Source organism: Gymnogyps californianus, chromosome 6 (assembly GCF_018139145.2).
Source record: "Gymnogyps californianus isolate 813 chromosome 6, ASM1813914v2, whole genome shotgun sequence".
NCBI lineage: Eukaryota > Metazoa > Chordata > Aves > Accipitriformes > Cathartidae > Gymnogyps > Gymnogyps californianus.
The window spans coordinates 34713984-34786072 of NC_059476.1; the positions used below are offsets into that span (position 1 = coordinate 34713984).

Sequence of the window (72089 nt, forward strand, 5' to 3'; positions counted from 1 at the left end):
TTCCCACTTGAACTAGTCTGAGGAGCTACAGATGGGCTAAGCTGAGGGATTGGTAGAAGGCAATGGTAACATCCCCGCTGCAGGGCCACTGAGTTACCCTGAACACGGCCGGTTTTTCAAGGGGAAAGTACTGAACCACTCTTTTCAGAAGTAGCACCGTTATTTCAGATAGAGATAACTCCCCCTGTTACTAGTGCAATTATTTAGATGTTTGCGATAATGAGTACAGCTGAGACTGCAGCTAGTAATAATGCCCTGGCTAAAAGAAAAAAAACTTTAGCCTCAACACTTATAAACTATATGCTAAAATCTATTTTTAGTCAAGAGTTATAGTAGAAGGCTGAGAAACTTAAAATCCCAGGGACTCTTCTAAGCTAATCATGATGTCTGTGGCTGCATGATCTAGGGTCTAGCATTTCTGTGATGCATTTCTGTCTAGGGGTTGGTACCGGTTTGGTTTCAGACTCGGTCTTGTTAACCAATGAAATGGGATTCCCATGGCCAGCTAAACTGCTTTTTCTACAAGGACCAATTTTGCGAGGAGCAGCAATGGGTGTCTGCAACTGCTGCATTTTCATAGATAACTTTGAATCAAAGGAAGAACTACTAGCAGATGTGTGGTCACACTTCTCCCAGTTTTCCTTGCCCAATTGCTCTGTGTTCACCTGTGCTTTTGCACTGTATGGTGACTTATCAGAGGGTGGAGGTGGAGCTCTTCTTTTCTTTCCTCTGCTATCATTAGGACGTGTAGTATCTCTTTTTGGGCCCAGATGCATGTTTTTCTGAACAACCATCTCATGAGATCCATCAAAGAGTGAAGCCCATAGGGAAGACGCAGACTCTTTTTGCTGGCCAAGCAGGAACTCACCATCACTCTCTTCGATTTTTCTTTGTATGATATCAGCTAAGCCCTCATGTCTCACTGGAGAATCAATGCCTGTAATTTTAAGGGACAGCAATTAACTTGGATTAAAATGCTACCAATGATTTTACTGCTACCTATTTCGTTATTACTATTCAGAATACAAAACTGTATTAACTATGTCTCATGAAGTCTGGACTAGTATTAAGAGTATTAATGGATGAAATTGAAAAGATTACATGTGCTTTCAAAGAGAGAACTGAGGTGACAGCAAGGAACTGTTTTCGTGACAGCTGGCATTGAGGCAACAGGGTAGGCATTGATATTTCTTTCCAAGTAAAAGAAAAAAAATAACGTACTACTAGGAAACCTGTACATATTAGATATTAAACATATTTTGTTGTATAGTGCTTTGAAAATTTCGTTTCACAGAAGGCCCATGAAAAAGTCTATGATTAAATATTCTTGTGCTTCCACCTTGCAGAAAATGGGACACCTTTACATGTATCATTTTTCTTTCCATGCTTTAAGACCGTCTTGCCCCATTTCTTACCCCTCATATTGAGTTTTCTATGTATACTGCAGTAATACTAGCCTCAAACAGCAGCAATATCTTTTCTATTGCAGGCCACACGTTAATGAGTTTCAACATATTTTTAAACACATACCTATGAATACTATAAATAAGCAGGAAAAACACCTGGTATATTAAGAATAAAAGTTTGTGTTCTGCTCCTCACTGATGTACTTGAGTATCAGTAGAATCATGCTACCGTGTTACCTTCATAAAACTTCTATATAGTTGATTTACTGCCTTTCTGCTCTGCATTCATAGCTTAGATAGGACTCTCTTGACTGTTCAGTGCTCTAATGCACGGTAACTCAATGACCCACATGGCATTTTGAGCATCTTCACAGTTCCAATCTCAAGCAGCAAGCAGTCAGGCATTTATAGTTGTACAGTGTTTCTCAGCCAATACTGCATCAGATCCATTAAAACAAAGTGACCTACTTTTTCTAGTCTGTAAATATTATTTCTGTAATGAAACTATTAAAGTAATCCTGCTGCATACCATTTTGCTCTGTAAAAATACAAGTCTCAAATACATGCTAGCTAGATTTTCCAAGCACATTTTTCAAAGATCATTACCAAAGACCAAACAATTAGGTAAGTTATATTAGGTAAGCCCTTAAATAGCTTTAAGAACAGCAAATTAATTTCATGCAACTAGTTAAAGACATTATTGGTTTGCAGACTGGACTATTTTACCTTTACATTTCCTGAGCTTTATACTACTCTTATGATGAGTGTTTATTTCTAGTGACAGCTTTTCTGAATGTGTTCAGGGCTCCCTAGTTACAGTTCAGATTGCAGATTTTTTGGCTCAAGGTATAAAAATGTATTCATTATTTGTGCTATTACAAATTCAGATTTAATATGAACTCCTTGGTATGCAATTACATTGCGCTTTCATTGTCTGAATTGTCCTTGAAAAACTCAGTGTTTCAACATCAACACCAGAAGCCATCTGAATACAGACAATGTTGTTTCTGTTACCCTGCAACTTGAAAAGACAAATCCCACTTACTCATATCATGGTAGACGGAGGTCGCTTCTTTTGTCAAGAACAAAGGTGGTTTCCGTGGTGACATAATCTCAATTTTCATAAGTTCTTCACAACAATGTTTCCACTGGCCTGAGAGAGAAAAGAGAACAATGACTGGAACTCAAACACTTCAGCTTGAAAAAAAATTGAAGTTATTAGGTTGTGTTAGGAAACTATCTCCAAAGCAATGCTAAACAGTAAGCATTTACTTTTGTTTAGCAGGAATGCTCAGGATGCATTTGTATTTTCAACCCTGTACTCATTCTCTTAGCACAAACGTCATAAGCTACTACCTTTAATCTAAGCATCCCATCAGCACCGTTATACTATGAAGGTTAAACATCATAATTTGCCTTCAAATCCTCAAACACAGTATAAATTAATCAGGAAAAAAACCTAAAAAAAATAATAATTTAAGGTTAGGGAAGCTTCATGAAGTTATTGAGGACAACCTCCAATACACTGCAAGCTGGATGTTACACAACTATGTTACAATGTTATAGTAAAGGAATGTTCTGTCTTTAATAGAGGATAACTTGCCTTTTATCCGTTAGCAGACAAGGAAACCTCTTTTTCTATTAATAGATTTTGACCTTAAGGAAAACAAGACACAGTAAAATTACTTTGTTCATACCAATCATTCCAAGTTTTCTGAGCACATTAATTTTAAGAGAATTTTAGAACCAGGGAAGAAAAAAGGCATTTAAATGCCAAGTGACCCATTTTTTCTGAACCTAAGGAAAATGTCTCAAAAAATCCATGGGTATTCTATCTATAATGAATAAGAAGTTGTTCTTTTACCCCACTCTATGGCTAATTTAAAGAGGATGCCCTAGTTTTTGCTTGGTGTGTTTCTTTAATTGATAGAGCCTTTTCTCATTGTAAATCAGAGCTAGAAAGGACTAGAAATACAAGCTACAATACCGAGTTTCCACAGCCTCAATTCACCGATTTTATTGGTGTGGCCTCTGACTAAAGACTGATACTTCATTAATTGACCTGGTTCTGTTTTCTGACCTGATAAAAATGACTATCAGGAACCTACTATACCTTGTCAATGACAGCATAATAACTGACAGTTGTTCTCTACTCTTAATAAATCTGTGAGTCAAACTACTAAAGCAGAGGAAAAAGACGAAGACAAATTAATCTATATAGTTCTTATAATAAATATTTGGTGTTAAACAAGCAACACAGTATACTACTTCAATACCGTTTCACTGTTTTACACCAATAAATGAGTTTCTTCTCTCATGTAAGAACAGTGTTTTTCCAGAGGTTAGCCAAAGGATCAGGGTATCAATTTATCATCTCACTTATATCATCTGTTACAAAGCCTCAGATACAGCTTTTACCAGGTTCAAGTAAGCAGTGTGTGTTTGCATGACTGGATCAGAGTGTGTCTAGATGAGCATATTCCCGTGTGACAAGGGGTACCAAAACCTTAGAATTACCAACAGAATCAAGTAATAATTTAATTCATCCATAATACTGCTGAGCAAGGAAATCCCATATACATGTGCCTGCTTGCAAGGGCTGGCTGAATCTGCATCCTAGCCAAGGCCTCAGATGAACCCAGCATCCTCACCACTTCCCACTAAGGCTTCCACACCCAAAGGTTTCATACTCGCAGAATTTCACAAAACCAACACACCACTGGTAGGATGCCCAGGCAGAGGTGGACTCTTCCTGCTACAGTGGATGAAGAGATGGTGAGAATTTAGCAGTCCTTAAAAAAAAAAAAATTATCTAGAGCACTGCTAAAAGAGACCAAGTTCTTTTGAGACTGAGGGACATATTCTGCTTCTGGTTTCCTGCGAAAACCCAGACTGAACATGTGGACTTTGGGTTAGTCAAATATTTGCCTTCTAACAGCTTAGACCACTACCCAATATTATCCCAAAGAACATTTTTCTTCTCATCGTTGCAAACAAAGGCTTATGAGGCAATTCCAATTCAAATTGTTCAAAGATCCCTTTGATGTTACATAACACCCCACTTGGAGGGCACGTTGCCAGCACTGCCTGCTTACTTACTCAGATCATAAAAGTGCTGCCAGAAAGCCTCCATCCACTTATGAAGTTCGTCCCTACTGTCAGTAGCAAAAAGTTGCGTCACAGCCTCTCCAGACACGGGGTTGATAACAGAGAAGTTATTAGTTCTTCTCTTGGAGTCCTTATCCACAGCTCGAATTCTGGTTTCCTAGGAACAACAAACTGTGGTAATGAGTTATTGCTTCAGCTCCACACTGGTATCACCTTATGGCCAATGACAGTGTAAAGGAGGTATCATTTGGCTTTTTATCTAATCCAGATTAATTTCCAATTAAAAAAAAAAAAGAAACTAATGTCAAGAACTTCTTATAAAAATATTTTCTCATGAAACTATTAAAATGGCATAAAATATGAAAACTAAGGGAATGGAGCACAATTATTGCAGTTTAGTTTTGAATTACAGAATGTACGTTCTATGTTTCCCTTCCCTCTGCCTTCACCAGCTCATCACACACTGCTCTTTCTTCTCCACAGTCATTTAGTGAATAATCTAAAATAACAGCAAGCAGCTCCTTTTCTCTGAACTCTTCAGTTGGACAACCACATTGCTACAGCTACTATTTAGGTCTCCTACTGTACTTCTGTGGGCCATTGTTTATGCAATGTATTCTAAACTTGTATCTATTTTATGTTCATCTTAGTGAATCAGGACATTCAGGGCTAATACTATAGTGACAGGAAATTTAAAAAGAAACTTATCTAGTCCACATTTAAAGGAGCATTTGTAGCAGTTACCCATACAGTTCTGCTAGAACAAATTTCCAGTATGAAAAAACATTTTGCTCTAATATTAAAAAAATCCTACTTGTCATTTCAAAATAGACATTTTAGCTTTGCCTTAATTAGGGAGAGCTACATAGAAACAATTAAAAATATATGAGAAGTATATCACAAGTTTATCAAATTTCTTCAGCTAATGTTAGAAAGGGTCTCAGATTACACAGCAACACTGTTACAGCCAAGGTTTCCCCTTCTGTTTGAGGACATAGTTCAATTGATTTTTATGATCTAGACTAGATCCAGTGGTATTTTCATAGTATCTAGTTTCTTTGTTACGGCATTACTACAATTAAAAAAAAAAAATACCCCTAACTGAGTGAATTTTTTTTTTCCATGTGTAAAATACTGAAAGATTTTAGTAAAAGTCTGATAAAACACAACTGAAAAAATTTCCAGAACACAACTGGTCAACTTTGCTGCTAATCACAACATGATGAACAGATTAAAATAATTAACATTACTTTATTTACAAAAGTAAAAGCAGAAACCCTGGGAATATCTTCACATACACAATTCAACCTGATTGAACAAGCAATAGCCTATTAGAACACTGCTCTTAAAAGGATTTTTGGCATACCCAGGAGAGCAGCATAATCCCAAATCCCGATGGGATGATGAGTTTTGGTGTCAGGGAGCCATCCAGCACTCTGCAGCTGGCCAGTCCCGGAGCCTGGCACGACACGAGGCCGCTTAACGCACGTTGAGACCATGGAGCGCCCTCCTGCCGCACAAGGGTGTCCCCTGGCAGGGGGAGCGCCCCAGGTTTTGAAGGAAGCCAACCACCACAGCCAGGGTTGCGTTCAAACGTCTCCTGTCTGGATGGACAGCGAATCTGACCACAAAGGTGGCCTCAGGGCATTCCTCAAAATACAATGGTGACAGATCAACCGTGTTCCTTTTTATACAATTCAACCAAATGTCAAACATCTACTAAAGATGTTAAACATACACCTACAGAAATTAAGTTTACACATGGGATCCCATGGGGATAAGCCTAGTTCTGATACTCAGAAAAACAAAAATTATTCTATGGAACATTCCCCAGATTTTAAATGCATTACCGAAGTAACCATTTGAAATACCAACAGCTGCTTGTAGCATATCTGATGGAAATGCTCATATAAATTCTTCTGTCTAAAAATAGGAGATGAAGTAATTCATCCATAAGTGCTCTATATCCCATTAACTCAGGTAACCATAGATACCAGCAAAAAAATTAAATCAAATAGCTTAACGTTTGACAGGTAAGAACTTCAAGCATACCATACACACAAGTTTATTTAATGATGTTTGCTGCAGGTTTTATCCCACAACTATGGTATTATTCAAAGGAGATAAATCCTCAAGCAACAATCTATATCTGATGCTTGAATATTTAAGGAGTGATAGATGCCATTACAGTAATGGGCTGAGGAGTTTACCAAGCTTGGGTGAAATACACATGCCCAGTTCCACTTAACAAAAAAAACCAAAAACCAAACAAACAGAACACCAAAAAAGAAAAAAAAAAATTAAAACTACAACAAAAAAAGTGTCTTAAGGTACCATGTTATAATAATGCTCAACCTTTCGCAGTCTTATAGACAACTGAACGAACTCTGCTCCAGCTATTGTAAAGACCAGAACAACCAGTGGATCGGAATAGAAAAAACTGAGTTGAATCTTGAACTCAGATGACTCTTCCAGGGAAGCTGAAGCCAGTTTTACATCCTATATGCAAAAGATTATTTTTTTGAAAGTGGGAAAAGACTAAAAGGGAAAATTATAGTGTTTTGGTTTTTTTTTTTTTTTCATGGAATGTAAATACAAACCTTCTTCTATACTTTTCCCCCCACATCAAAAAATCTCTTTGCCTGATAATACCTCTCTGGAAATCTCATCTTTTAAGCTAAAAAGAAAACAAAAACCGGGGCGGGGGGGAGAGAGAGAGAGAGAAAGAATTACAGTTCTTGAGAAAAATATTGAATAACCTAAGATCCAGTTCTGTGTATCTATTTTAAGATTAAACAAACCAAGTCACATATAACAAACTTCCTTCATGTTTTTAGTACCAAAAAAATAAACAAAGAAATAACAACAGAACACTGGAAACAAAATAAAATCTGTTCATGTGTTGGTTTCTGCTGTAGTGTTAATAATTTCCATGGGGTCTGTTTTAGGCAAGCAGGGAAATATGGTTAAATTTAAAACTATGGCTTTCAAACACATTAATGCACAAGACTGAATTCACCAGATCAGCTACGAATATTTCCTCCTTTCATCTTTATTGTTTTGTGAACTTGTATTCACGTAACATCCTTGTGGCCACTGGATGGTAAGTATAATGTGTAAGTATAATATGGAAAAGCAATATTAGGATTTCTATGTCATTTTAGCTATCTTCGGTGCAATGCAGCAGCTAAAAACCAGGAGAAGGAGATGGCATTATATGACCAGCCAGCATTCTGTGGAGCACCAGGGAGCCATAAAGTACAGTTTCCAAACCACTCAATTTGAGCATGTGTGTTATAAGGTCCATCGTGTGGGATCTGGGTATTATATCTGCTTCCCCTGCCTGCATCCACAATTTCTTTCAAGCAATTGCAGTACTAAATTGAGCAAAGCGATGTCAGATACCAGACATTTGGAGGCACTTAACTAGTCTGTGCTTTTCCAAAATATTTTCACATGTATGAAGGCTTGTTGAAGCCAACCAGTGGGACAAAGTCCTTACTAGAGAGAAAATAGATATTTTCAGGGCTGCCCTCGTTTCACCACTGCTGGAGTTCCCTGACGCACACAGAGAATCTTGTTCATATTGCTGGCTCCCTAAATGTTCACATGGTCAAGAACTCGTATCGATATCCTTCTACTCCAGTCCAAGGGTGAACTCCCTGGTTCCCTAACTGCATGGTTCCCTTGAAGTTATGCTGCTGCAGCCGTCGCTACATTTTCCAAAGAATTTCTCTACCTGACCTACCTAGCCCATAACAGACATTCCAACAAGAACAGTCATTCAAGGTAACAGTCTGCAGAAATGCCAGCTTGATTCTGTCCTTTCACTCCTGCTACACTGTTTAGCAACCAGTCTATGAACCCTGAGCCCATGGCTGCAAACACTTGTTGTTCCTCATCCTGTTCACCTCAACAATTAGCATGATCACGGAGATAGCTTTGGGCCTGCTGCACTGCGTGGCACCAGAGCAAAGACTGCACTGGCAAAATATGCCCAGAAGGAAATCACGGGCCTACGTTAATTCAAAGCGATGTCCCAGAACTCCTCAAGCTTCAGGCATACTTGGCACAAAAAAAAGTTTTATTAGCTATGACCAGGACACAATAGAATATGTATTCCAAATACTGAGCTACTAATGTGAACCACTGGCACATGCACCAATTTGCTAAGCTATCAGGTGTAGGTAAGGCCTTTATTATCCATTTCAAACTAAAGACAACTTGAAAAAATTTCAGGAACTGGCCCATAAGGAATATTTCTTGTTCAAATTGGATTCCAGCAAATTTTCTTTGCTACAGAAAATATCATTTCTCTTTTCCTACTTAGTTGTGCAATATAATATGTTATAATCACATTTAGCTGGAACAATAATAGTAGCACTTGCATAATAGGAACTGCAGAACCATTCTTGCTCAACAGCAGTAGCAGTGAAGTCAACTGAAGTTGAAGTAATGACTTTGCTGGTCTTAATGGCTTCTTCAAGTCTCGATTCAAAGGGAATGGGAAATAAGGCTATCAGTGTGAATATTTTCCAGAGAGTTTCTCATAAATCCAGATGATTTCATTACTTTTCAGAAAGTATCTTTCAATTACATGTAAAGGATCAGCTTCACATTACAAATGAAAATGCCACATATGCAACCAGAAGAGATTTTAGTTAGAACGTCTAGAGTTGATGTTCAATCTCAACTTTCATTTTGAAATTGCTGTTTCTATAACAACACGTAGCAGACAAGCCCATATGATTAGTTTGCTTTCATTTAATCCGTAAGAGAAATTTCATAACAAAGGAATCAAAAAATATCTGCAAGCATTAAGTTATCTTCAAGAGAAACTGTTTAAGTAGTAAAGTATCCAAATATGTTTTAAATTGCAATTTTTTTTTTTCTGGTTTTAATTTAAATTGAAGAAGGATTCACAGTCATATTCTCCAGCAGTCTGACATTTTTGTAAAATGGTATAAGATACATGATTTATGTACCTTCTACATATTAGCTTTAAGGATACTCTGCAAATGTACAGACAGTCTCCCAGCAAAGGCTTATTAAGCTGGATTTTAGGTTCTAAGTGTATTGGTAACTTGGAGGAGCAAAATACCTTAGTAGAATATGGTTCTTTTAAAAGCAAAGCAAAACTATGATATAGACCAAAACAGAGACCTCCAAGGAAAGATATGATGTTGTCTGATAGATAATTTCTAAAAATATTACTGTCACATTTTAGAATATGGATTTAGTCATTCTATAATTTACTAAAGTTTACCATTTCTTAACTGATACTGTAAACAGCTGGAAAACAGAATTATGGCAAAGGCTGACTAGTGCCATTAAAAGTGACTGAAGAGGTAAGCAAGTAAGCCTGCTTAAGTATATACAGTCCAAACATTTATGTAAATGCATGAAAAACTGGAAGAAAAAATGGCTTTGTTAAAAGATATGGCACTAGCAGAAAGGTGTTTTTAATTAAGGAATCAATTTAAATCTTAGCACATTAAAAAAGAAGTCCTAACACAAACAGGTCACATTGTTATACCTAGTTTAAATGTTTGGTTTAGATACAAGTCTCAGTCTAGGTGAGAATGCAGTCATATTTTCCAGAAACTTTAAAGCCACCAAAAGCTGATATTGCTGTTCTAAGCAGCAGTTCCTTATTACTCTATGTCTCTACACATTCCCAATCATAGCCTAGCCCCTTTCTTGTACCACACAAGCATTTGTGTAGCCATGTAGTGAACTGGATAAGAGAATTTATTAAAGGGAACCACAGTTGAAGCCAACCCTCCTCCCGCCCCGCAAATGAGCTAATTTTAACCCACATCAGTTCCCTTATCCAATTCATCAGTCAGCTGCCCTAATGCCTGCCCTGGCATAAAGCAGCACAGCAGTCTGAACAAGCGACTGGATGGGAGGAATGCTTCTTTCAGAATTCGTGTTGGCATCAAGCATTCGCAGTAGTACAGCAGCAGAATCCAGATCGACCTGTGCTTAACACAGTTTCCAAATGTGTCTATTTACTTACGTAAGACGAATCCAGCTATGTCAATTGCAAATAACATTAAATTCCTCTACTCATCCTTATGTGATATTAACTCTTGATGACTGCACCAAAAACAGTTTTTGAAAGCATCTGTTCACCCTAATGCTTGCCATTCTAGAAGGTCCTTCCAATAACATTCCTAAATTGAGCATTTAAATATTACTTCAAATTAAATACTTAATGTTTCTTTAGCCAAATAGTAAGTAACATTTTAACTTTACATTTTAAACTCAGCCTTTCCAATAGGGTATGAAAAGCAGCAATAACATCATCCTAGAGAACAGAACTTCGAAAGTTATTGTGCCCTGTACAAAATCAGTAGTAAGAAAAGCAGCTTATTTTAAGGCACTAAAATATTTTGAACAATTTTCCAACTCTCCTCCTAATTAAGACTGTGGTCAAATAACACACACCAACAAAAAAGCTTTTGTTAAAATGCCACCTTGCTGAGGACAAAAAAACTACCAGAGCATTGCTAAGGGACTGTAAGCAAGACATTTCCAAGGGCTGTCTTACGGAACTGTGATATAACAAGCTATCACTTTTCCTAAAGAAAAACATCCTCCTTTTTACCTCTATGTTAACCAGTCTAATGCAATAGAAGGAACTTACGTCTACAGTGAAGAAATGTAATGTCCTTGCTAAAAAATTCAGCGACTGCAAATTTCACTGAAGCATATCCCACCCACAGGCTACCTATAAAGCATTCTGCATACTAGAAGCTTAGAGCCCAAATGACTGTAGGTATGTCTTAAAACAAAAACAACCTCCCCCAAAATAAACAAAAGACCCAAACCAGAAAAACCCCATACAACCAATTTTACCTTGTGGATGGAAACTGTCAATGCTGGCTCCAGTTTAGCCTCAATTTCTTCTGGCGAGTAATAACAAAAGAGCTTGCCACCTCTTAGTATGCAATACAGCCTCCTCCAGCTAGTTAGACTTCCTATCATTTGCTAAAGGGAAGAAATTGCCAAACATAAACTACAAACTAAGAGCATATTACAAGGTATACAAAGATCAGTCTTGTGTGATCAAAACGTATCAACACTAAATTCTTTCCTAAAACAAAGACTTGCTGTTGCAGAACATTTCAGAGTCACTGATTTTTTAAATGTTAGCAATACTTTAAATGTCTTTTGGTGTTTTATAGTTTTCGCAGATTTATTGCCATGTGACACTAACAATATGGAATCTGCTGGTTCACACAGAATGAAATCTAGAACTGGTGTCTACTGTAAGAAAGAAACCACCTTATTAGCTACAGTTATTACACAATCGGAGAAATAAAAAGAGTATCTCACTTTGGAAATACACAGTACATTCAACAAATGTCAAGCAAAGCCATTTGTCTAGAATATCCACTTTCTCAAATGAATTTTCTGAACAGTTTTCATAAATGCATTATAGTTTCACAACCAGTTTAAAGCCTGTAATTCAGCACTCCTCACAAATGACCCAGCCCCTCTGGCCCTCCGCTATCACCTTCTTGTTTGCCTAGTTGTGCAATGAACCAAAACAGAGAAGTAAACTGAGTTCACATGAATCATTTTTGAAGGGATGAGTTTAAATATGGCTCGGTTCACGAGTCAGATTCACCATGCTGTGATATGAACTCTTGCGCTAGCACAATGAGAGGTATTTGCAAGGATGAGAGCTACAGGAATATTAGGACTGCTGCCGTCAAGTACCAGCCTAAACCAATTCTGAAACAACTATACTTGATCTTTACGTAACAGCCTAAATAATTTTATTGATAAGCACGCCAAGGAAACATTTATTTCTTCACGCTTAGCCACTGAAGATACTGTTTGTAAACGCAGCTGTGAGATAAATTTTCCCCTTGCTCTAGGTAGAACAGGTGAAAAATAACAGTTCTCAAGAAACCACTTCAGGTAAAAGCAAATGCTTTAACAATTGACTCTTAGTGACAGCTATTAACAGAAGAGGATGTAAACACAAGCAAGGTCTTCTTACCTGCTGATTAAGAAATCCTGCCATCATATCCCTAGCCATGCAGGATGGCTGAGCAACTAAACGGCAACACATGTTTCCATACAGGGGGAGCCAAAAAGAGGATTCCTCTGGGGGAAAAGACCAGGCAAAAGACAGACAAACGCTTAGTTCCAAACATTTGTCCTAAATACGTAGTTTAGCTTTCTACATCCATTTTTACATTAAGATCATGAATGTAAATAAGCATTTTTTATATTTAAAGACATTTCATCCTGTATGGTTAGACTAAAACTGATTTTTAGTCTTCAGTTAGTTTTTTTTAATTTAAAAAAAAAAAAAAAAAAAGGAGAATTTCCAAAAGAATTTCAAGTAAAAATGGAGATATTGTTCTGCAAGAACAAGTCGTTCCTACATAAAATATAGCTTTAAATCTCATTTCACAGATAGAAAGATTTTGAAAGATAAGTGCACTGGCCCTCTCATCTAAGTAGGATCCCTGAGCCCATCCCATTGTGGTGCACAGGTACATTTACACATGAGCACAAACTGAGATTGCTTTATTAAGGCTTAGAATTTGTATCTACTTCTGTCTTCAGCACCAGAAGAGCATTTAGGATTCTGAGGAGTTTCTAATGAATTGCAATATCCCTCCTCGCTCAGCTCTACTATGTAATAGGCTCTCTCTTCTGTAATTAGAAGCAGGTAATACAACGTTCCATTGACATGACTCTGTCTTCGGTCATGTTTTAGAAATGCTTGTAATGAACCAAAATATCCAGGTATGTCATTTCTCACCAGACTAAGTTATGTACATTAATGACAGAAAAAGGAATTCGAAGAAGAAAGGCTATAAAGTACTAATAAAGAAAGGCTTACAAATATCAAAGATACTCAGAATTATTCATCCAACCCTTCAAGAAACAAATGCCCCATAAATCTTCAGATCTGTACTTAGTCAGAATTAATGAAGTGTAAGGAATGAAATTCTCCTTGAGGTCAAGTTTACCCAAGTAAAAGATAAAGTTCCCAGAAGCTACAGTGAAATACAGTGAAAGTCCCATGTCTTAAGTTAACAGTTAGAGGGTGGCTTATGGGAGGGGCTTTCTTTTCAGAAAATAATGGATGAAGTATCAAAAACTGTACTCCAGCTACTTAAAACATTACCTCAGTTGCAGCATAATTATAGTCCCTGTGTTAGCATCTGGGCTGACTGCTGCCAACTTGTGCTGTCCCAGAGCTGAAGTACAGTGACCAACGCAAATTGCAAGCACACATGCTTACATCCAGTGTTAAATCTGGGCCTGAAACAACCTATCTGGACTGAAGCTATTTTTCTACTTTCCTTCTGACTACAGAGGAAAAAGCTGTTCTTCATTCTGATACCCTTCCTTGGTTGTGAGGAAGGGGAAATAATTTGTATATAGCTACAATTCACATAAGACCAAGATGCAAATGACAGAAGAAACTCCCAAAAGAATTAAGTTTTCATCTGGACTTGAAATTTTACTCAGCTTATAGTTTATTCAGCTGTGTACAGATGCCTGTTTTAGAGCCGTTAAATATTTTATTAAAGTTGTTCTATATTAAGTATCAAGAAAAATAATCTCTTTAAGCTCTTTAGTTTACAAGAGAGACAAATGCAAAATATTACTGGTTTTTTATTTCCTTAAATTGGTACCATATGTACTTACCATTTCCTGTAATGGTAAGGTTGTGGGTCCTGAAATTGTCCTCAGCACTCTCCAGCCCCAAAGTGGTATATGCTAGCAAACTGTACTTTGCTCCACTAAATGTGAAAGAAAAGGCACATTGAAGACATTTCTGCTTCACGTTGCTCAGGCAGTTATTAAAGGGAGCCTAGACATGCCTGAGAGAACACGTTTGGGTACAAGGGAACGCCAAGGTGCAAGGCAGCACCTGTCAGTGACCACAGATTGCCACCCCCCAACCTCTTCCCACAGAACTCCTGTATCTCTGGTTTTCCTCGTAAACCAACGTTGTCCCACAGTCTGCTCATCTGCTTCCTATATCCTTATCTCCTGCCTCCACCCTGTGTGTACCTCCAGTTCTCTCCCACCCCACAACTTCCAGGCCAACGCCACGAGGCCCCGTCAGGTTGCTCTTTCCATAACCACCTCTCTTGGACCTGCCAGCCGGGAGACTTCTTGTGCGGCTGCTGCCTACAAGCTGGGCTTACACTTACTGCTGAGCCAGCGGCTGCCAAACCCAGGCGTAAAGGCTGTGCTATCCAACCTCACCACACCCTGAGAATGCTAAAAGCATCTCTCTCCTCTAGTCAGACACGAAGTAACTTTTAATAGTTTTACAGCTTTTATTCCTAGGCCTAAAGCAACTAGATGTGGTAACAGGTTCAAATATTGTTATAGTTAATAGAACAACTGATGACACAAACTTTATCTGAAAATACAGGTTAAAAATTAAAAGGCTTTATACTGTCTCACCATGTTGCTCTGCTCTTTTGCTTTGCCTATGTACACTACACTTTATAAAACAGTTTTTTATATATGTATTTTTTTAATAGTGTCTAATAGCTTGATTCTTCACATGCAGAAATCTGTGCAGAAATCCTACAGTCAGTTTTGTAGCATAAAGGACTCTTTCACTTATTGTGTTTACAGTTTTCAGAATGTTATATCTTTGTTTTGGATTTGCCTGGGGGGGGGGGGGCGGAAATCACATTTACAATTCAGCACAGTGCATGTGGAATGCAATTCTTGGAATAAACTAGTATAAATTTGGTACATGTTTAACCTTTTCCCCCAAATACTCTTCACAACGAGTAACAGATTTACAGTTCAGCAATGCAGTAAGAATTCCACCTGGCTAATGGCAGTTTAAACAAAGTTCACAAGAAAACAAACCCCTCAAAAATCACTAACTACTCTCCCTAACAGGATCTAGCATAAGATCCTTAAAATATCTTCAGTAAAGCGTAAGACTGCTTAGTGGTGTAAAAGGTGAGAAGACACTACTGAACTAACATCACTAAAAGATAGTTTTCTATCATAATATTTTTCAAACATTATTTCTCCTAGTAGCACAGTGGGAACGTACGGTTTTAAAATCTTTGGCTCTGCAGAGGAACAAGGCAAATGCCTACCTAGCCCTAACCCTAATGAAAGAGGAGGAGGAGGAAAAATAGCAAGTTTGTTAGCAGGGAGGTCTGTTACACATCTATCTCAAGGGAATAAAGAGAAAATTAAATACGATATGACATTCTGGGAAAAAAACCCCACTGCTGTGAAACATTTCAAGAGGGCAAGCTGAACAAAAACTCATCAGCATTTGTATATATTCCCTGCTAGACTGTTCCCTAACAAAAGATTCTCCACTGATTATGTTTTGCCATGCAGTTGAGCAATACATTACCATTCTATTTAAACTGTACCAAAATGTTCACTTTCTTCTCACAGATAAAACTTCTGTGCTGATTTTAAAGTTACTTTTTTTCTAAAGCATGACTAATTACCACAACAACCTTGCCAAAAAAAATAGCTACTTCACTTTAAAAATATGCTTCACAGTAACATTTTCGTTCTAAAATGTAACAGTCATTCCTTTCAGCCAGCTGCAATATAATTTAGAAAAGTTTTATCTGCAAATATTTTTTAAATTTAACTGGCTAATCAGGATTGTTGACTACGTTTTGCCCCTACATTTTGCAGAATTAGCTAACTGCCTTATGTGGCAGTTTCTTTGTATAACAAAGAATAATCTGCCTGCTGCATCTCATTCAGTACTTTGCATATCTATAGTATTTTTCCATGTAATAACTTTATTAAAAAAAAAAAAATCAGCTCATCTCCACAACATGCCTGTGGCAAAGGCTTGCTGTTAAATCTGTTTACTGATCAAGAGAGAGAGTCACCAAAGTTGCCACACAGACACTGGCGTGGGAAGATGTAACTATATCACCCTTCTATTGATGCATATTAATTAATACATCTCAGATTCCAGAATCTGTTCCTGAATATTAATCCCAATGCTAGAAATCCCAATCTTAGTTCACTCATCCAGATATATAGAATGGAGGATTTGTGAGTCAAAAAAAAAAATCCTAATATGCTCACCTTTCAATCAGATCTTAAATAATAGAAGGTAAAAACAAATATAACCTTCAGGTACTAAAAAGAACCTAACCGTAAAAGTGAGGCCATTAGATTAGACTATGTACTTCTAGCAAAATATCACTATGAATTTGCCAATTCAAACATAGGACACCAAAGCCGTGCCTCCAGCCCAGTGGAGGACAATACATAAAAGGCAATAACAACAAGTCCATGTGTAGGCCAGTTCTGCAAGTGAATAAACATGCACTTCAGGGAGTCTCTCCAATGATTTATCCAAAGAGCAACCTAGTTACTCTAGAATTCGATAGTATAACTACACTAAACATTTTCCTTCTACGATAAATGTAAAAAGCCAAAAAAAAATTTAAGATAGAATAATAAAATTAAGCAAGCAAAAGACTGTATAGAAATGAAAAGAGAGATAATTAAGAGTAGAAAGAGTATCAGCATAACTGAAGTTAACCAACCTAAGCAACCATTCAAAGCACTTTGTCACTAAGCTTTTGCAAGAAGTTACAAGGCTGACAGCTTCCTCACTAACCAGGGAGATTTCTAAGCCAAGAAGTTTGACACAGAGGGATCACAGAGTTTTTGGAAAACACAGAACTTCACCCATGTGTGCTCTGAAAAGAAAAAGGCCTGTACAAATGAAATCTACAGAGAAAAGGTGTTCATATAATACAGAAAGTTCCCTTTTTTGTTGCGGTTTAATTTCACCTGCTGGACTGGTAAAACTCTCTGGGAATACTTGAAAGATCTCTTGTAATCTTGCAATCTCTTCCCCTTTATAAGGGCTACATACCAAGGTCTTACTAATATAAATCCTACGGGCACCCTATTAAAAAAAAAAAAAAAAGACAACTTATTTTCTGCCTATAACAACCCATTTCTTTCCAAGAATCTTTTTTAATCACCTAGCAAAGCCATCATTAAACACATCATTGTTCATTTAACAATGTGATGTCACCGTGAGATGATTACTTACAGTAGAAACAAAAAACTTCAAGATAGACGAAAGCAAAATACAATTACAATTGAGAAACCAAAAGCAAAACCCACAGGAAGAGGCAGCTATTTAGATTGTCTACTGATGCTTATTCCTTAAAAGACAGGCAATCTATATTCAGGTGAGTACAATAAGCTAGTGGTTATATCTGAAGCACACTGTATCTAATGATAGTGTGTCATCGCCCAACTGGAGCTTGTGGAAAGCACAGCCACCTGAGATGATGCAGATTGAAAGATACATCGTCATTAGGTGGAACACACTGGAAAGTTAGTGATAAGATTTGCTTTGCTCTGTGGATAAGATACGTATTTTTGATTGAAACAGTAATATCAGTTTGACAAAGACAGAATATGCTTGAATGTTTCCTTTTAAAATCTGGGCAAATAGATATACGAAGCTAGACTAAGACTACACTCAACACCGGGCAAGAATTAGGCATTGATTCCTTACTGTTCAGCTGCCAAAAAAAAAGGTAATTCCTTTAAAAAATTGCTTTCTTAAAAAAAAAAAAATCAATATTATTAGTATTTACAATTTAGGTACTTGGCCTGCTTAAATCCCAATGAAATTAAAGTAGCTGGGAAATATTAGTAGGCAGTTAACTTCATTAAAAAATGCATGAGAGACTTAAGATCACTTTTAAAAGGAAACAGGTAAATTACTGGGAACAGCACTTATTTCTATGAACACTGAAATCCAGTAAGTCATTTTAAAATATGTTCTGTGCTAAAGTCAATTAAGAAAACTCCTGTTAAGCAGCTTGTAACTGTAAGGTGCCTTTGACAGTCTAGAGTTTTACTGAAAAGCCAGCAAATGGAATGGCCCCCATGTGCACACCATGCACCCCAGGCACAACAAACAGCTCTGTCCGCTTCATTAGGGGAGAGGGTACAAGAGAGGTTTCTCCTGTCCACATACCACACTTTTTTATTTCAGACAACTTGTAACTTTTAGACATGTCTACCTGTCCGTCAAGTATGAGCAAAATTGGCTAGGTGCAAAAATAATATGGGGGAGGGAGTAAATGGGAAAGGGAGGAGAGGTAGATGGACAGAGGGACACAGACCGATCGTACAAGCTTGATCTCCTCCAGACATCAAACTAAAAATATTATAGAGTTTGCAAATAACAGTGGATTTACCAGCTAGCTAGCTGTATAGCAGAAAGATAAAGCCTACTCGCGTGTTTCAAGATCAGAACCAGGCCCCAAGGCTGAGCGACATGGTTGGAATTCACACCTACTTTCTCATTTCCTATTTAAAATGTAAATTTTTTTTCACTCGGGTAAGTACAGAAATAATCACTTTCTTGGCAATTTTCCAAAACTTTACAATATATTTGGCTTATTTCTTTTTAAAAAAATGATAAAACCAGAATATCAATATATATGGCTTACTGGATGACCAGGTCAGCAGGCAAAAGGGATTCAGTGCTGTCTTCTTCCAGTGCAGCTTTGAGTTTCTTCCCTGTAGCTTTGCTGAGGGACGTTTTAAGCTTCTTTGCTAGTTTCTTAGGAGTGTTTGTTACATATAAAGACTCCTCTGTACAGCAACTATACACTTCAACCTTCACCTGGAAATCTGGTCTTGCTTCATCACTGAAGGGTGGGGGAGGAGAAAATTTCAGAGCATTTGTTAATAAACTGAGTATGCAGCCAAGGAATGCTGCTGCTAGTGTATATATTAAATAACATATATTTCTAATCAAGGGAAAGAAGGCCATAAGATTCAGGCAAAGACACACATTAATATGGAATTAAAGACTAGAGTACACAGCAGTAACTTAGTGTTGAAGTCATGAGATGGATGTTATAATTAAACCATAAACAATTGCAAACAGGAAATTCAACATTTATGTTAAAACAGAAAAAACACCCCATGTTATGGAAATACACAGGCAAGATATTCAAACACACTTAAATCTGCTCTCTACTGTTACGCAAAAATCACATGATTGAAAACCTATCTGTGCCTATGGTCCTAAATCAGATTGAACTGTTTTAAAGATATCTTAGTCGCACCCTATCCCCTTCACATTACTGAAAAAATCCTATCTCACAACCAACAAAATTTGTCATTCATAACTTAACTGCCTACTGCTGTATTCTTCTATCCGCAGCCAATGCTTTCTCTGTTTTCAGTTCTACCAATTCTCTTGTTCTCAAACTTAGTCATCAAACCAGAAGCCTAATCTCATCTTTCAGGTACAAATCATGTCATTACACACATGCCCATAACGAAATCATCCCAAAGACTTTTACAAAAAGTCTTTATCTCAGGGGATACAAGGCAAGTTAGAGTGCCTTTTCTGCTTTTGTTGCAGTATTTCACAGAAAATTATGATGGTCAAGTCTCATATCTTTGAAGAAGCAGATTTAAATTTTTGCCCCCACTCTTAACTTGAACAGATGTTTAAGAGTTTAAAATGTGATTTCAAGATCCACTCTCTCTCAACCACTCACTTTTCAGGATCTTGATTTAAAGTTTTCAGTAGTTCTAGCTTTCCAGTCAGTCTTCCTCAGGAGACTGAATCTAAATTGCTAATATAAAAAATAAAGCTGGGGGGGAGGGGGGGGGGGGGGGGGGAGTGGGACATTAAGTGCCTCTCAGGACTCTCTTAAAAATTATAAAGCAACAAAAAAGTACATGAGAACACCTTTCTACTCTTTTCCAGATTACTTTTAAAGATAAGTGAATAATTTCCTGTCTAGTATTCTTCAACTATAAAGACTGTGGCTGTAGCACATGCCACATAGGTGTAACAGAACACGAGGTGTGGGAAGAGACCGTAGCCTGCTGTACAGAGTAATACTTAAAACACTGGCTGCAACGTTCATGCCTATACTTTCATAATGCTTTCACGGTTTAGTATTAATTTAATTCTGTCCTTGTGGTACAAGTTTGTTTATCTCTTTATATAAAAAGAAAAATGCTTCAGGATGGCAAAAATGAAAAGAAGTACAGTTCAAGTGGCACATCTACAACCAGCATCATTACGTACATAAAAACCAACCTTCTAGAGGTGGGGATCCATCATCCACTGAAATTAACAGGCCCTCTACTGATTTCTTTGCCCACAAAAAAACCTGAGTGCACCTCAGCCAATCTTATTCATAATCATATCCACTTTCAGAAGAAAACAGCAGTATTTGTACTTCGTTCAACAGAAATAAATTATACTCACAATATGGTTACATTTTCAAAACAGATATCTGTTATTGCTTTATCCACAATAGCCACCTCTGTATCAAAAACCTCAGCTCCCATTCTGAACAAACAAAAAACTGCATAGCGCTGTGATTCTGGAGAGAGCCAAAGAAATGTTTTATTAGCCATATTACACATCACAATACTAAATGCTTCCAGTAAACAAAAGTAGAAGAAATGGTAATTCAAACCTCTAAGGACTTGCCCTCAAATTCTTCCCACCATAAATTTTCATCATACGATTTTATGATAATTGAACTATCAAAGCTGCTGTATAGGTAGAACAACATTCACAGAGGGAAAAATGCCTACCTCTGCTCAACTTTTTTTTTTTCCCTGATAATCAGGGGTAGTTTGTGCTAGCAACTTCAGCAACGTTAGTAAAAATGTAATTTTGTTTAATAAAACTGATTTTAAGCAAAAAAACCCTAACATTTGATCCAAAGCCCGTATCATTTTATGAATGTACTGTATAGGATTACACTATTTTGCCACGCTTAGCCCCTCTGACCATATTGAAAATCAAAGTGAAATCAATGCCAGGTGACAGCTGGAACAGATTTAGGGTTAATCTCCATGACACAGCAAAATGCATGTACTTGAAGACTATCCAATAATACACTCAACACCAACAGACAACTTCCATTTAAATTTCTCACTGGAAACAGCCTCCAACATGCTCTCTCAAGTGTGGACAAGACATAGAACAACATGTTTAATCAGAAGTTTCTCAGCCATCCATATAATTTTTCTGTTGCTTCCTCTGGAATTTCTCTGCAGGAGGACTTTTTAGAGACTGGGGTTTAAATATACAGAACCACAGGACTTTGAACTAACTCAACTTGCTACAACCAACAACTTCAAGTTAAGAGCAACTACGCAACAGAGTAAAATATGGAAAGGTCAAAGAAGGGGTTGAAATGAGTACGGACTTCCCCATCCAGTTTAAGTTTACAGGCATAAGCAATTGCTTATCACAGTAGTTCGTTACATCTTACATACTTTCTTTATTGCTGAAGTGATCAGAGCCTTTCCACATTAATGGTATTCGAATATCTAAAGGGAAAAAAAAGGTAGGGAAATTAAGTTATAGCCAATACTGTAGATCTGCAATCAAAACAAATTACAAAAAGTTCCCTGTTTCTTTTCCTGATGTTCTGGAGGTAACAGGAACTTCTACCCAAAGAACAGCATAACTATTTCAGTTTTATTATCCATGTCAAAAGAAAATTCATCAATTAGTTCAACTTGAAGGGTTATTTTCTTTTAGAAATTATGCTAGGATAAAGAATATTTTAAATCTCATTTGAAAGTACCTGAAATAACATTTCAGAATGGCTGTGTAACATAGTTCTGAGAGGTATTCTCAGAACTCCGAGGTTCTGAGTCCATTATTATGCATAGATGTAAACTGAAACTCTGCTTGCCTTGTGCTGGAAACCACTCATCCAACTGCAAGAAGAAAAACTTCCTGTTTTAATGGAAAGACTGGGATACTTATACTGCAAACACTTAAGTCTTGTTTTGCTAACTACAGAGAAAAAAATCACATGTAATCACACTCCCAGTTAGAATTGTCTTAGTTGGCATAAAAAGAGTTTAGAAATCTTTTTTTTTTTTTAACTCAGAAATACCCTTCTACTTCAGAACCATAGTAGAGAGGCAATTACAGAACCATTATTTTAAGTCATGCCTGTCATTTTAATATTAGGAAAGTATTTTCTTCAACAAATTTTCCAATTTAGCTACTCAATCCAACACAGTACTGACTGACATTTTCCTCCAGTTTCGGGGACTCAGCTTTAGACATAATGTTTCTTATTAGTCCCTTGTTAAAAGACAAATGCAGTGGAGGCTTTATAAATCCAAAGCTGGTTTCTTAAGCACAACACAGTGTTGTTTAGAAGTATATGCAATATATGAAGTGACACATGATGGCAGCAGTGAACAGCACTAGCTCGATTGTCTTTTGATAAAAATCTTCAATATTGTTATAAAGGAGCATTGCTGACTCCAGCGCTGATCTTCATATGAGGTTGATGGAAAAATCCACATATAGTATGCTAAGATGCAAAACAGCAGTGGTATTTTGGCACTAGATTGTCATGTATTCCTACAGGGGTTTACCCACAAAACTTCTTGTTGATTTAAGTGAAACTGCATACAGTCACTCTGTTTCAGAAGTTCTATTAAATGAAAAAATCTAAATTTAAGTTAATTTTTATTATATTATGGGACATTATATTATACATGCTATTTCAATTTTGAAACTTGCAAATTCATCTGTTTTTAATTGTCCATGAAAACTAATGAATTTTCAACAGCGAACTGCCAGTATACAGCTTTAGACTGCCACAACTTCCTAAAAATCAATGTCACCACATTCTGAAACTGCCTTTCACTTCTAAAGATGCACTTGCATAGTAAGCATTTCTAAAAATAGTTAGTTTTTTAAAATAAGGAAACAGAAATAGTTTCATTAAAACAGTTACAGAAGTCTCTCTCAAACTTTAAATACATATATATTTATCAGTCTGAGACAAAGCACAGAATGTTTCTTTCCTAAAAGACAAAGGTCTTAAATTTACATAAATATGTGAAAATAGTTACAATAAAAGCCTTTTTTCATCTTGAATCACAGCAAACTCTGAATGACAATTTTAACGCACTCAATAGGTCTCGTTAACAATTAGAGTACTAGATTAAAGATTACTTCTGTATGCCACTTTCATTAGCATGCTAGCTGAAAAATTTACACCTTAGTCAGAAAATCATCAGGATATAGATAGTCAATCACTTGAACAAGTTTAACATGACACTTGTAAATCAGTTTTCAATTCATTCTTGGATTGAAAGAGCTGCCATTTATCAAAAACAAAGATCAATTTTCACACACCTTAATTTCAGTTACCATTAGCTGTAAATCCATGTGGATTCAAATTGGATACATTCAAACACTACAATTAATCAGATTTAAAGCCAATGATTCCTTTATAAAATTACTTTAAACTATCATTATGTTTTTGATCAACATTTAATGTATTGTCTTCTGACAAAATAATTGATTGATAAGATAACATAAGTTATATAATTTATTCACACACGTGGGGGATAAATAAGTAAAAATAATAGAAGTGTGAAAATCTGTGGATTAAGGAATGCACTCCCCACACAGTATCTGACATACAGTTGCTTTCTGTAGGAGTACATTCCTCAGTACTCCTGCATAGCTGTTCCTGAACTTTTGGTGTTGGCCACATGATCGCACTTTTTTTGGTAATAGTCTAAGCTTCTGGCATGTACTAACCATATGATACGCTAATATATTTATAAGTGAATGGATTACTTTCCCCTAAAAAATCCATTGTATATCTTCAATTCTTAAATTACATGCGCTGTCATATTACATGGACTACTACTCAGTCCTCATTTCCAGCCTCTCCCAGACAATTCAGTCACGACATCTCCTGATTCACGCTGCCTGTATTCACAACTGCATTCTCAACAAGGCAGGCACATGCACACGCACGTGTGCCTTCCAAACATGCAGGGCAACTCCAGTTGCAAATCCACTGAAGGCCGGCATACAAGACAGAAGAAACGCAGCATGCTCAATTTGCTACACAAGGATTGGGAAAGACAGGGAAAGAAGAATAATGGGACATTACAGATGTGAACATACTGCAGCTGTGGAAGCAGACAGGACCTGATTTGGCATGCTAAATGGACACAGGGTAATGGGTCAGAGGACAACGCAAGGAGGAACCAGGGAGGCATGTATTAATGTCATCTCAGGATCTCCCAATCATCTGTCTTGCCCAGAGGCTCTTGCCTTTGCCAAGCACAAACAACCTGTCCCCCCAGTTACTTCTCATGTACCCCAGTTCTCTGCTTCTCAGGCACACACAGTGGAAAATAAGGAGTTAATAACAGGTGATCTATAGAAAGCATAAATCTCTCAGCAGAGGCCAAGAAGAACATTTAGGTTTTCCTGCTGTAAACTGGACCTGGCTAGGCTTCCTGACACGAGTATATGAAGAGGGACGAGGCATGGCAGCATCCCAGCACTCACAGATTTGAGTTCACAACGAGGTAGTTGATGCCTCTTTCTATGCCATACTTCTGAGGATCATAACCTCCAGTTTGAGAACCACCATGTTAGTAACAGGACAGAATCATTAACAGATGGCACGTAACAGGAAGTGGTGTATTTCATCCTTCTATTCTCTTGTCCCATCAAAAGAAACTAGCTAAATGTTTCATATCCTAGACAAATTTTTCATACTAAAAATAGAGTCCTTACACAATTCTGATTTTCTAAAGGTAACAAAAGTGTATTATAGGATCCCAAAGTCTTCACTGCAGATAACTATAAATCCAAAGAAAGGTGCAACCACAGCACAGACAGGCAAACAGATGCTTTCATCCAACTACCATAAGGAGGAAAGACAGATACACACTCTGCAAACAGCTGTGCTGGCAGAAGACATTATTGAACCATGTGCTCATCACTCTTCTTCTACTAGAAGTTACCTTGCTTAAAGATATGTCAAAATACGCAGAATTAACTTAAACAGTTTAAGTAGTGAGTCCTTCTACACTATTTTATTTTTAATGAAGCAGGTCAGAGAGCACAAACAGATCTGTTAGCAAAGCTAGCAGAACAGCCACAATGAACAACTACAGGAATGCTGAACGTAGTAACATCCACTATTGCCACAGGCAAACAAAATGATAAATTCATAGTGCTGAAGTTTGAGAACAGGCCAGTAAACAGTGTACCAGCCTACCGGAAATCACTGTTAAATATTCTTGTTACTAGTCTGCATTGAAGCCATACCACTATATCTTTGCTGTAGCAATGTAATCTGCATTAACTAAATACCATTTGCATACTAGCTATAATTCTGCCCTCAATTTGTTAGACATACCCTGTACGATCACATCAAAGTTTGTCTTTGTGGGAAGAAAAATAGTTATCAGCACATTTACATTTATTTAGCTTTGAAATGTATTCAGTGTTTAGTGACAAACAGAAAAAAGTATTTCCCACTGTGAAAGTCCCTGAAAGTTAAATGGAAATACTAGGTAGGATCTTCAAAAGCACTTGTGTGACTTAAAAGCACAAGTCCCCTTGAAGCACAAGAGGATTTATACCCCTGAATCACATACACACTTTAAAAATACCATCTTGTTTGTATAATTTGTATTACAAGTTACTTTTGAGCCAGTTAGCTCCTATAATTAAGTGACTACCCAGCCGCTTACCTGATATAGCAACCTTCGCTCTGCATGCCACCCGGGCTTTTGTCCCATTTTCTGGAGACCTGCCAAAAAGAAGAAAAGAAAAACGAGGTTTGAGATCTGTGCATTTAGACTTCTAAAACTCAACCCTTTAAACATTAAAAAGTGTCAGGGTTTTCATATTATAGCTCATTTCAAATGCTTTTCTTTAAAGTTAAATTTGGTATCTCTGGTTTAAGATATGAGTCATTAGATTCTTGAGGATAATCTGGAAGGAAGGTACACCATCAATTTTCTTAATTCCCTAGAAGATTTTACTCCAAAGCTTATTTAACCTGGGTATTAGAAGACAAGTAAATTAATCTTCCTTGTCTTTTCCAGCTCCAACAGAATCAAATACGTTATCAACTTTTCCCCTTCTGTACGCATCAATGAATAAGCAACTTAATTTATTGGTTCTATTATTGGTTAGAGAATTGCCGCCTCCTCTATTAATAGAGACCAATTACAAAATGTTGCATTGCTAATATTGTGATTTTACATGCAGGCAGGCAGACAGTTCGCTAAGTAGCCAGAGTGTAGATCTCAAGGTCAACCTTAAATTGAATCTGTAGATAATGAGTAACAATAGAGTGCTCTCCTTGTATCTGCCACTGCTCCTAACCAAATGAGGCGAAATGAAAATTTCTAGCTGCTACCAATATCCTGACTTCCAGTGGCAGTTATAACATCTTCAGAACTCACAGATTACAGACCCACGTAACAAGAAACAGGGACAAAATTCACTTGAAAACCCTAGAATTTTCTCTCTCAGCCATCAACATCTTATCTGGATTAAGCTTTAACCGAATTCCAGTCTTGAGCAAATACTGAAAAAAGAACTGCAAATGCACTATCAGCTATCAAAGATATGATCTAAATGGTAGAGAAATAACTCTATAGCATACATCTCTTCTAATAACCTCTGCTGACAATTCAAAGGACCCCTTAAAACAGAACTCTAAGCAATGCATGACAGACACAAATCAAGTAAACAATACAGCTGACTATGACTGTAAGAAAACAATACAGCTGTTCAGGTATACCTCCAAGTACTTCTGCCCTGTTCTGGACATGTGCCACCACCATTCTGTGGTCACTAACATCAAAGACCAGGAGTTGAGTAAATCAGCATATATACATACTTGATATTATTCCATCGTTAAAAACATAAATAAAAGATGAATCACTATAAAGGTCTTTATCTTAGTAGGAAAAAGCAATACAACTGCAATAATTACAGAATACCACACATTATAAGCGCTAGTTTTCAAAATCAGCTTTCACAATAAGAGTCAGAAAATGCAGTTCTTCAATAAATTTTTCCTATAAGACCACATTTCTGAAAGCAAAGAGTAGCAGGACTGTTCCTATAGATACAATTAACTGGAGCTAAGCATGTACTCGAAGAGTTTCTATACTAAATTGCAATATAATATTTAAAGTAACAACCTGAGAGCAATAGTGTATCTGCACCATGATTCTCAACATTGCACCCAAAACATATTCCATAAGGCAAAAAAAAATAACATTATTCAAGTAAACCACATATACTTTAGCTCATTCAATAGTTATAACGTGAGAATATTTTCAACTAAACTGATTTTTCTTCGTATTTATTGTTGTATTACTTTGCTGTAGTTAACACAAGTGGCCAGCAGAGGGTACCAATTAACCACGATGATTCCATCATTAGCAGGACTTTAATAACAACATAAAGACTGAAAAGTAGAAATAGGTGTATTCTGACTTGGATAGTTTTGGTTCATTCCATCAGACTTGGTTAGGTACCTTTTTGTATCCTAAAAGTAATCAACAAAATATGTGTATTATGTTACCTGATATTCAGATGCTGGATTATAGTTTAATGTCAATAATAAAATCTACCCAGAAAAATATGGCTTGTATTTAATTTTCTAAAGTAAAAAGAAGATACTGGAATGGTCTTATAAAGTAATGTTTTAAGGCAGCAGTAATGTATCCTTGTACGGGGGAAGACAGAAAGAAGGGTTTAAATCCACCTTCCTAGACAGGCTGTTAAGAATTCACATAAGCGAAAGCCTTCTTCATAATGCTCCATTTGAATTTGAGCTGTTACTCACCGTTCTTCAGTTCTGCAGGAGATCAGCTCTTCTTTTTGGTTCTGTAGCTCTGTCCTGTACGCAAGTATACGAGCATTGCAAACCATCAGGTTTTTAACCGCTTGCAAGAGTTGGTCTTTTTGCGTGCTCACTGCAAGTAGTTTACAGATGCCTTCTCGCATGCGGATTTCGAAGTTAATCTTCTCTTGGATGTCGCATTCCTAGATATGCAAAAAGCAAACAAAGGACTAAACAAAAACCCAACTAACAATATCCTGAATTTGTAACAAGTTCTACTTATTTCATAGTTGGGATAGAAAACCCTAGGTTTTAATTATATGCAGCCATTACAATGGTTACTAAATGTAAAATGATGGTTCTCTCTTCAGGAACGAAAGAGTAAAACACAGGATGTAACAGATTCACTATATCTATTATACATGCAAATTCCAAACCAGGTAGTAAAATTAACTCACTGTAGCATCTGAAAGTTACTAAAAATTTATGTGCCTCAATGTGTCACTCACAGGATAACAACATATGGTTCCCTCACATGGTCAGTGAGAAGCCTAACTGAACAAAGCTTATAAATTAACATCCCACTTTTTACAGTGATCCCTACTAAAATAAACTCTAAACTCAGGAAAAATCTGAAATATTCTAGATCAGAAATTCAATCTCATTACTTCTTTGGCCATCTTAAAAAGGGTTAAAAAAAACGTTGTTTTTTCACTTCCGGTTGATATAAAATTCAGGTAACACCAGAAGCGAAAAAAGGAGAATATCCCAATACTTGACTGTTTCAGGCCATGAACTGGAAGTCAGACAGCTGTGATAGCTTCAACACTGCCCAAGGATCACACCCTGCCTGATGGCACAGCCATGCACATTGTCCACTCAAAAGTATGAAATAAGATAGACTTGCCTGTCAAGTCACTAGAATTCTGCATCGCTTTTTTTGAAGGAGTAGGGTTTTTTTAAGGTATTACAAAAACTTCTAGGAACTTCTTTAAGGCATTATAAAAAACTTCAACTTTTTCTTACCTACTTTCAGAGAAAACAAACATTTATAAATGTGCGTTATTCCTCACTTGCCACTTCAAAGAGGTCAGTCCACACCAAGCCAGAAGATAATTAAGGTGAAGGATCACAGACAGTTTGCTGTCTCCCAAAGGTGTGTGTCCTGGTTTCGGCTGGGACAGAGTTAACTCTCTTCTTAGTAGCTGGTACAGTGCTGTGTTTTGGATTTAGTGTGAGAATGATGCTGATAACACACTGATGTTTTAGTTGTTGCTAAGTAGCGCTTATCTTAAGCCAAGGACTCTTCAGTTTCCCATGCTCTGCCAGCAAGCAGGTGTGCAAGAAGCTGGGAGGGAGCAGAGCCGGGGCAGCTGACCTGAACTAGCCAAAGGGGTATTCCATACCATGGAACATCATGCTCGGTATATAAACAGGGGGGAGTTGGCCGGGAGGCACGGATCGCGGCTCGGGAACTAACGCGGCATCGGTCAGCAGGTGGTGAGCAATTGCATTGTGCATCATTGTTTCCCCCCCCTTCCTTTTTTTGTTGTATTCCTTTTCATTACTATTATATTTCATTATTACTATTGTTAGTATTATATTTTACTTTAGTTATTAAACTGTTCTTATCTCAACCCACAAGTTTTACTTTTTTTTCTTTCCTTTCCTGCTCCTCACCCCACTGGGAGGAGGAGGGGGAAACGGCTGCGTGGTGCTGAGTTGCTGACTGGGGTTAAACCACGACAGTGTGCTAGATGCCACTGATGACTCCGATCACATTTCCTTGTTACGTGGCCATCCCCGGCCAAACCAAATATTTCTGACACATAAAAACCAGTGTTGTCACTGTATTGCAGGGTTGCATTGCAAATACATTGCAAGTTGGTGATGAGTGAAGCTTTTTCAACACTGAGCAAGAGTGTCCCAACTGCCTCTGGAATTAAAAGCATCATGTCATTTTTCAGTTTTATAGTACATCTGAACTCAAAACAAGTGCTTTGGGGATGGATCCATAAGCAATTGACTGAAACTCATGGTACAATAATTTGAATTTACAAGTTCAGTATTTCAGCTGGTAAAAAGTACTGGCAACTGCTCTCCCTCAAGACTCTAAACAGGATAGAAACAAGAGGGAGCTAATTTGCCCACAACTCAAATACCTGAGAAATCCAGAACCCATGAAAGGGGTAATACGGACAATTTGCTTCTTTACTTGGGACTCACTCTGTCATTAGCTGCCTTTGACATGAGAAAGTGACCCTTCATAGCAGTCACAAGAGGCAGGTGGAAGCTCACTACATAGTCACCACCCATTCCCTCCCAACTTTGCAGAAGTGGGTTTTATTGTTTTTTGAAGGCCTGACATCATAACGTAAAGATACATAAAGCTTCATCTACTCACAGAGTGTTTCTCCTCCCAAACCACCCTCCTTTTTTACCCTAAAGGAAAAGTAGCTCCAGTCCATAAGCCACACTCAGCACCAGCACAGGAACATGCTCAAATTGTAACACTCTACTACACGGCATCTGAAACAGAGCTGATCCCCAGCCACCTCGGAACACTATTATAAAAACCCAGAGGCTATCAGATCCCTTCAGCGGTATAAGCCTCTTGTTCTATTTCCCACCTCTTCTGTTATAGACAGCAACTTCAGTCTTGCTAAAATGGGACCTAGAGCCGTACAGAAGGTTCTTCTGCCCCACATCAAGAGCCAGGAAGTCGCTAAGCCCCCATACATGAACATAGTTTCTCATTTTCCTCAGGTAATAAAGGAGGTGGGTTCCCCCCACCCAAGATGATAAAGAACCCAGACTTGTGTAATCAGGCAAAGCAGAACAAATATACGTTCTACTGAATTTGCCAGTGTTTAAGACAATTTAGTCACACAGTGAGAACACAGATGATGACTAGACACTACCATGAAGGAGGACACCAATAAAGTACAGAGGACTCTCCAGAAACTAAGAACTCTCAATCTGAGACCCCATGAGAAATGTTTGGAACATGCACAGGTTACCATGACACAAGCTCTCTGGCACCAGTGGGCTGTTTGGTGGTGAATAGCTCCCAAGGCTCACATCAGAGATGTTTTCCATAGAAGTTCTGCTGGTATTCCCTACAGTCGATATACGAAGGCCTGGGACCCAGTATGGCACCACAGACTACACCAGTTTTCCCTCTCATGGATTTACGTTCCAAAGTTTCAATCACAACCAGTACAAGATAAAGCAGTGCACCAACACCTCCGCATCCCCGGCACCTGCTTCTCTATCCACGCTTTTTCTCAGTGCTCATCCCAGAAGGAAAGGAGAAGCAAATAGCTTTCATCAATCTTCTTTCATTCTGAGTCAAATTTTACACAGCTGTGAAAAGCTAAGCAAGGCCCACACCTGCCCCTAAGAAATAATTACTCATTCTCTGAGCCTAAACAAATACATCAGCTATTACAAAGCTAAATTTCATCTCAGAAGAGAGAAATAGTACTTCCCCCTAACATTTCCCAGGGTAACAGGCCTCTGCACTGACCCAGCACAGACCACAGCTCCAGACCACAGCTCCTCTCCAAGCCAATCACCTGGTACATAACTACAGTGAGGAAATAAACTCTCCTAGTTTGGGGCATCTGCATGTATCCGTATCAGGACTTTCAGAACTACACAAAGGATTTAGTTCATGCTACATCTCAGCCAGGCTCACATAAAAATATTCTGGACTAGCATTAAATGGTTGTTGGGCCATAGCTTAAATCATCACACCATATAAATCTCATCTGAAGGAACGACTTAGCAGCCTGATTTGGAATGTATGAAGTTCTTCGTGTGAACCAAAAAAAATTGGTCAGCTTTTTTTTTTTTTTCCCAGTTCCTTCTAAAAATACAAGCACACCATCTGGACTTGGAGGAATGACACAGCACTGTTTTGCCATATGCTGTCTACTAATGCACTGTTTCCCTTGTGGTCTCCATCATTCCCCCACCAGTGGCAGCAGAACCCAGAGGAGATTACTAACAGCTGTTGAGATTTTCAGCCCCATACTCAGGAACTGCCTAAGCAATACTTTCAGAAAGAGTCTTTGTATTCCCCACCTAAGTATACCTAGAATATAAGAAATTTTAAAGGATTTCTAGTTTTGCATAGGTGATGGAGTCACAAAACAAACAAACAAACAACCCAACAACAACAGCTAAGAAAAATTATATGGATACTACTAAAGGCAGGACGGATAGAAATTCTACTTTATTTAATTGATATCTTAAATACAGGCTTTCAGAATCTTATTCCAAGGTACACTTCTGATTTATTACCACAGTGGCTTACATCTAAACCCCATAGGTCTACTATATTTATTTAAAATAAGCAATTAGTCAGGCAGCTAGTATTCTTCTAAAACAGAGGCTGTGAAGTCAAGATACTAGCTTGGAGACTTTTCTAGCTAGACGCAGGAACAAGTATTTGTTGCCATTGACAGCAATTGCTTTACAGACACAGCTCAGCTCAACTAATTCAGATTTTTAAGTGATTCGAGGTTTAAAAAAAACTCATTAATAGGAAAATCAATGGCTAAAAGATTAAAGAGCTAGAAAGGATCAGCTTCACGCTCCGAGACCCTGAAGAGGGCAAGCAGAGAGCTCAGCCCACCAAAGCAGCGTCACCTTTGTCCGGGCAGCTAGCCGGCTGCCTGCTTTCCCCAGCACACGCCGCGCCCTGACCGACCAGCACAGCTCCGCTGGCGGGCTGCTTTACCGCATCCAACCCGGGCCGCTACCCGCCCGAGCGGGGGCCGGCTCGGTCACGTTAAGCAGGCTGCCGCACGGCCCATTCACCAGCTCCACAGGCAGCCCGCAGCCGGAACGGACACTCCGAGCTCGGGGGCAGCGCAGGCTCCCGCCCACCGAGGGCCGCTCGAAGCCGGGCAGCGCCCGGCACACCGTCCCCCGAGCAGCTGCGGGTCGCCGTCCGCTCGCAACAGGAGCGGCCGCTGGTCGGCCTGAGCCCTTAACGGAGTGCACCTGCGCCGGGCCCCGCGGCGGAGCAACGCCGGGCCGCGGGCGACCGTCTTCCCCGCCGCCGCCGCCACCCCCGTCCTACACCGCCTCCCCGCCCGGCCCCGCAGCCGCCCGCCCACGGGGTGAGGGACGCCCGCGGCTCACCGGCTCCTCGCCACCGGCGCCCAGCACGCGCCGCCGCCGCCGCATCCTCCTCAACGGCGCAAGCCGTTCAAAACTCCCGCCCCCCGCAACGGCCGCCGCGGCCCCGCCCACCGCCCGCCCCTCCGGCTGCTCGGGGACGTCCGCGTTTTGCGGCGTCCGTGGGCTTCGGCCACCCACGCGCGACAACAGCGCGACACGGCAGGCTATGGCGCCAGGAGCGGGGGCAGAGGCAGCCCTCCTCCTCTACCAGGTGTGACACACGGGTCATTAGCCAGGAACGCGGCCAACGTCACTAAAATCATCGGTTTGATTCTGCAGATAAATTTGCAGAAATGCATTAACTATTAACGATTATTGATAGTATTACTAACTCCATATTATTTAGCTAGAATAACGAGTGTTGAACAATAAAGTTCAAGACAATACCTTTCTTGGCTCCCAGTTTCTTTGTTCCTCGTTAATTTACTTTTCTGAAATAGGCCGATGCCTCTTTTTTCTGATTAATATTCTTTAAACGAGCTGGAAGGAGAGGCTTATAGCCGCTTCCCTAACGGCTGTTCAGTACGCAGCCACCACTGCTCTGAAGCAAGCCATGAATTTTTAACCACGTTCTCGGTTTTCTGCAGCTCATTTAATTATGCATCTTTGATATGATGGTACTTCAATAGCTGTGCTAGTAGCATGTATTGTGAAAAGTATATTATACTATTATATATTAAAATAAAAGTGCATTAATTATTCATTGGATTGAATGGAGAGGAATAGGAGCCATCCCTCTCTTCTGCTGCCAGTTTTACAGCTCTGGTTGTCTTCAGCAGATGCAACAAATGAGCCGAAATAGTGTGTCCCATCCGTCCCTCGACCCTGATTTCTTGGCGTTCCTCTCTGAATTCCTCCTCAGCGGGTGATGGTCACAAGCACAGATCCTCATTGCTTCGCACATGGTTGTCAACATTTGTGAGAAGTAAAATGTGCTGGAACGAGTGAGATATACAGTGTTGCTAACAGCTTTCTACAGAAGACAGAAGTCTCCTGGCTAACATATGCTTATTTAAAATCTAAGAAAATGCAGTTAGAAGGGAAAATTTGAAAAGCCTCGTTGCTTCATCAGGATTTCACATAGGTGCTTGGCAGCTCTGCTTGCCCCCTGACATTTACAAGCGGGGCACAAACACAGGGGGCTAGCCTTCAAGGAAAATCATGAACTTCTGGACCAAAGGTATGTATTCCTTGGTGGAAGGCAGAGGACAGGGAGCTCTGCTTCCCTCCGAAGTGTCCGAGTCTCACCTCGAGGCAGAGACGGCAGCGGTAGCTGTTCAGCAGTTCCTGTCTCCATCTTGGGCCACGTTCCTGAGGGTAAGGAGGCATTCAGATATTCATGAAATACCTTCATAGCATCCTGAAGTCTTCTGCGTACCACTGGCAGGATGCATGCCACAACTGGGAAGCCCTACCCTAGGTTATATATTTATAGACACTACGTTTTTTCCCATTTTTCGATACTCCCCCCTGTTCTTTAGCTACTGCGACTTTCTCAAAAGAAGTCTTTCTGCACTACGTCCAGTGGAGACATCCCATCAGGGACCCAAAAGGCTTTTGCTTAATCAAGGTATGATCCTTACAAGCTGCGTATGGACAGGCGAGATATCTAAGAGTGGGTTTGAGGGAGATCAAAAGGAAAGTCTCCATGTAATCCTGGTGCTTCAGGCATCCCAGCAGGACCCTCGCATTCCCGTCACTGCTACAGAGTTCAGGATCTCAGACACACCAAGAGAGAGGGGAGATCACAAGATGCCAAATCAGAGTGCGCTTTTGCTTCACGGTAAGGCATATCTCTTAAGGAGTGGTCTGGCCTCTCCTGAATCACTCAGTGATGGGATTTGAGCCTCAAAAATCTCCAAGTAATTTTCTGGGCTACAGAGGAAAACTAGAAACAGGAACACATCATGGAGAGACCATTCTTGGAATTGAAACCAAACAAGTGAAGTCTCAAGTCAACTGAACTGCATTATCATTGAATCAATACTTGACCAAAGTAAGTGAGGAGGAGCTCCAGTCTTAACAAATAACAGTGGCTGAAACCCTTTGATGAGTTTTATGTAAACTATGGGAGCAGCTGGAAATGATAGCCTTACCATAGAGATACACAAATAAGGAAAGAATCACTGTAATTCTGCCTTACCAAAATTAATTCACCAACTCACAAGATAGTGCGCTACCACAGAAAACTAATACAACATGTAAAAAAGACACACTGAAACCCTTTCCACCCAGCATCATCCCAAGAAAGTCAGCACTCCAGGTTAGACTCTAGAACAAACCCACTGGTTCAAGTTTTCCAGAAACGCTCCCTGCGAGACTACCAAGAATAGCTGTCTCGGGTGTGCATGAAAAGGGTTTTGTCAAAAGCCAGGGTGCCTACGTGGATGCAGTAAAAATCTCTGCAAAAGGACAAGTTATGCCCCAACCTATTTCAGACAATCAGCATCTCTAAAGCCATTTTTGCTGGTGGTGTAGACAGCTCCCAGGAATCTGTGGCAGCTTTCCAAGAATTTTAGATGCTAATTAGCATGGTTTTGCAGTACAGTCTGTTCAGCAAATCGTAGTCTTAATAAGTCCCAAAATGTGACTACTAATAGTGTAATGAGCCCGTGCCTGCAGCCCTTACACGTTCCTACTGACATTGACTTGAATTGGAACCCTTAAGAAATCAGTGGGAGTTAAATGTGTAGGACTCAGCCCTAATTAACATGAATAGTATCTTTTCAAGCTCAGTGCATATCTGCTCTTGAGCTGGTTCAAATGCCCAGTTTTCCACTACATTAGAAACATGTTACTGCAAAGTCTGGCTTTTCACGCTCCTTCTGCTTTGGTCCTCCTTTGCATTCACTTCCTAGAGACATTTGTTTTTTTCTTTATAAAATCAAGCTTCATAATTCAGTGGATCTGTCAGATGCTTAACTAAAAATTAAACATTTCACCAAACTTCTAGTCCTTTCTCTTAAGGGAACATGAGACTGAGGCTCTAAACGGCATTTCTGCAGGTGTTGTACGAGGCGAGATGTTCTTTCCGCACTCCAAGCCTAACTCCAGCTACGCTGTCCTGCTGTTGCAGCACACATACTAACTTGAAATGAAGAAGGCTTTATGCCATCTATATTCTTCAGAGATTTGGCATTCAGCTAGCAACTATTCTGCTCCCTAATTTAAGAGTAATCCCAGCAGACAGCAACAATAAAAAAGGAAGCATTGTAACCGTGTTTTATTCTCCAGACAAGCCTCCACTGAAGGGCAAAGAAACCCAAGGCACAGCCTACAAAACAAGGAAAATCCTGCATAGTCACCACTGCGCTAGTGCAGAGAAGCCAGAAGGCGGTAGGGTGAATTAAATAGGGGATCTATATCCTGCCTTCTGGGGTTTCTTAAGTGAAACATTTTTTTCAGATGAATCACACCTTCACACCATCCTTCTATTTGCCACTCTATTTGCATTGCAAAGCATTTGGCTTCCTTCTAGTATTAGGGAAACTGGATAGCAGAGGAAAGATCATTGTCTATCTAAATCACTGTTCTGCTCGAGTGTTACATCAGCATATTATTTTAAATGTTAAGCCCATCATTTTGGTTTAGCAGGTACAAAATGTCTACACCTACTCTTGACAGCACTGCAATATTTTTCTTAATTTTTTAGTTCCTACAGCTTGCTACACCTACTCCTTGAATATCATCAGAGTGTGCCAGTAGAAATCTATTCAATTCCTATTCAGATTTATCCTAAATGGAAATATATGAAGATTTGTACTGGACACATGGAAAAGAATTTGCAAGGCTTTTTATAACTGATTTCTACTTATTTAATTTTAAACTGAAAAGCAAACTGTTGCCATTGATTGCCACTGACTTTGATTACCATGACATATGACCATTATGGATTGGTTAAATGGGCAGAGACTCTGGAATTTAGGGTGTTTACCTGAATGCTTACTGAAGCCAGGGCTAAGTTAAAAGGCAAAATTATTAGCCTCGGTAACTCATTTCTTCATTTCAGCCTGCTGAGGTCAGTTGAAGTCTTTCCATTCACTTAGCTGGGCAGAAGGTCAACATGTAGTCCTACAAAACAAATTAGATATGGGTAACTACCTTACTGTCATGCACTTCTGCTTCCGTTTTGATTGGATAAGGTGAAAATTAATCATCTGGCCAACAACAGTGAGCTAAAGCCTAACCCTATCAAGATGAAAGCAACGGCAAGAGAAAAGTTTGTAGGCTCCATTTTACCTAACTGAGCAGCATGAAGTAGGTATCTTTTCTAAGGCAGTCATGGAGTCAGTCATTGAAGACGTCATCCTAAAACATGCAGGTGCCTAAATTAGCTAGGATGCATTGTCCTTACCTTTCTCTGATAATTAGACACAGAGGCCAGAATAGCTTAGAGTAAACTCTTATTATTTCAGGTGTTCTCAGATTAATTTTACCCTGAGAGCTTGCTCATCTTCTGCTCAAGGTTTTTTAATATTCTGCAGTCCTCCTTCAACTGCTCTAGTGCTCCAAATGGCACCGGGGCCATGTCTCTGTGTGATGCCATCAACAAAACATTAATACCAGGTGCTTCAATGAACTATTTTGTTGATCGTTGTATATTCCTGTAGGATTTCTAAAAGAAACTGCAAAAGGCTGAAAAAGAGCAAGGAATTGTTTTTCCTTTTTCCAGATAAGAGTCCAGAAACTGGCTCCTCCCAGTACTCCTGATGTCAATCCCATCTTGAAATGCCTCCAGATTAAATTACTGTAGCCTCTTTAAATCACCATATACGAGATAAATGCACTCAAAATACATTTCATAACAGAAATAGTAAGTTACAAAAAATCCACCCCATGTGAATTTGGAAAACAATTTCTGAGATCAAACCTGAAAACCTTAAAAATCAAATTAAACACTGCATGACTTTAAACTGCAGTTTGATGATCCTCTATGTCTTAAAGTTGCTCATGCACGAGACAAGTTATGAAGTGTGGTTAACCGAGGTAGACCAGTCACATGTATTTCTCTGTTTCTGCTTGGGAGACCAGGGGCGTTGGTTTTGAAGCCAATTTGCATGTGATCCCCACATAAGTATAGAATCAACTCCATCAGAAGTATCCTGTTGGACAAGGATCCTCACAGGTGATTGACAGCTTCACTAGAAGCCTTCCTCCAGCTGAGAAGACACTTAATGTGGACACACAGTGTCTAACAAAGCATGAGTTTTGCAGCCCTTCCCTAAGTTTAGAAATTTATATGGTCTCTCCTTTCTATGCGACTTCCTATCTCCACAGCAGCTGAAGGAACAAAATTATCTTTAATTCCTTTCAACATCAAAGTTGGTTGAAATTGGCTACTTGGATCCATTGCTAATAGGGGGACATTTACACACACAGAGAAATTATGGTCATACAAAAATGATACTGCTATGTAAACCCAGAGAGGTCCTTTCAGCTGCTCAATATTAAAGGGATGTTCAGTACGAAAAGGATTTCTTAGAGGTTCTGCACTGTCACTCCCATATCATACCTTTATACTAGGATTTCTCTGTCGGGTATACAGTCCTGCTTTGATTTCTTGTGCATTTACTGCAGGTGGCGTTTGGTGTATAAAATATCCATCTGAGACAGTTGCATCCAAATGTTTGCTGGGCAGCCTGCTGGTGAAGTCACCGTTTTGTGTCATGGGAGAATCTAACTGGGCACTATATGTTCCAGTTTTAGGGTCAGGTCTGTTATGATTTTTCCTAATTGATCTTGCACAGGCAAGTGAAAAGTCACCGGATCGTTCAAATGGATTGCCATGTTGAATTTGAAACAGGGAGTATGTGCGCTGAGAATATCACAAATCTAAAGATAAACTCCTATATGAGAAAATTATGACAGAAAATCACCTTCCTTTTGATAGCCAGAGGACTACCATCTATTGCTGGGAGAGCAGATGTAAGCCCACTTCTGATAGCAATCTCCCAGGAAAAAGGAGAGATTCTCCAGTTAGCTCTTGGGATCGGCATCAGATTTTTTGTCTGAAAGTGGATACAGGCTGAGTATTTGCAGATGGTATCTTTTTTTCCCCATACAATTTAGAATATCTCTGCAGAATACAATACTTGGTAAATGGTCTCTGCCTGGAATGAGTTTGTAGTCTGGTCTGATTTTTTCCAAGTACTGGGGTGTAGGCATCTAGGGAGAGAAAAATGGCACAGCAATGTGGTCTTGAAGCCGAGCAACATAAGCCGCCCTCCGGGCAGCCACAGGCGTTCAAGTTCCCCCTGCATTGCAGCATTGCTAAGGAAGTAAATAGCAACTGTCCCCTACCAAGGCACGTTTTGAGGTGACAGCTGTTGTCCCAAATAACTGAGGCACAATAGCCCATGTCTGGTAGGACTAGTGAATCAAACACTATTTCTTTGCATTTCACACACTTTTCGGATTGTTTTGATCCTGTCTCAGGGAGGATATTCAAAGGGGCATGGGTAGGAATCTATAGGTTACTGCAAACTCTCACTTTGCCCTAAGAAATGGTTCTCATCAGTAAGCAATTGGTTTGTCTTAATAGTTTTCCCAGTTACACTTAGGGCTATAACTGTCTATAGCTCTGTAGTTCTTCCTGCCTTGTCACAAAGCTATCGTTTTTCTGCATTTTTCTAAGTCCTGAGTTGGGTACCAGCTGCATAAATGGGCATTTGTCATACGGATCAGGCCAAGAAAGAGAGAGTGCCAAAACAAGAAGGATTAAGGCAAATGTTATTTCATGAAAATAACACAGTAAAAACCAAAGAATATCTCATTACTATCAATATGCTTTTGAAAAGCAACATAATAACCATTTGCGGTTGGAAATTTCTATCAGAGGTTTTAAGCCTCTGGTCCTTAAGGAAAACCTGGCTTGCAATTATGTCCTGTTTCTCACAGAAATAGATACCAAAAAATCATTGAGCAGTTCATCCACTCAAGTGCTTAAAGAAATACATCCACAGGGATAAAAGGATTTAAATTTTTAGAACTGTCAGCTAATTTTCCATTCTGAGCATCCCTAGTCCCTGGGTCTCCACCAAACTTCCCCCTAAATTCAAACTTGACTGTGGTTTTCTCCTGCCAGCAGTGACCAGAGGCAAGGCAGTGCCCTTCCCTCTCCCCCTCAGAGTGCAATAGCACTGTGAAATAACTTGCCTCCACGAAACCTCAAAAAAGCCATAATGCAACAAAAAGCATTTGCCACGGCACGGCTGATTCTGAGACCCCGCTCAAGGACGTAAGGCTGTTCCCAGGAATAAGCCCAGTGTCAGAGACTACGTCTTTTATACAGGTGATGATTTTTTGCTGAATCACTCCAGTGTTGGATCAAAATTGTCTATTCACATATAAGAGGGACTAAAATATCTTTTTCCTAAGGTAGAAAGATCTAAGGAGAGAAACTTGCTGCAAAGGACACTATGCCCTGTGAATGCCCCACAGCCGAGGCGACAGGCAGCATACCTTCTTCAAGCTCACCACGGTTTCACTGCGGGAAGCTAGTCCAGCTATTTTTTCCTGTTAGTCCAGTTCCCCCTGAAGTCAAACCATGGGGAGAAGATGACATTGGACTATACCTATGTTCTCCTCAGTGTGAGATGGAAACATTTCTTGCTAATGATAGGGTTTTTTGCCTAATAAGACAACCCATTTTTACTCACCATTATGAAAAAGCAGGGCTTGAGTAGCAAATATGAGTAACTACATTCTACCTGAGGTTGGTTTGTCAGAAATTTCTATCATCCTTCTAACTGTTTCACGGCCTGTTAAATGAGCTGAGACAACACTTCATGTCACTGTTAGCATTTTAAATTATAAATAATGGTAACAATAAATAGCACCTCATGTTTTTACAGACAATTTCATCTGGAAGAATAAAAATAACTAGTTCTGCCTGGATGCATGCATGACTTGCACATGCACATATTTACTTCCTTATTTTAAAAACCAATTTGAGTTCTAGGAAGCTATTTCTAGCACTTGATTCTAACTGTGTGTTTGTACAGTGTCATCAAAATGTAATCAGGCTGTTTAAAGAAAACCCAACAAACAGCAAGTAAATTTTTCGTAACAGGTTCTTTAAGCAGCTAACACAGACCCAGAGGGGAAGTTATGCGAGTCTGATCTGGGACACAGAGGATCACCTTTTTAAGATAATGCCCAAATACGTTTGCGCAAACAGCATTTGTGCACTAAGGCCTGCAATAGGCAGTTTTAACCAACAAGTTAAAATCTCTGCTTTCTCTTATTCTTTCCCTATTTAGGAATGTCTTCCCTGACCCCGTCCATCAACAATCTCTGCAACACTGAGTCATCCTACTTACATATATAGGCATTAGATTTTGTGAGGGAAAATGCAAGCAGAAGCAAGTCACTATCTAACATGAAGACCATTTTTACTTCATTTATTTCAGAGTGTGGACGCCCACACTACAGTCTTAATTTTTTAAAAATACCCCTGCTCTGTCATACAGTCTCTTCCAGACCTGTATCAACTTCCATCTTTAAAACGCCAGCCCAGGAGGGAGTTTGAAAGGCACAAGTGGGTTGTCACTCCTCAGCTGCCCTTTGGGTTGCTCAAAGTCTCTCCCCAAACGTACATCTCTCTCCACACTTTTAGTAAGGGACATATTCTTTCACACACGTATGTGTGTTGTTACATTTGCCTGCTACACAGACAAGTACACGCTCTTGCTGAATTGATTTAAACAGGCGATTGGCACCAAGAGGCACTGAAGCACCCAGAACTTCATTGGCAGCTTTCATGCAGGCAGTACACACATTACTAATCTGAACAGGTTTTTCTCATCACCACCCCAGTCACACAAATTTTTAGGCATTCCTTCTAAATTATCTTACTACATGGCATCGCTAAGGTGGTGGAGAACAACTACATCTTTGACTGTTTTAGGGGTAATAACTTTCATACATAACTGGCACCATATTGGTTTACGTGCCACCAACTGAATTTTACTGGCAGTCATCTCGATAGTTGGCTAGAAAGTCATCCATAGCAAACAGGCTTCTCCAGGCTATGTCTCAGAGGGCTCAGCATTTTGTAAGGGACGAATCATTCTCTTGGTGCTAATGGTTTCACCTCTGGGCATTTCTAAACTAAATTTACTGATCTAACCAAATAGCCTGAGTTTAGGATAAAGTGTTTCAACAGAGAACAGAAAGCTGACAATGTGCCCTAACTTGAATCCTGGGTAGCACAGCAGCTTTCATGTAAGCCTTGGAGAGAAACTGCAGGGGAAATTTCACATGCCCGGAAGGCTCACCTGAGTTTAACATAGGAATTAGTCAATCTGGAGATGGGAGCAAGCCCCATTTGGATGGGATCAGTCTGGGCTCTGTTCCTTCTCCCTGTGGGAGGATCCTTGGCTGCAAATTATATAAAGTTAACAGCCATCTAGGGGCAAGAAATTTGAGGAAAAGATAGAAAGCACCACGCCACAATACTTTTTTTTCCTTTGGTGAAGACACGTTCTTCTAGTTTCCAGCCTCATATGGAGCTAGAAGTGTCTAGTCACACAGCCTTCAAGACCTGCTGCTGAAAGACAGACATGTATGTGAAAACATCTGTTTTGGGGAATCTTTTTACACATCAGCTGTTACTTATCTTTCAAATTATAAGTGTTCCTATGTTTTCATTGCAGATGTGGCAGTGGCAGGATCACAGTATTTCCCAAGGACTGCACCTTTTACTTATTTCATTTTTCCAAGGATACATATCTGTTAAAATTAGCTAGAGCATAGTGTTGTCTATTTGTTTGCTACCTGTATATATATCTTTAGTTCATTGCACTTTTTAGCCCCTGTGAATGAAAACATGTCATTGACTTCAGAGCCTACTTTTGAGAAGAATCTGCTTTGTGCGTAAAACCATTAGCTGAACCTGCTCACATGCTCACAGTCAGTGCCTTCAAAGGGGTAAATATTAAAGATGATCCATCACCTTGCTCTGAGCACTGCAGATTTAGCAATTGCAAAGGGTAGCATTCATTATAACAACAAAAATAAAATTGTCCTTTCAAGGACAATGAACTCATGCCTCATTTTGCACTACACAAGACATTGTTTTAACATAGGCCATTTGGCACAAAATACCAGGTGTAAATAAAGGCCCATTTCTGCAGCAAGCTAGCGCCTAACACTCCCACAATAAGTACCGTTTAGACAAGAGCAGGGCTGCAACAAGGGACAAACGATGCCTTGCCTTCACGCTGGCCCCATGTGCTCCGGTGAATTTCACCCTCTGTGTCGAACAAATTTCTGTCCTTGACACATGCAACCTGTTGCGGAAAAGGCAAAGGACTTCAGAACAGCTGTGCAGCCATGTTGCTTTTCTTGCCCAGTTTGAGCTGTTGCTTGACTGCAACATGAATAGTGAACATTGCCAGCAAAGCTCAAACACTGGAGAGAACCAGGCTTTTTCATCTCACTAGCGCTTAGGAACTAATAAGTGCTCTGTACTTTCATTCTAAGTCCAACCCTTTATTGTAGATTGTGTCCTCCTCCTCTTCATCATACAGGAAGCCTGTTGGTTTAAGTGAGCCCCTCTCCAGTTACTTTGAAAGCCCCATTAATTCCCCTCATTCAGTGTCCTGCCCAGTTGCAGGAACCTCCAGCCTACCAGTCATTCTCCCAGGACAGCAATAGTGGATCTCCCAGACCTTTACACGTAATGCAAACTAGAAAATGAACTGCTCATATGAATATCAGAAAAGAGGAGGAAAGAGGAGAGAGCATGAAGGAATAAAAGAAAATTGTCCCTAAACATCCAATAAAATCAATATACTTTCAGATGGCATTAAAGACGCAGGTCTGAACTGTCTTCTCTGTTCCTATGTGATATTTGGCATCTGTCCTAGTAGGACTGGGTGGAGGCTTTGCCTGTTTGGTTCGGTGTTGGTTGTTGGCTTGTTTTGCTTTGTTTTCACGTTTTGTTGAGTTAGGCTATACTTCAGAGGCAGATTCCTGACAACTCTGATGTGAGCTGCTATCACATGGCCTTTAGTGGATCTTTTGTCCACAAAGGAGGTGAAACATAGTTCTGCCATACTTTCTCCCTTCTGCAGAAATGCAATTCTCTCTTCCTCAGCATGTTCCTTATAACAAGGGTACATCTTTGATATAGATGCACCAGCATAACATTCCCACCCGACAGGAGAATTCCCTACTTGGTATTTGCAAGCAGATAAATACACCCTGACACCATCTTCCATCACACAAGGGATCTTTCAACAGGGGTGAAAAATGATCCACCCCTTAACATGGCCACTTGCTGTGCTTTCCCTATGATGCTGAGACGTCTATTCAAAGCCAAGTGCAAACTCCAGGAGAAGGGAATACCTTTACTTTAAAGGCAACTGGCTCTCACCTCCTTGACAAAAGATATTGCTGCAAAAACCAGAGTCCCCTCTGCCCCAGGCACAGATGTCAGGGATGCGGCAGAACAGGGGAAGGGGAAGCACAGCCCCACTGCTTCCCACAGGGCTTGGGACTGCTCTCCCACATGCTTGGATATGACAGAGGACTGAATTTGCTACCACAGCTTAACACTGTTCTTTTTATGTCTCTGCTTATGTAAATTAAAAACTTTTAAAACCCCAACGCATAGGATTAGGGACCACAGCAGCTAATTAGTTATAGATGGCCATTCTCAGTCCTTTTATGGCCTTTTTGGGCACTTTTTTCAGTTGGGAAATCAGTGTGATTTATTTCACACGTAATTCCTCAAACATGGAAGGCATGTAGTATGAACTTTTAAAAGCGATGTTCCTTACCATCCGGTGTCCGTTGCAGAAAGAACGCTATCAGAATGAAATAGCTTGAAATTCTGCTTTGATGGTGTGCTTTGTACTTTTCTTTCCTTTGGAGAAAATGTCTATATTTTAATAAGCCCCAATGAGGAAAAGGCTTTGCTGTAGGGAGAAATCTTTCTTTAAAGATATTCTGACATGTTTTTTGCTGTCTTTCAGTCTCTTTTTTTGAGTGGGGCAGCTTCTTCCAAAAACAAATAACCCCCTTTCTGCTGCAGATTGTGTCTCATTTCGCAAGAGCTCTAGGAACAGCAATTGCTGTACACCTCTCTGCTCTGTTCTGTCTTCTTTCAGTGCATAAATCTGGTAGCTAATCCCACAATTAATACCTGAATGAGAACTCACGCGCTGCACAGAGCTGGCTTACGCCAGGCCAGTTTGTTGCAGTCATATAAAACGTCCTGTCCCAGTTGGAGAGCCATGCTAGGTTCGTTCCTTGCTGCCACCAGTGATGTCCTGACCCTGTTCAGCTGCTGTTACTTGTCCCCAGCTACCAGACCTCAAGGTCCCAGTGCTGTTGCCAGAGGTGCTGCTACACTGTGGAAGATTTCAAAAGGCCACCAGCGTGAGGAGCAGGAGCAAGACAGCTTTGTAACCTTTTTTGAGGAAAAATCAAGATGGCTGAAGTGCAGGCCAGACCCACTGCTGACACTTCTCCCCACCTCGTTCTTCTCCTGTCTTTTGGAAAAAATGCCTGCAGCCATCTCACACCTGACAACTCTCACCAGGTTTGGACTAAATGGTGCAAATCAACCCAGAAGAGAACACTTTGTTCTCTTTTTTACCCAGAAGAGCATGCAACAGTATGGGTAGAGAAGAGGAAAGCTAAACAACTTTCTGGAGTCAGCTCCAGCCAGGGGTTACCTATGGGAACACTACTGAGTTTGGAGAGTCTGCAGAAAGGCTGGAAGCCGACTGCAAACTGGGCAGGATAAGCTTCTGCAGGACCAAGAGCACTCTCACACCATGTTGCCTCTCTTGTTGCTGTGACAATAAAACTCATTTGAAAACTCAGGCTTGACTTTTTTTTTATTTCAAAAGATGATAAATTGACTTTCAGTGATCAGATTGAAGCCCCCCCGAAAGAGAAGGCGGCAGCAATTGACCAGCACCAAGCAGTCACACAAACCCAATACGTACATTCATGTTCTCCTCTTTCCCATTCACTCTCTTTGCAAGCAGAGTGCTACTCAATCAGTATGCTAGAAATGCACCACAGAAAGTCTCTTTCCTACTGGGTGGGTATGAGTGCCTGTGGCAGTAAAATAAACTTTGTTGTATGTTTGATGTATCCCGAATATATCTGCATGCAAAGCTAATATGAATTCCAGTCTAAGGCACCACTACCTTAAAATTTACTAAAATACTTCTTTCAAGTTTCTACAGTCTTTCCTTAGATTTTACTACTCTCTTGTTACTTCCTCTCAATAAACAGAGAGAGGAGATGGTAAATATTAAATGCAGGTACGTTTTAGCAACTCAAATCATCATGTGCATTTGTGGTTCACACTCAAACACCAAGAAAAACATGGCACTTCCCAGCATACAAATTAACTGAGCTGAATAGGCATACCTATTTCGGGCACAGCTTTTACAGCAGAATGGGGGGACTGTGCTACTTGCCAGAGCCAAACTCACAATCCCATCTGCATGCAGTGGTAATGGATATGCGGTTGTGTGCATCTATCTTTATATACCCATATATAGTTTAGTAGAACTTCCCCAACAGAAGCTCTGTGCAGATTCACATCTCCTATAAACCGGCTAGATCACACAATGAAGACCTGGGTGGGGAGTGCGGGTATGAAGGAGAGAGACAAAAATTTCTGACACCCTTTTTCAAAGCAAACCAGTAAACAAACAAGGGAAATCAGAGGCTGCTGAATGCAGCCAAAGTGATTGTAGTGAATCCAGTTCTACACCACATGAAAAAGGCCCCCACAAACATGTCAGCATTGTGAGCCTGAAGGGGAAAGTGGCTACAAGTAAAAACAAAACTGACTCACCTATTTTCCTTGTCTAGGATGAGAAAAAAAAATCAGAAGATAAACAACTAGGGTAACTCTCGAAAAGCAAACTGATTTTATAAAACTCCCTTTTCTAGCCACCTTCAGTAAAGTGGAATTATCGGCCAAACAAAATTTACTTCACTTTTGAAATATGATTTTTAAGCTTGTAGGAACCCTCAAAATAGGAAGAGGTCAGATAATCAGTCTCCACCCAAAATGAGCAACTACGGGACCCAATAGGGCAGATACAGATCACTACCTGAAAAAAAGCTGAATATTCTGAATATTCCACCTTTCTCACAGCACCAGGCAGGTTGGTACATGTTGACTTCATTTAAGTAACTGTTATCCTTCTGGAAATCTTATTGCAAAGTGTTTAAAGAGATCTTGAAAGAGAGAGATGCATACAAATAAACTGGATAATGCCTCCCCAGCACTTGGCAAAATTTCAGAGATGAGTCATACATTATGGCTGTGAAATTTAGGCTTTGTGTAAGTGATAGTGTTAGATTCTACCCACTCCAGATTTAAATCACAGGGGATGAAGCTCAGACATGTAATGGTTGATGTATGCCCTCCACTGTAAAATGCACACTTACTGATATATCAAAGGGAGACTGTTCCTCTTGAAATACTGAGAGAACAACTGAACTGCACATCCAAATGGGAGCATCAAGAGTAGATAACTGAAGAGATGAGGAGATGGATCCCAATCCAGCAAAACATATTTAGAGTACAAGTAAACCCTGAGAAATCTTGAAGGAATTGCTGGGGGTAGATGGTTGCTGGATTTCAGACCTAACTGACCAAACCCACATAGCTTAGGCTGCAGATCCATGGGCTCCTTCAAAGCCATCAACATTTTCTGTTCCCAAGACCATAAAGGCTCTCGTTACCGTCAGCTGGAGGGGGTGGGTGGGTGCCAGCTCTTCTAAATGTGGATGGAGGCTCAGGTAGCATCTCACCAGGCTAAGTTCACCTCACTTGTATAGCATTCATCTGCACCTTTGAGCATCAGCACCGAGTACCTTCCCCTGGTGTGGGCACAACAGAGAGAGATAATGGACAACAGAGGACAACAGCCAAGAAAATGGGGACCAAAACAGGGTCACATCCATACATCTGGTCCTGCCAATGCTGGCCTCCTTCAAAGAAATAGTCAGGAGCCCCAAATTTGGAGGCAAGCACGGTTCAAAACTGTTCCCTCTTGACCTCCCTTCTGGTTTTTGGTACTGCTTGATGACAAAAGAAGGGAAAATCACCACGTTTAGACAAGGTAATACAGGACAACTAATTCATGCAAAACGTTGCAGCCTGGATGGTAGCCCACACACTTTAGAGATTAGCTGAAGCTCTGAAATGCAATTTGAGTAACTTCCTTTGATGTGCCATCTGGTGAATCATTTACTGGGAATGTCTTAATCACATCAAAGGCATCTATCAATGTACGCGGATTTTCTCAGTGTTTAGGACTCTGCCTGTATATTGCACTCAAGGAACAGATATATTAGTACAGAATTAAACTTTACCGCAGTGCTTTCTCCCACAGTAATAAAAAAAATCTGCAGCATATTACCACTATGGCCTCAAGCACTAGATTTTAGAAGAGCAATATTTCACTATTACCTCAAAAAGGCTGCTACTCTACAATCAGCCTTACTCATGTTTCTGAAAATTTGTAAAAATAGACACACATCTGTGGTATAAAAAAAAAAGCTTAGAAGCATATTCCCCTATTGAGGGGACCCATTGGCAGCATGCTCTAACATCAATTACATTGATGTAGATCTAGGGTAGATTTAGACTAAATATAAGGAAGAAATTTTTTGCAGTGAGGGTGGTGAAACACTGGAAGAGGTTGCCCAGAGAGGTGGTAGATGCTCCATCCCTAGAAACATCTAAGGTCAGGTTGGACGGGGCTCTGAGCAACCTGATCTAGTTGAAGATGTCCCTGCTCATTGCAGGGCGATTGGACAAGATGACCTTTAAAGGTCCCTTCCAACCCAAACTATTCTATGATTCTATGACATCCATTCCTCATACTCAAAATGGAAATCCCATTACTACTGACTCCCCCTCCCTAAATCCTGAGGCTAAATTAGGGTCATATTTACAAAAAAAATAATCTTTCTGCCTGCTAAATATAGTTTTTAAAAAACACACACAATTATATTCCCAGAAAGCCAAGGCCAGGTTATACGTATTTGCATGTTATCAGTCTTGTCTTGCTGCTTAAACACTTTTAATTGTGTTATCCTTCAGCATCTCCCCAACATACCCCACACAGCTCACTGCTTTTTTATGACCGCTAACAGGACACCCGCAAAACCCCACAAATCCCAACTACCAGGTGCCCAAGGCAAGCGGGGGCAGGAGACGGCTCCCCGGGAGGGGACTGACCCCGGCTCCCAGACCCGTTTGGCCTCATCCAGCCGTGAGCCTGTGCCTCCGGGTCTGGTCCACACCAGCCCCCAGTAGCCACCCGCAGCCGGCGGCCAGAGCCTCCTGTCAGCCCGCCCGCCCGCCTGCCTGCCTGTCAGCCCGCCCGCCTGCCTGCCTGTCAGCCCGCCTGCCCGCCCCGGGGCAGCCCGGCCGCTCCCCGCCCCGCCCGCCCGGCCCAGCCCCGCCCCGCCCCGCCCCGCGGCGGCGGCCGGGCGGCGAGAGCCTGTGGCGGCGGCGCCGCGCTCGGCCTGATTTACGGCTCTGCTGAAAACGGCTCCCCCGCCGCCGCATCGCCACCGCCAGCGGCACCGCCACCAGCAACAAGTCGGGTGAGTGCGGCGGCGCGGGGGCGGCGACCTTGCGGCCGGCTGAGGCCCGCGCCGAGCCGGGGCCCGGCCCCGCTCCGCCCCGGCAAGGCCCGGGCGGCGGCCGAGGCGAGCGGAGCCGCGTCGCGTCGCCGGGGCCCTGCGGCTCGTCGTGCCGGGCGGGTGCCTCCCCGGGCGCCGGGCGGAGATGGCGCGATACCCCTGAAAAATCACCGGGAAAGTTTCCCAAGTTTCCCGGCGGGCCTGCCGGGCTGCCCCGGCCCCGGGCGGGCGTGGACGCGGGCTGTTTTCTCCCACCCAGGGCCCGGCGAGGAATGCAACAGACGGCCCGGGATGAAGGCAGGCACCTCTGGCAGGAGCCGCTCGAGAGCGTCAGCGTCTGCCTCCCCTTCCGCTGCCCGCGATGCGGCGACCACACCAGGTTCAGGAGTCTCTCCTCTCTGCGGGTGCACCTGGAGTACAGCCACAGCTACGAGGAGAGAAACCTCCTGACCAAGAGCAGCCTGTTCTCACCCCTGAAAGACGCGGAGCTGATCTCCCCGCCGGAGCCTGCCACCCAGGGCAGCCTGGGGAGCCCCGGCGGCGCCATACAGCAAAAAGGGTCCTACCTGAATTTTTGCGATGCGTCCTGCGAGAGCGCAAAGCGCGGGCAGCCTCTGGAGGTGGAAGCTGAACGGCCCGTCTCCTACGTTGCCAACTATGTGTCGGACGACTCTCCCAGCGAGCAGATTTCTAAACCCGGCCTCCCGGCCACTGACTCCAAAGCCTCCTTCGAGGCACACGTCAGAGAAAAGTTTAACAGGATGGTAGAGGCCGTGGACAAAACGATTGAGAAGCGAATTGACAAGCTTACCAAAGAGCTGGCCCAGAAGACAGCGGAGCTGTTGGAGGTGCGGGCAGCTTTTGTGCAGCTGTCCCAGAAGAAGCAGGAGGTGCAGCGACGGGAGCGGGCCCTGAGCAGGCAGGTGGACGTGGCGGTGGAGATGATCGCAGCCTTGAAGCAGCGCCTCACCGAGTCCGAGGAGGAGCTTCACCGGAAAGAGGAGTAAGTGGGGAGGTGTAGAGCTGATGGCTTTGCGCGGGCTGGCCAGCACCTGTGCGGGTGAAAGCTTTTGGGGGAGAAGAGAGGGGATGGTTTGGTTGCTTGCTGATTATGAAAGGGCCTCATGCTCACCAGCTTCTGATAACTGTATTTCTAGAGTTGTAGCCCATGTGACCATGTCCCCTGCCTTGCAGCGGACAGCACCCCGAGCAGGTGGCTTTCATGCTTGACTCCCCAGTGACTAACTTTAACACTCTCTAATGCCCGTGTTGTGTCCCTGGTTTCATGGGGGTAGGGACAAGTAGAAGCTATCATCAGCATGTAATCTGATTTACACTGACACCTCTAATCTGTTATCTTTTTAAGAAGAGATGGGTGGGTAAGTGCTGGAGGAAGTATGTAAGAATACTGGATAGCACCTTTTCCCTGAAGTCATCCCACCCTGGTCAGCAGGCTGCCTGTGGAATGGGATGGTCTCCCATGCAGCAGCAAAGCTATACTGGAGACAGTGCTGAAAAGGCCACGTCCAAGTAGGTGTTTTAGATGGACACAGAACTGTGAAACTGGAATCGCTTATATGGGAATGGGAAGCAGATGCCAGAGTTGTTCTGAATAACCTAGGCCATGTAAAAATATGTTCGTGATGCATCCATTAAAAATGTAGTGATAGCTGATACGTTATTTATAAATGAACTACTTAGTTTATTCAGCACTTGCTGAAACCTTTCAGGCTTTTCGGAGCAACACAACTTATTTTAGAGGAATGCAAATAAAGAGCCTTCGTAATGGAATGCCTCTAAACCAATTCATCAGCTTACAAAGGGAAGATGAGAAGTGCTAGTTGCCATGACGCTGATGTTAGAAGAAATAAGGAAGGTGGTGTAGGAGTTCAGTGTAGGAAGTTTGGAGGGCTTTCATCGTTCCTTCCTGTAGTCTAAGAACTAGAAAGAAAAGATGATGACTCCTATATCAGTAGGAGTCCTCTATCTTGAGGCAGCGCTATAGACTTCCCAGAAGAGGGGACAGCAAAGGCGGTGAGATTTGAGCCTCTGGCGTGTGTATCTTCCTTGAAGGGATATTCAACAGAACCTCCGATTTTTGAAATATCGGGTGATCCTCATGGAAGAGAAGATTGAAGGACTCAAGATGAAGCTAAAGATAATAGTGGAACTGAGACAGATTTGAAAGTATGATGGAAGGAGGCCATGAAGATAACTTACAGTTTCAAGCAGTTTTGGTATTCCCATCTAGCCAAGCTCCCCTTATGGGCTCTTTCACAGTGTGATTCATCCTACTTGTTCTAGAAAAGTATCTTAGAGGGGGAGGGATTGCTCTGTGGAGGTCCTTCCTCCATCTGCAGACTAGAGGGGGACCTCAGGTAAGCAGCTGTCTTAGGCTAGATGCTGAACTTCAGATATCTAAAGTTAAGTGGTATGACTCTTACCCCAAACTAAACACAGAATGTGTTTTTAAAATTCAAGGCTTGAGGTCCACAGGAAAAACATGACAGTTGGAGAAAGCAGAAACCATTCAGTGGAGCAAAACCAAAGTTCTGCAGTGCTGCAGAAGAAAAGAGCTCGTGGAAAAAGAGCAAGGGGGGAATAGAGTTATCTGGGTAGAAAGAATGGGTATGATACGGGAAGGATGGCAAAGGACACTGATCTGTGAAAAGAATAAGACAGCAAAAGTTGCCATTTTTACCTATATTAGGAAAAGGCATGAGGAAGAGGCCGCTTGCCCCCTTGGCAGACTGCTTACTAGCAACAGTGGCAGGCTGTGGTTCTGAGGCCAGAAAAGGCCGAACACAGAATGAGAGGAGAAGTGGGGAAACACTGTCCTTCACACTAGGACATTGCCAGGCTCGGGAAAGGGGCAGGAGCTCAGATGACTGCTGTTACAATTCTAGCCATCTCTAAAGGAGGAGGGTGAATGCGTAAGCAGATGAGGAGGTAGCTCCTAAGTTGGTGTTACAGGGAAGGCTGAAGGTTATTTGACTAGTAAGAAACACTAACCAAAAGAGGCAGCTGCACAAGAGACTTCACCTGAGTACCCAGGGTATTGCTCTTCTAGGATTGCCGCTAGCTTGCTTCAGCTTTCAATAAAGATAAAAAAAACTTGGAAGCAAAAGCAGCAATAGGAATGAGTGAATAGATATTACCCAGCAGTGTGTTAATTTCTAAAGGTAAATGGGCCTAATGCATGCTAGTGGATAGGATCAGCCCAGAGTACCGAAGGGGGAAGAGAGGGGAGTCACAGTATGTTCTTGCATATGCCCAGCCACATAGCATTGCCTCTTAGCAGTCACTCTGAAAGTACTCTGAGGAGACTGGGAGGGTAGGCAGGGTGTAAGAATAGGTAGAGTTCACCTAGGAAAAACTGAAAAGATGTTATTTTCTTGTTCAGATGGTTCCTGCATTTCCAGTCTTGGGGGATAACAAGGGATAGTGCCATAGAAAAATGCACTGTATGGCTTTCCAATTAAAAGGTCATTGTATAATTAGCAAATTGAGAAGGTAGGTATAAACAATGCTTTGTTTATAAACAATGTCCTGTTTAAAAGCAGGACTGGTGCTTCTAAGGGCAGCTTTTCAGATTTGAACCTCTAAAAATGCCTGGGACACTTAGCTTTGTGCCAGCAGCAGGGAGGCACTGGATGGTATGCTCTAGTACAGGGGAGAAGAAAGGATGTTCATGACTTTGGTAACAACAGCATCACTTGTCTGGTTTTCTCACGGACTGTTGGTAAATTCTGAGACTTGTCTACATATTCAGTCCTTTATGTGTTCAGAAACTTATTTGGTGTGCTGAAAAGACTTTCTCCTTCAAAAAAGGAGAATCTCAACTTGGAAGAAGTCCAGATGATTAGAAAGCCAAACAAGACTGCTTAATGGAAATTGCAGAAGCAGGAGTTCTCACTGCAGACTGTGGAAAGTCAAAGGCAGCCCTTAGGGACTGCTTTTATACTTGCTGACCTTCAGAAATAAATGCTTTCATCAGTTCTTTGGATTTTTTTTTTATAAGCAATCTTGTGAATATGGATAACTTTTCCCAAAACTAGCATTGATATTGGGCCACTGTAGATGAAAATTTTTTCCTCTGTCCTCTTTGTACGAGGAAAGAGAAAACACCTTCTTCCCTGAAACACCTCCGTATCCTATTTCTAAGGAAGTAAAGGAAACCAGTCTTCCCTTGGTCTCTGAATGGTTGTCCCTACTACCAGAGATCATGGAATATGGTGCATGTGAAGGCAAGAAAGGGTTTATAATCAATATGCACTTCTAGATCTCAGAGACTGAGGTATGGCTACTCTAGACCAGTCTGAGGGTAAAAAAACAACAACAAAAAAAACCAACCCCACAAACTATTCGAAAGAGGACAAAAAAAAAATTCTAGTCCAAATCTTAGATAAGGTCACAAAAACTCTTCTTTGGAGGCTCTTCTAGAGAAGAAGCTGAGAACTTTTATGGGATCCCTTCAAGTAACTCTTGAAAAATAACAGTGTTCTGATAAAGAAGTTACAGATGTTTATACTGGGCCCATATTTGAGTATTTCTCCATGTCCACCTACTCTGTCAGTATCTTATATGAATGGACAATCACTGTCAGTGATCAAATTACTCCATAATACTGAATTTTACAATCCAGTATATTTTCATCTTTATAAAATGTGGCCAGGTAAGCCAGGGACCTATCTGGGCTGTTAGGCTAGACCTGCTTCTACATGTAAGAATGAAACAACTAACCAGATATGGAAGGTAGAAGAGGATGTATTTGTGGGTTTAACCATCACTCCTGACCTATACATTGGCTATGGAAAAAAAAAAAGTTAGGATTTAAGAAACTTCCTCTTTAGAAGGGTATACAAGAAGACGACGGAAAATAACAGTACAATTGCACTTTGAGTAATGGCTCTGATTTTTGGATCTGATTGTGAAGTCAAATAGGAAAGCTAAGGGAAAGGAAAAATGTGAGTCAGCAAGAATAATTTGGTTAGGAAGCCCCAAGAAGGCTTAGGGAGGAGAGAGCTAAATTCTTTGTTTAAACATCTGGGTTTCCTGAATAAGGAGATGGAGCTCTTCTAGGCCTCACATCTTTGCCTTCGCTAGGATGGGCACAAAGGAGACGTTGCACTGCTGTGACTCTGGCAGTCCTCAGCAGAGGCAGCAGACCTGAGATCACTTTGACTTGACGGAATTTCATTTCTGCTTGTAAAAGCCTGTATGTCCTGAGCCTTTGCCTGGACCAAGCACGTGAGATAGATACATAAAACTGTGATCCACCAAGTGGCTGCATTGTCAGAAGCTGGTTTCTCTGTGTTCTCCAAAGCAAGCAGCAAGTCTGTAAACTTCGTAACTCTATAGGGAGTAAATTCTTCTCAGAGTTACATTGTTGTTGCTAATCAAAGCACTAATTTCAAATGACAGCACTATGAGGTTTTACTGTTGACCTGTCATTCCGATGAGAGGGAGGAGTGTTGGTTTACGCCACCAGCAGGCACAGGGCTGCCCATTTGAAGAGTTTGTAGGGTCAGTAAGGTTATTTCTTTAGACTTGCCAGTTGATTATTTTTTGTTTGTTTTAAATAAAGCCTACAGCAGTCCAACAAAGGCAGCAATAAACTGAAGATATCTTTTTAGTTAAATTTTATTTTTGTTCCCTTACAAAAATGGCTGTGCTAATATGCACACGGGTACGTGCTGTTACACTAGTGTGATGCCCCCATGGAGATGAACTGTGTTGAGGGGTAGGACGGGTGGAGGTACCACACTAACTATACTAATACATAGTTGAAGTAGTATTACTCTAAGCACAGAAAAGTCTTACAGCAGTCACTCGTATCACTTACTTATTTGCATATTTAGAAAGTTCAAAGGCCAAAGCTTTTTATTATTTGGAGGGGAAAAAAAAAAAAAGAAAACTGGATATTCTAGAGAAGCAGGCACAGCTACCAAAGACGGGTCCCAGTTCACCAGCCTGCCTCAGTTGGGCCCTGGACAGTTTTGACAAATGATGGCTACAGGGTCAAGCTTTCAGCAGAGCTGCTGAGCAAAGGAATGATTTAATTAGAAAATGTGCCCCGAAAGGGATTATTCAATGTTTGATGAAGGAGAATGCAACTCGGAGTGAGTACTGTGATCTTAAAGATAACACAGAAGCCTGCCCAAAGGGAATAAGACTGTGTTGAATAAGATATCAAGAAAACCATTGAAACTAAAACCAGCTATGAACTTAACTTCTAGAGGACACAGAGAGGCTTTTTTCTGGAGTTATGTAAGAAAATGAAACTGGTAGAGTTTGATTTTCAGCAAGTCTGAACAGGGTAAGCGTTTGAAGTTATGGTCCTCAACTGGAAGCTACCTTCAATGGTGGCTTAAACAATTTTACTTTGTCTCCTAATTATAGGGTAAGAGCATTAATGTAGTACATTGCCATATCTCTGACAGTAATTTCTTTAACCAGTCTAATGCATTTGTTTTGAGACTATCTGGTCATGCCTCTGCTCTGGCATAGCCTGGAATGCAAGGGCTATTTCAGAATAACTGTGGTGGGGAGTAGTTATTCTTGCCAGTGGCTTCACCTTAAATTTGCAATTAATGGAATTATCTGTGCAAGTAACATCTCAACAATGGGATTAAGAGTTGGCTTTTAGACATCACTGCAATTTATACTTTAAAACAACAGCTTTCATTAAAATACAAATTTCAGTTGTACACCAAAACAGTTTTGACTTTGCTCTTAAGGAGAATACGACCACAACTACACATTGTTCTTCCACCCTCAGTTTCAGGTGGTCTCACTCCCTCTTCCCTGTTTCCTTTCATCTTCCCACTCGAGAGATTACTCACCCCCAGCTGCATTGGTTCAAGATTAGCATGACTATCCCACAGAATGGCTCTGTGAAATAAAGCATTTTGATCTTCACAGTGTCACCCCAGTAAGTTCAGGGCTCAGATCTAGAGCACAGCCCACTGAATGCGTGCAACTGGTAGGACAATAACTTTCTGAGGAGAGGAGGTGTGAACCTCTTAAATCAAATGTGCTGATAGTGGTGTAGGAATGTGAAACCACAACCTAATGAATAATAGATAGCAGCCTTCAGGCAGTAACACCAATGGGATGATGGATGAGGTCAGTGGCATTAATACTTAATGAATGTACATATTTTAAATATTTTCACAAGTAAATCACAAATTTCACAAGTAAATTCCTACTTACTGTAGTAGGAATTTTCCCATCTTCAGGTAAAATAAGTGTTTGGTTTTCTATTGATTTTAGGCAGAGTTATTCCAAATGCAATTCTCTAAAGGGATTTAATACTTGGGTGCAGAATCTGCATAGAGCCTCATGCTTGTCTCCACCTACAGAGCAGTTGCAGGTGTCGAAGTTGCTGTAAATAGTCCTGGGACCAATGTTACGCATCTGTAGGAGGGCTTGGTCGCAATGCGAGAAAATCATTAGCCCTTCTTGTCAGTTGTTAAGGAGCTGGAGCTGTCCCAACCTCCGCACCTACTCTGTGTATCACATGCTTAACTGCTGAAAGCCATACAAATACCAAGTGTATCTGCAGGGTCCACATGCCAGCAACTGCTCTGGTAAACAAGAACTGCAGCTCGCTAGTCCTGCAAGAAGCACTGTAGAATCTAGTGGTAAAGGCAGAAGAATAAATGTCACCTAGTCAGTCTATGATTTATAACTTTATTTACCACATCTCATGCTGTTTCATGACAACAGCCTCCATAAAGAAGGTTTCAGGATAAGTTTCAAGGCAGGCTATCTGCAGTTTTTCTGTGAGGGCAGCTAGGCTGAAGCTGGAATGCAAACTACCAAACTAGTTAAGTCTGGTTAACTATAACAGGTTAACTCCCTGGCAGAGTCAGATCAAAATAAAAGCTTTTGCAGCAAGTCTTTCCTGCCTATAGTGAGTCCTTCCCTCTGCACTTGCTTTTTCAGCTGAGCACCTCTGAGTTGCCTGCTGCACTGTAATAAATTTCCCCTGGACTCCTCTGGCTCTGGGAAGAGCTCTTCTCCAGCAGTCTGGCAGTACACGCACCTCCTGCTCCTCTCGGCCACCTCCCAGGTTGCATCCCCCTTGTCTTTCCCTCTCGCTTGCCTCACCCTGTTGCCACAAGCTGCTGGCAGTTCAATGTGCCCTTTGCTCTCTGGGCAGCAGCAGTGATCCCTCCTCCTGAAAGGTTTTGTCTGATGAGAGCACCCAAGACAAAGCAAGAAACCCACCCTTCTCCCTGCTGCCCAGTCACAGCCCTTTAACAAAACGTTTTGCTATACAACATACCTCAATATTAGTATAGTAAACTATGAGCAAACAGATGAGATCACTCTGCTATCCATTGCAGAAACTTACAGAGATCTGAGCTGCACTGAGCATGATTCACTCCACTCGGAAAATTTAGTGGCAGAATCTAGAGCTTACAGTGCTACAGTGAGTGCCAGGGTATAGCTGAGCGAAAAGGGGCAGGAGGCTGCAGGCTGACGGGCAGAGAGCAAACGGATGAGCAGAGCAAAGTGGGAAAGAGATGATGCTGAGAGCAGAGGAGTTCACAAGGGGAGTTAATAACTCTACATAACCTTTTCTCAATATAGCAGCAGTGCTCCAGATGTAGAATAGTTGGCACAGGGTAGCAGAGACCTCTCATTAGAAAGGGCAACACTTCAGGTCTGAGCCAGGCTTTAACAAATGATTCCTATTTCAGGTGAGTGCTGCTGACAAGGCTGTTCTGTCAAGACACAGAGCCCAGTGGGCCCGTGCTGCTGTGCTCTGGTTTATGCCTCTACCAAATGGGCCACACAATATTCATGGGCTCAGCTTCCCCCGACTTCATGAGGAGCAGCATCTGACGTCTGTGAACATCCATTTTTCCACAAGCATAAGAGCAGAGAGTAAAAGATAGAAATCATATCACATAATCCCAAAAAACTTGGCAGAGGCCTGGAGAAATAAATTGAACGTAAAATAAAGAACATAAGCAAAAAATCACAGATGTCTAGAAATAGACCTGAAGGGAGAGGGTCATCAGTATGGCTAAGAAAAAGGCTGGGCAAAGACTACAAGAGACAAGAAAGGCAATTAAACAGATAAACAGCGGCTGTAGGAAGCTACACGAGTTCTTTGAACCATTTCCCTATTGTTCATGGGGGGAGGAGGGTAAAAATTCTTCTGGGAACACCCTTCAGGTAATCAAGGCATAGCCATGGCATGGAGCGAGCTCTCTGAGGAGGAGGTGTTGGAGCAAGTGGAGAGACTTATTAGCAGTCACTCCTCGGGGCTTGATGTTTTCTTCTGAGAGATGAGAATGAAGTGGAAACAAAGTAGCTGAACTGACAGAAGTGCTGCTTATCAGGACAAGGCATGTGACCGAGACCTAGTGGGTGGGTATAATTCTGGCTCCTGTCTTTCTAAAGGGAATTTACAGAGTGCTGGTACCATTTCAGCACAAAGGAAAAATTTTACATAAAAGTTATTAAAGGCAGGTTCATAGGCTGTACAGAGGCAGCAAAACAGACAGAGAAAAATGATGGAAATGCTACTACTGCTGCTAATAACAGTTCCTACAAATACTGGCACGTAGGATGCCAAGTTATCTTGAGTAGTCTAGAAAGCAAGGAAAACACTAGGGAATTTATTGACATTATGTGTCTGTTCTCCTCCTGATAGTCATCTAAATGTCCCAGAAAAAACACTGCTTCCCCCTGTCCCCCTTATGGCACAGCTCACTAATGAGATATTTGTAGGAAAGGAAAATTTGTGGGTGATCTATTCATGCCATGGAGCAGGCGATTAATGAATGCTTTTTAATTACCTTTGCTGAGACAATTACAAATGTTAGCATTCTTGAAACTATCACCCTTTTAAAAACAAATGCTAGGTACTCGATGTTTGTGGCCTCCCACTGCAGCGAAACACACAAGCTGACTGTGGCCCCGGCAGGGATGTCCTCATGGTGTCCCAGGCTGGTGGCTCCCCACTCTGCCCAGCCTTCCTGCTGGAGGGCCAGCGGCCTGGCAGACCACATGCAGTTCTCCTTCCTTACCCAAAGGGTAAGCAATTTGGAGCCGACCTGCTGAGTTTTTGTCCTTTTGAGCTTCCTGCCCACTGTAAAAGAGGAGCCCGACGGAGCACCAAGGGCTTCAGGTTGCTCCTACGCCGACACAAAACCAGAGTGGCATCATGAAATCAAAGAAGTTACAATGCTGTAAGTGCGGTGAGAATAAAGCCCTAAAATTGTCCTTAATGAGTTTAGATTGGCTTCTTCCTAAGCATTTCTTAGTGGCTTTTTATTACCAGGTTGCTCTGGGCAAGCTAATAATCACAGAAACTGTACAGAGCCTTGAAATGGAATGGATTAGCTGAGTTTAACAAACAAGGTCCTTCTCTGTTTCTTAAGCCAGATTTTGTGGGTGAGTTAATATAAACTAATATTCATCAATGTTCTTCATCCAAACAATACGTGCTTGGTTTTACCTCATTCCTGCCATTAGATCAGCCATGCAAAGAGCCTCTTGCTGTACTCTGCTGTGGTATAGAGCAGGCAGACACAGCCTGAATCCCAGATGGTGAATTTCCATAGCTGACCACTCGTGCTCAACTCTTCTTAGTGCAAAACAGCTCACTGTTAAAACAACTACACCGAGTTAAACCAATTATCTAAAACTATACTGAGTTAAAACAATGAAATGCAGAGAAACTTTGGATTTGTTATAAACAAGCTAAGCTTTGAAAGGTTATTTCTGCTACAAACTGTTTCCTAGTTTCTGCTTAAAACGCTTTTTCCTCAGGCAATGTATTTTTAACAAGCAATCATGCCCTTTCTCATTTGGCAAGCATTGGTTCCCCCAACTCCCACTCCCTCAGTTTTGTACAAAGCAAAAATTAACATGGTTTCATTGGCAGAGCAAGAACTGTTTATCCAGGCATTTATTAACTGGGGAAGTCCTACATGCTCAGATTTGCCATTTTTCGTAATATACGCTTCACTCTGTAACCAAACTTCTCCCACCCAGAAACTCCTCTGATATCAGAGGTCCAAATGCTGGCCCAGTTACTGATAGTAAACTGATAGTATGCAGAGCACTTCAAAATGAGATATGTCTCAGTACAGAGCTGGGATCTTTCACAGGCAGTGGTGCTATCTGTTTCTTCCAGTTGTGTTACCAGATGAGAAACATTTCTAAACTCCTGACCTCAAACTTGCTCTTCCCACACACGTACTCCTTGGTCTATAATCTGTAGATTATCTGTTGATCTCCCGTGCTCCCACTAGCTCCAGATCATAACACTGCACTTTGACGTACTTGCAGGATTGCAGCCAAAATGAAGTTTAATGGCCACAGTAGCTCTTTTAAGTTAGGAACCATGCCAGTAGCAGCATTAAACTACCATTGTAAGATTATGATCAACTGGGAAGATGAATTTGGGGGTTCATCCATTTCTCGTAATATTTTAGGGCTGATATTCACATGGGTGAGTGAAAAAAAAGAGAAAGTGGCTGTAGCTGATTCCAGATACCTCAAGAGGTGATGCTTAATGACATTTCTACCCTGTGGACCACTAAGAACTATTTCCAAGAGACCTAATAATGTGACAAAAAACCCCAAACCCACCGCCCATAAACTTAAATTCAGCATTCAGGTTTCCAGATCTTCACTGTGTCCACAAAAAGGTTGAAATCTTTTAACAGAGGTGAAGGACAGTAATTAGCCACCATGGGCTATCGCCATGAAAAACAGGAGAAGCATCAGTAGTTTTTTGACAGCGGTAAGACCAGAGCCCTTCCCATTATTTAAATGTGGCCTCTTTGCAATGTTTCCGTCTTGCAGAGAAGTTGTTACTTTCAACCACTTCCTGGAAGAAGCAGCAGAAAAAGAAGTGCGGGGAAAAGCCAGGCTCCAGCACTTCATTGAGAACCTGTTGCAGCGCGTGGATCTGGCAGAAAGGCAGCTAGAATATTACCAAAATCAGCAGATGGTGTGCAACCACACCGACGTCACCGAGCACGTGGTAAGTCCTTCCCCTCATTGTCACCCACCACTGCAGGGAAAGTACTTGAGTTTGAATATGGTTGGGCTCAGTGGATCAGGCTAGTTGCTACTCCAGGCAGATCTGGATTTGTAAAATGTTTCTTTAGATGTGTTTTATTTATGTTTTAAACTGCCACTTCACATGAGTGAAAGGAGCAGAGAGTGTAAGAGCAGCAATAGCCGAAGATGGCAAAGGGACAGCAGAGAATAATGAAATATTTGCCAGATATTTACTTTTTTTTTTCCAGCTTTGGCTATTTGCTGCTGTTACCTTTGCAACAAACACTTTCCTTTATGTCACTTAGTGACTTGGCAGTTTTTTGGAGATGTCTAAAGATTTTCAGGAAAGATGTGGATCCCTACAGAGGACATGTCAGCCTGCTGGCAAATTGGCTTGCTTTCTGTAGTTACCTATCATGGGACTCTTAGAAATGGTGAATGGATTCCCACAGGCCTGTCCCCCACAGATTAAAAAACAAAGCTGTCTGAACATTGTTTTTTAAAATACATTATTTCTTTAAAAGCCCTCATTATTAATACTGAAACTCAGTATTTTCCCTACAATGCATTACATTTATATGGCATGTTTTAACCACATGACTTCCAAAGAACATTTCAGTTTAAATGAATACCCTGTGCTGCCTATACTAAGTAGTTGCTCATCCTGGGATGTGAGAGGAAAGGCAGTTGATCATGCACAGCACTGAACAGGTATGCAATGGTGGAAAGCGAAGGTTCCCATAGCCTCTTGGAAGACAAAGAGCTTTAGGTAAGACCTGAATAAATGTAGATGTGCTGAAATCTAGCACAGGACATCTCAAACAGTGTCTGTGAGAACATTGAGGGGGACCATAAAGATGGGCCTCAGTATTAAATCATCTCCCCTGCTCTTGATGTGTTTACCGGGATCCCTGGCTCAGCAGTGTCCCTTGGGGAAGGCACTAATTTTTGAGGCAGCTGCCCTGCTTTCTGAGTGACTTCAGCATTCCTCTAAGGTCATCCATCCAAATATTGACCAGCCTGACCTTCAGGAGGTAATTACAGAAAAGCACACCATGAGATGGCTCCAGACTCCATCCAAGACAGATGACAAGCAAAGTTAGGCTGGGCAAAAATCCATCTGCAAAGTGCGGACAATACCAGGGACAGAGGGAACATTTACAAGAACATAATCATTTTCAGATGCCAGATCTGACTTGCTTGGCTCAGTGACTTCATTAAATGATATTCAAAGACTCAGTCTAGTAGCGCTGATCGGAGATCAGTACAAAGAACCGATTTAGTACCCAGACCGATTTAAGCTGAGCTGGCATTAAACACCTCCTTTCCTGACCCCCACTAAAAGAGGGACTAGACAAAGTGTTTCCACACTGTGAATCAAACTGTTGTAAAAAATGAAGTCATGCAAAGTTGTGCTGGCACTGAGGCTATGCTGTCCCTAGCTGGTCTCAGGATTTGGGGTGGGAAGGGAGAGAAACACTTGCGTTCTCGCCCTCCACCCTTCAGTGTTGCTGTAGGCAGAGCCAAGGGCTCATAGTTGGAGTTTCCTAGCCACTTGTGTAAAGGAAATGCATCACTGCAAAATTAAAGGCTCTGAGAGAAAGTTAATTTAATACAGCTTATTCAGGCTCTGTCCCTTGTTAATTATCTTGAACACAATAATTACTTCTCATTGTATCCATACTGTTTAATCTAATGTGAAAGATCTCTGTTCAGCCCACACTTCTTTAGCAATTTACTTTGATTATAGTTACAATAAAAATAATGGGGAAAAAATCTAACCACTAACAACTCACACATTACGAATTTTAAAAACAGATGTAATAAGTTGGAGGAGTAATAATCTGTAAAAGTTTTTTTTCAGTTTCTTTCATGAATATTCTTCTAGTTTTAACAGCATATGAGAATGGAAATATGATTTTGAAGAATGCATATATTTTATCCCTGTACTTTAATTACTTGATAATGTAATACTAATATTAATAACCTGTTTCTGTTTTCTTTGCAGTTTACAGACATTTCATTAAATAAGAAACCCAGATGCCTGTATGTATATATTTTTATTTTTCTCTTACTTAAATACACTAACTTGACATGCTTACATTTCTACTTTTGCATTTCACCTTATCCAAAAGCCTGAATCAGGTTGGGTTTGGATCAGGTTCTATAATTGAGTATGATCTATATTTATGTCGTGTAATGGAGGAAAAACAGATTTCTGCTAAATCAAAGCTAAAATCAGATATTCTTTAAAGAAAAAAAAAGAATTATTTTCTGTTAAATGAATGACTCCTTCCTGCTGACTATAATAGCCTATTGCAAAGCTACAGTAGTTGAATCTCTTCAGCAAACACAGGCCAAATTTCAGCTGAAAATATCTTTAACATTCTGTAGGTAGGAGAGAGACAGTTGTCATTTCCTAACTGACAGTAACGCTGTCGACTTAAAAATCACGTGTAAGCAAACAAGTGCCCTGAGAAAGCATGGGCACTAACAACATCTCAGGTTACTCAAGCAGCTGTCCTGGGAGCAGCAGAACTAATTGGGGCTGGTTTCCCATGTCTTTGCGACCTGGTCATGAGTCCCAGCGGCTGGTTCGGAGCATCACATGTGCTGCTTGGCCAAGTGATGGTCAGGCAGCGTATCCTTCCTCAGGGCAACCTTTCTTAGTGGGGACATGAGTTTGGGTCTTTTTCCCACTGCCATGAAACTTGTTGCATCACCACAGGTCTGTGCATCCCTGCCAGATTTGTTTGTGTCTGACCAATGGGTTCAAGAATTACTGGAAGACTGAGACACACATGAACAGATGGATGGGCTGGAAAATAAACTAAAAATACAACATATAGCCTGCTGGGTTGGGGGGGGCCTTTTTGCTCTTTGGGTTGTTTTTGCTTTTCATATATCTTAGTCCTAGCAGGCAACTGGCCAAGTACCCTTTTGCTGATAAGCAGTATTTGCATTAATAATTAACAGCGTGGGGCTTTAGCTTTGTTTTTTCTACTTTTTATTTTTATAGCTTTTATAGCTTCTTTTTTTTTTCCCCCTACCAATTTGAGATTCTAGAAAAACTTGATTGTCCAAAGTAGACTTTGAGTTGACTGTGTGTACACTTTTCAGGCTTCTAGATGTCTTAATATGGTTGGAATCAAGGAAAATAGAATTAAAATATAACCAGTGAATTCAATGACTTGGTGAGATGAGTCCTTCCACAACAAGTCTTTGGTCTAAATATAATGCAGTTTGGTAAAACCCATCAATTGCTGACAAATAGTGGGAGTTCAAAGGCATATATGAAATTGTTTAGAGGTTTCTGTTTAGCTACTGATCTACTTCTCCTTTGAAAAGACACTGTCAAAACTAGAATTTAGTAGTAGCCTTTATTTGGAGTTACCAGATTAAAAATATCCCAACTTGTCCTACGAAGCAGAGAGGATAGAGGAGAGGATGCTCAGAGGGGTAGGAAAGTTTTATTTTGCTCTGCCTGTTCTGTGGATGAATCCAGCATTTGCATTCACCACACCAGCTGTTTTTAAGAGCTCTAACTCAGCTCAGTACATAAAATGAGGTTTTAATGATATGTACCAGTTAAAAAAATTGGGAAGTGTTACTACCCATCCAGAAAATTCAGTGTAGTCTCAGGGGATTTGGGGCCGCTGATGGCTTACGTTGTTTGGGATCAATGCAATCCCTCTTGCTCCAAGGCCTCCTTGCTTCCCAGTTCCTTTTCTGTAGTTTCTCCTGGCTGTTTTCAAGAAATGCCCCACTGAGGGCATGGCAGACCTTTGCTGAGGCTCACTAGCCATTTCTCAAAGGCACTGAGACTTGCTGGCACATCTGTGCCTGAATCAACTTTAAATGCCAGCTCCCATTGTGAAGACGCTAAGAAATAGGTCTCTCGAAATCAAGAGACTTGTCTTGAAAAATATATGTTTGTGAAATGCAGCAAGAGTAGGATTGTTCTTAAGTGCCTGTGGCACTGGGGTGCATTTAGTCACCTCATTTCAGTCTTTCTCCATAATGCAACAGATTAGGAATACATTTGAGTAGAAGTTCAGACTCTCACAGTCACTTGTGTCAAGGAGCTGCTGCTTTCAATGAAAAAACGTTTCCCACATGTGGAGCTGGCAGCATTGCATTTCATGTGCAATGAACCTGCGTGTTCATCCATCTTAGATACCTTCTTACCGTGACTGTGAATTAGGGACAGACGTCCATCTTCGCTACCAGAAACTCGTTCAATTTAAATACAGTTTAGCTCTTTTAGGCAATTCCCTCTGATCATATTAACCTTGACCACCTTCTGGTTTTAATAGCATCATTCAGTACAGCAGAGGCGTGACTAACATCGCCTGCAATAACGCCTGCATGTGCTTTGGGAATAAGTGATGTAACTTTTTCACCATAACAACATTTGAGAAAAACAGAGCACTACATCTTTGAACAGCAACTAAGTAACGGACTGTAACAAACAGTGCCCAAGAAGCGATCATAAATTGGAGTGGCCAGCACTTCTGCATTTACACAAGTCATTTCTAACCCCCAGCAAGTGGTCAGAGCCCAGGCCTGCACCAGACCAGCATGGCACAGCGCCGGCAAGCTCCAGCTTGGACCTGCATGGCATTTTCCCCCCAAAACTTCCCCATAGTGAAGTCTGGTTGGCAAAGCTGCCAACCAGGTAAAACTGTTCTGTAAGTAAGGCTCGGTTCCTGTGCTGTCGACTGGCCCTCACTGCCTCTGACCAACAAATACAGAGACTTTCATGACACCCTTCTGGTCTTTAAAAGAGCAGGAGAGGGCTTGCACTGTACACACTTGAACCACCACAGCTTTTTCCAAAACTGGCTTTGTCAAGTGTGCAATATTGTTTAACTCCCAAAAGAAGTAATACTACAGATATCGGGTTTCCAGAAATAACGAGCTATGGAAAATAGCCCTACGGGAACCCTTAAGAGATCAACTTGTACATCAGCACATCTGTTCTTCACTTCAGTCACAGTAGCTGGACAGACATGAGCTGGTGCCTTACGTTCATATTGCTGCTGTTACACTACATGTATCTACTGTAAAGCATTTCAAGACTATGTTAAAAGGGACTGTAATGATCTTACTTAGCTAAACTGGAACTGCAGTTTCAACGTAAAATTTCAGAGCAGAGGGCATGGTTCAGCCTTTGCAGCACCAGGCACCGTACTGTCACTCCACCTGAGCTCACTGATTTCAGCAAATCCTGCTGGGCTTGAACCATCACAGAGAGAACAAAGAATTCAGCTTACTTTGGCCTTTAGGCTTTCATACCCTTCTTCCCACCAATTTCTGTATTCCCCTTTCCTCTTCTCCCATTTCAAATCAAAGCCTAAAAGCAAAGCTAGTTTCCCTAGACGGGTGGCCAGCACAGAGTATGGAGTTTCCTGAGCTATTGGCCATTAGTAGCAGCAGTTCCCTGGGGCCTAGGTGCAGTCCAGGGCAGCGCTGAGATCCCACCGAGAAGTTCCTACAGTTCCTGCACCCACTTTCTGCTCTTATTGGTGCTGTGTGGTCTTCCAAAGACCATGGGATGTTCATTCTTTGCAGAAGGTTGCCGTGAACATGCGCATCTTTAAAACCCCTGTAGATCACCAAGTTATGAGAATATAGACCTCTGTAAGGTCTCAGCACTCCAAAATCAGCAGAATGCTATCTGAATAAAAGTGTAGATGAACATGCATGAAGAGTCCACCAGTAACACATGTAGGGGTTCTTATAGTGAGGGATGCTTTTGAGTATTGAGAAATGTAATTCATCTTGCAACTCTGTTTTTAACTTTCAGCCTGGTCCTGTAAAACAAGGCTATTTCTGTCTTCAAAAACGTATGGGTTTGGGACATTTTGGGGACCTATCACTTTGCAAGTTTGAATAATAGTTATTGATAATCACTATTATTACTTTCAGGAGCCGAGGAAGTCAACACGCTTCATATAACATCCCTGACGCAAAGCCTCATTCCTTTCAAAAAGGAAGAATCTTGTTGAAAAAGGCAAAGGATGAAAAAACCAGCTTGCAGCCAGTGAAATGCTTCTATGAACCTGTTGATTGCTCAAGAGAAATATGGAGAGCCCAAAAGAAAGGTGAACCTGTCTGCTCTGCCAGGAAAGTGAGCGCAAAATCGAAGATGGGTAAAAAGGCCAAACCGCTATAGGAGTGGTTAGCAATATATAGTTATGCAGGAGCTTGGCTTCAACAGAACAAATACTGAATGAAGTTAGTCATCCTACTTTTTGCTATCCATCTGGCCATGCCAAAACATCAGATATAATATATAGAAATATATACAGTATGGAAGATTTATATTATTTAGTAATGCCATTCCCTCTTTGGGCGCTATAAGAGAAAAGACATTTTATTCAGTTTACATGGAGGTTTTTCTATTTATTCATTTATTTATTTATTTATAGGGCTTATTTTAAATGACTGCAGTTATCTTGCTGGGCAGTACTGTGGCTGTACGTTTAATTATTTTAGTGGCAGCATGTGGCTTGGTAATTTATTTTCCGTCTGTGCTGTTGCTGAAGTTCAGAAGAATCCATTTAATCGGCACCCAAATATTCAGCCTTTCAGCTTAGGTAGGTATGAGATCAATGATTAACTGTTACCTGCACAAACATACTTAGATGCAAAAGGTCTACTTGAGTTGCTTGAAGGCTGTTTACAGGAGTAGATTGCTACCCTGGATTTTCGGCCATAAGCCCAGTTGGGCACATTTCTGTATTTTATTACATACATTAAACTGCTTGATCCTGCCAGCAGCCACATTGTCTATTGGTACAAATTTGGGCTGCTCCGGTGTCTCAAGCACAGCTTTCCAATTCAGAAGCTTTATGGCTTTGCCATACATACCAGCCTCTGGTGTCACTTAGTGAGGAGACCAGAAGCTGGTACCGCAGGCCTGACAAGCACGGACCACATTGAGCCAGAGGAGAAATTTCAGTACCAAGTGCCAGCAGCACATTATCAGCTGTGGCACAGCAAGTGAAAGGCTAAGGCAACATGTTACATTGCATGTCACCACGTTCAATGCCTGTGCTTGGTTTTAGGCATGAGAGGCCTAAAATGGCTATGATCATAACCAAAATCCTTCACATTTTTATCTCTGAAAAATCTTTACAGGGCTGAGAGATCCCTCAATTTCAACTAAAAACCCAAGAGCAAGGAAGTTAGAGATGATTGCAGGACGGGAATGCGCGTGTTTACATTGGTTTGTGCCAATTAAAAGGATCCTTATTTATCAGAGTATTTATCAAGATGATTTTTTGTGTGTACAGTTTTTTGGTAACATGAATCCTCATGCCATGTTTACAGATATGAACATCCTGTCGATGTTACTGATGAGATTTGTTTTCTCAAGAAAAAGAAAGGATAGGTGAGACAAGTCTGTGTAATTTATTTTTTAAATGCTCATAACAGATGTAAATTGTTTATGTGGAAAGTGATTTTTACAGTATGTGTACAAAGATTTGTGAAAAATGTTTTCCATTTTTTATAACAATGACTGCAAGCAGAACTGAGTATTAAAAGACAGTGCATCACTATGATTGCTGCTGCAATAAGCACCTGAGTTGCAATATTTTTAAAGCAGAAGATGACCGATCAGTCAGCTAGGATCAGGTAACTACAGATGTCATACATCTGTCAGTGTACAGAGCTCCCAGAAAGTAGCAGAGTGAAGAAAGAGAGTATTATTCCTCACTTTTATTTTAAATAGTGTATATGGAACAATCAGATATATGTTTAAAGTTTCTTAACACTGTTTCAGTAGAAAGTCACAGTGTAAAACCAATTCAGGTATTTAGGTTGTAATGACATTTTAATATTTATTTAACTACGTCACAAGGCCACGCTTGGCCTTATGCTAGGCATTGTGTGTGGTGAAAAGGAGTTGTTAATTGTGTTGCATGGGTTTGGGTCAGATTGTGTGTTATGACAACTTTGTTAGGCAAGCCACAAAATAGAAACATCCTTGAGTTTTATCTATTGCTTCTCACACCCTTTTACAAACCTGAAAAAAATGACCCTTTTTGAAGATAAAAAAGGTGAACTTTAGAAAGATAATAAAGTAAAATATATTCATCTGTTCCTTTATCCACTTGACACTGAAAGAATATTTTTATTTTTAAATGCCTATCTACTCTGTTGGTCACCAAAGTTAAGTGCAACTACTAGTTCACAAATGAGATGTTTATTTTATTATTTATTGCGCCAAAATCTTGACTGTAAGTTGTCCTTTTGGGGGAGGAAGAGAAAAAGAGAGTAAAAGAAGTTGCATGTTCTTAAACTTTTCAAAGCCTACGTTACAGTTACTTGCTGAACAAATGCCAGGTTAGTTAATTAGAAAGAAATTGGATTGTACTGTAACCCCAGATAAAAGTTTTTAGAATATAAACATTCTAATAATAAAGATATATTTCTCAGTTACTGTGTCATTTACCTCTGTAAAATACAATGTTTCTTACAAAAGCCTACTCAACAACAGAGAAAAAGACAAACAGCAGCCCTGCTTGGACTTCTGTTTATTCCTCATATAAAACACCAGGTCAGTGAAGTTGGGCTGTGATCTTTCAAAGCATTACAAATTAACCTGACAGACAGCAACACCATCTTGCCCACATAACTTGCACATGTCACCTGCCCCTCTCCTACTGTAATGATACCTGAAAATCGTTCTTGAGATAACCCACATGGTCAGATAACCTGCCCAAAGCAGAGGCAGGGGGAGTGGAGGGAAGGCTCAGGCAAAGGATATTAAGGGCAGAGGGGCTCCTGGGGAATGTAGGTGATACAGTCTCCCTCAGGCATTGCCAGTTGCTGAGTCATCATTTCATCAGGTATCTCCCTGGTTAGACTTGTAAAGAGAGGTTTTCCCATGGGGGAACCAGGTTTCTGTTGAGATGATAACCCATGGGAGAGGTGCTGTAGAAGACTGGACGAGGAGATGAGGTCCCTCTGACACCTGAGAGCCTGAATAATGTTCATCAGGAAAAAAGGCTCCTTCCCAGCCACGTTTACACAATTTACTAGCTCATTTTTAAAGTTAATGTCTGGTCATCAGCAGAACTTGACTGCTGGATGTGTGTATCGTGTACAATTCATGTCCCCACTTGAGAAGGATCAATACACGCGCTAGGCTGAATGTAACTGGTGTTAGCTTGGGGAGACTTTATGAGGAAATAACACTGGAATCGGAAAATACTAATTTTAAAATGTTTTTAATTCTGAAAGTTCTGACAAAGTTGACCACTCATCTTTGAAAATGAATTAAAACAAAATGTTCTGACCAACATGTAACATTATAGGCCAGGAAAACAAGGGACTAATTGAAACTTAGACCTTTAATTAGAGCTGTACATAGAAAAAACACAATCATTTTGAGATGCTCCTGCCAGTTGAAGAGAGCATGTTTTTAAAGCACTTGATGGCATTTGAACCCCCCTCTGCCTCAGTAGTAAAAACAGTCTCCCCCTGCCCAGAGGAGATCTGAACACATTTGTTTTGTTTCCAGGAGAGTTACTGGAAATATTCAACAGGATATTCATATTCAAAGGGATGGCCACCAATTAGAGCAGTTACTAGGTCAAACAAATTACCACTTCTATCATCCCTAATAATCCTTCCAATGCCACCAGCTCTTTCAATCTACTTGAGCAAAATCCCACTCTTCTCTCTCTTTATTCTGCGTCACCAGATAGTTGCCTCTTATTTGTTCTTACCTCAGACTAATGCTGATTGTTTCCATACATCCTGTCTGAAGTGGCTGGAGTGGACTATTTTAGTGCTCTCTGCAGTGGGCATGTGCATTATTTTTGTTTTTTTAGAAAAAATAATCCCAGAAGTGATTTTATGACATGAAACATACAACAAGCTCTTAAAAATAGATCCTGTTGTGACATGAACAAAATGTCCTTTCCCATTTTGTTGCTAATGCCACCCTCTATCTAGCCACGCTTTTTTTATTCTGGTCTCTTGAATTTTCATTTGTACATCTCTC

At 40.8% G+C, this 72089-nt stretch overlaps 2 protein-coding genes across 3 annotated transcripts; one reads left to right on the forward strand and one right to left on the reverse strand.

The window, feature by feature from the left end:
- Positions 1 to 367: 367 nt before the first annotated feature.
- On the reverse strand, positions 368 to 28377 carry RTKN2 (rhotekin 2). The gene is made up of 11 exons (XM_050899236.1): positions 28202 to 28377; positions 26085 to 26143; positions 21819 to 21872; positions 20794 to 20911; positions 19007 to 19207; positions 14202 to 14296; positions 12532 to 12638; positions 11379 to 11510; positions 4506 to 4671; positions 2452 to 2559; positions 368 to 937 (listed from the first exon to the last, which is right to left on the reverse strand). The coding sequence occupies exons 1-11, from the start codon at positions 28360 to 28362 to the stop codon at positions 375 to 377; spliced, it is 1764 nt and encodes a 587-aa protein (XP_050755193.1). The 5' UTR covers positions 28363 to 28377; the 3' UTR covers positions 368 to 374.
- A 21800-nt stretch (positions 28378 to 50177) lies between these two features.
- Positions 50178 to 70515, forward strand: ZNF365 (zinc finger protein 365). 2 transcript variants are annotated; one of them, XM_050898884.1, is made up of 5 exons: positions 50178 to 51035; positions 61868 to 62089; positions 62724 to 62739; positions 64077 to 64114; positions 68000 to 70515. In XM_050898884.1, the coding sequence occupies exons 1-5, from the start codon at positions 50305 to 50307 to the stop codon at positions 68244 to 68246; spliced, it is 1254 nt and encodes a 417-aa protein (XP_050754841.1). In that variant the 5' UTR covers positions 50178 to 50304; the 3' UTR covers positions 68247 to 70515. The 2 variants fall into 2 exon arrangements, with proteins under 2 accessions (XP_050754841.1, XP_050754842.1); XM_050898885.1 differs by lacking the exon at positions 62724 to 62739 and having other exon boundaries at positions 61868 to 62048.
- Positions 70516 to 72089: the final 1574 nt, after the last annotated feature.

Excerpts from the sequence above, each read along its gene's own strand:
- RTKN2 (XM_050899236.1), bottom strand. The coding sequence starts at position 28,362 with ATGCGAGAAGGCATCTGTAAACTACTTGCAGTGAGCACGCAAAAAGAC. Across the intron at positions 4,672-11,378 it reads TGACAGTTTCCATCCACAAG|GAAACCAGAATTCGAGCTGT; the intron begins GTAAAATTGGTT and ends TGTTGTTCCTAG. Across the intron at positions 938-2,451 it reads CTCCGTCTACCATGATATGA|GCATTGATTCTCCAGTGAGA; the intron begins GTAAGTGGGATT and ends TTAAAATTACAG.
- ZNF365 (XM_050898884.1), top strand. The coding sequence starts at position 50,305 with ATGCAACAGACGGCCCGGGATGAAGGCAGGCACCTCTGGCAGGAGCCG. Across the intron at positions 51,036-61,867 it reads GAGCTTCACCGGAAAGAGGA|AGAAGTTGTTACTTTCAACC; the intron begins GTAAGTGGGGAG and ends TCCGTCTTGCAG. Across the intron at positions 64,115-67,999 it reads AATAAGAAACCCAGATGCCT|GAGCCGAGGAAGTCAACACG; the intron begins GTATGTATATAT and ends TATTACTTTCAG.